The 72089-nt window shown below is 41.7% G+C and overlaps 1 protein-coding gene and 1 long non-coding RNA gene across 4 annotated transcripts; one reads left to right on the top strand and one right to left on the bottom strand.

Annotated features, from left to right (window-relative positions):
- The first annotated feature begins 18163 nt into the window (after nucleotides 1-18163).
- ST8SIA3 (ST8 alpha-N-acetyl-neuraminide alpha-2,8-sialyltransferase 3) lies at nucleotides 18164-55153 on the top strand. 2 transcript variants are annotated; one of them, XM_020800281.3, is made up of 4 exons: nucleotides 18164-21397; nucleotides 26591-26713; nucleotides 44806-45363; nucleotides 47521-55153. In XM_020800281.3, the coding sequence occupies exons 1-4, from the start codon at nucleotides 21219-21221 to the stop codon at nucleotides 47801-47803; spliced, it is 1143 nt and encodes a 380-aa protein (XP_020655940.1). In that variant the 5' UTR covers nucleotides 18164-21218; the 3' UTR covers nucleotides 47804-55153. The 2 variants fall into 2 exon arrangements, with proteins under 2 accessions (XP_020655940.1, XP_020655941.1); XM_020800282.3 differs by lacking the exon at nucleotides 26591-26713.
- LOC140705005 (uncharacterized) lies at nucleotides 53669-71857 on the bottom strand. 2 transcript variants are annotated; one of them, XR_012084571.2, is made up of 3 exons: nucleotides 70406-71857; nucleotides 60688-66828; nucleotides 53669-59431 (listed from the first exon to the last, which is right to left on the bottom strand). It is a non-coding gene; the product is annotated as an uncharacterized LOC140705005 (long non-coding RNA). The 2 variants fall into 2 exon arrangements; XR_013541589.1 differs by lacking the exon at nucleotides 70406-71857 and adding an exon at nucleotides 68648-68710.
- Between the last annotated feature and the right edge of the window lie 232 nt (nucleotides 71858-72089).

The following is a 72089-nucleotide window of genomic DNA, read 5'->3' as shown; positions in this document are numbered from 1 at the left end:
ATAAAAAATAATGCTCTTGATTTTTCTGGATGTGCCTCATAATATTCCAGGAAGTGTATACAGTTCCTTACATTTTGTCTTAAACACCTTTTTGGCAAAAATCCTGCTTGATCTTGATGAATTACATTAATTGATACCTTCTTCAATCTAGTTGTATATATTCTGAAGTTTTTTGAATACTTCAAAAGTAACATAGCAAGTAATTGCAAGATTACCTTTTTTGATACAATGAGTACAATTTCAGTTGCTCTGAGAAGTTACTTTTAAAAGGCATTTTAAGATACCTTTATGCCATCAACATATCAACTCCCTTAAGTGAAAAGGGACCTATCATTTTTCTTTCATCTTTTGTATTTTTGTACATTCAAGATCTGATGCCAGGATTGGCCAAAGATGGCACCAATGAGTGTTTGCCTGGATTTTTCCAGCATGCTGGTAACAACATCCCAGCATTAATAACACACAAGCAACAAATCAGTTTCTGTGAGTGTAACAATAATAACATAATGATCATGTGATCAGCTCAAAATAACGTATAATGCAATAAATAGCAAGTAAGGCAACAAGTTCCTTCAACATTCCAAATATTACTGCTTGTTTTGATTTGTAATCATCATTGTATTATTTAGTTTATCTACTTTGGTTGAGCGCCACCCAGAAAGTGTTTATCATGTTGTTTGTCACTACATACGTTAAATAAATAAATAAATAAATAAATAAATAAATAAATAAATAAATAAATAAATAAATAAATAAATTTTATTTATTTATTTATTTATTTGTTTGTTTGTTTGTTTGTTTATTTATTTATTTATTTATTTAAATAATGTTTACCCATCTTTCTCCTTAAAAAGAGCCAAGGTGGCTTGCAACAATAAAAAGGCAACATTTAAAAGATTAAAAAGAAATTAAGCAAGTATCATGTTCAAAAGTCAGTAAAATCAATACTGAATGCACATTGAAACACAACAGATTAATAAATCAACCATATTTCTGCTCCCCAGATGTGTCTCTGTGTGTGTTATGTAGTGTCAAGTCAGAACCAACTTATAACAGCTACAGATGGGCACAAGATGAACCACAGCCAAACAAAAAACCTCACAAACCAGACTGGTTTGTGGTTCATTTGATGAGTGGTTCAGGTGTTACTGATGCTTTGTTTCACTTCATCTTCATCCCCCCCACACACAGAGAGAGAAAGTCCCTTTTCATGGCCTCCGGCACCTACCTTGCTCACTCCAGGTTGCCTCACCTCTGCCGCTGCTGCACTGCCAAGCTGAGCAGAACAGTAGGCTGTCTGGGGCTTATTTCCTGCCCTAACTCTTCCTGGGAAGCTCACAGTATTCTGGGAAGTGTAGTTTTGCTGCCCATTGGACTATATCTAGGGAACCCTCAAAGAACTACCATTCCCATAATACCTTAAGTCTCCCAGGAAGCACTAGGACAGGAAATAGGCCCCAGATAACCTACTTTCCTACTCATCTGGGCAGCCCAAGGCCCAGAGCAAATAAAATCAGTGCTGGAGCCCCTGAAGGGAGTTCAAGTGGGAACCCCATGAAGGAGGGCATTTTATGTAGCTTAGCTACACAGGAACTCCCCCTTCATTTAAAGATGCACCCAAACAGAATGAACCATGAATCTATTTTTTTAAAATTAGCATGGTTTCTGGACACCAACAAATCACAAACCACTATTGTGCCAGTTCGTGCCCATCTCTAATAGTGACCCTTCAGACATATTATGTCACATCAGCTATTACACCACTCCACATTGACAGAAGTTCAAAACAGAAGGAGCCTTGACAGCTGAAAGATAGCTTGTTTTTCTTCTATTCCCAGCAATCACACAGGCTGGAAAGGGACCAAGCTGGAGTGATCCTTCCCACACCAAAAAAGTAGAAGCCTCAGAAAAGTGTAGGAATGGACACTCTGGAGACCAATTGCTCTGATTATGTCATGTGATTCCTGGGGGAAAAAACATGAACCAACCTATCCGCACAGCCAACCAAACAACAGGACAAATGCCCATCTGATCGCCCTCAAACCTACTAGGAAATAAAGTCCATCAGAAACCATGAATGCTGATCTGAAACATTGCTTTTTTGCTACTAGCGGAGGTAGCCATGTTTATCTCTTTAAGTTAAAAACAAAACACTGGCACATACCTTAAATGACGACCACTTAAAGGTTTACCAGCTTCATTTGGCATAGACTTTTCATGGACTGTTTCCAAAATGAGTTACAGTCCATGAAATCTGACACCAACTACCCATTCATTTGTTTATCAGGTGTCACAAGATTTGGGGCGGGTTTGGACTGTAGCTTTTAGAACCCTGCAGCCAGGTGGGCTTGTTGGAGATTCCTGGAGTGTTCCTCAAAAGAAGGATTTCTTCCTGAGCTCTGCTTTTGAGTAAGTGTGCCTAGAATTCTGCTCTCAGCTCTGTGTTTACTGTACAAGCCTCTGGAGTTTGTACGACCAAAGGACATGAAGATTTGTGAGAGAAGACAATTACTTGAGTACAAGCTAGTTCTTTATTGCACATTTCCCTGGGGAAGGTGTGTTTGCTGAGTTGTACAAAACTACCACCACTAATAATCACAAGAATAGAAGTCAGAGGATTAAAAAGACAGCTTTGATAATGAGTGCATATGGTTTCGCACTCCAGCAAAAACAGACAAGAATCTGTATTTACAGAGGGTTTTTTTTTTTAAAAAAAAAGGCAAAGAAAAAAAAAAGAAAAAAATACACAACCCCATTTTAAGCATTGCTCCTTTGAGGCTATATCACCACCATCAAAGGAAAATCTAGTCCTAAAAGGATTCACTTTGGAAGGTGCAAATCTTCAAAGCACAACTTTCCTCTGGAGTTAAAAGGATTGTCCTTTTCTTTTTCTTTTTCATACGAATAAGTCAAAAAACACGAACTTTTCTTAAGTGCACACGTGGCTCAATGGATTTTACTTTATTTTTATATTCTGGTCAGCTTCAAAGTGAATGTATGGTTGGCTTCTTTTATGTAGTAACCTGTGTTTTCTTCTCTGTGGAAAGAAAGATTTTTTTTTGCTTACACCTCTCTGGTGATCTAAAACCTTGACCCATATTGGTGCGTACCAGAAATGCTTTGTTCTGACCTTATGTTCAGTCTTGCTATACACAGACTGAGACCTCCCTCTCATTTTTTGCTTCAAGCTAGGGGATACTCATGTTCTCCTGATACAAGGCGATTGAAATCATTTCATATTGCCAAGGATTATTATGTTTAGGATGACCACATGTCCTATCTTGCAGTAAGGACTCCCAGATCAGCCCTCTATTTGAAAAGGATTGTTTATTTCAGAGAAATTACCACAAGGGAAGGTAGCCTGAAAAGCTAATAATTAAAAAAAATTAAATCATAGAATAATGGAGTTGGAAGTGGCCTATAAGGTCATCAAGCCCAACCTCCTGCTCAGTGCAGGAATCCAAATCAAAGCAGATCTGAAAGACGATTGTCCATTTTTTTTTTCTTGAATGACTCTAGCATTGGAGTGCTCACCATCTCCCAAGATAATTGGTTCCCTTGTCACATTGCTCTTACAGTTAAGAATTTTTTCTTGATGTTTAGCCTAAATCTGGCTTCCTGTAGCTTGAACCTGTTATTACATTTCCTGCCCTCTGGGATGATTGAGAACAGATCCTGCCCCTCCTCTATGTGACTACCTTTCAAGTATTTTAAAAGTGCTGTCATATTTCCCCCTCAGTCTTCTTTTCTCAAGGCTAAACATGCCCAGTTCTTTCAGTCTTTCCTCATAAGGCTTGTTTTCCTGATCATCTTTGTTGCCCTCCTCTGAGTTACTTAAAGGATTAATGGGATTTAATTCCAAGGTAGACCAAATGCTGTCCTCCAAATGTTGTTGGACTACAACTCCCATCAGTCCCAGCCAACAAAGCCAAAAGTGAGGAATTTGGGGAGTTGTGGTCTGCAACATCTAGAGATCTGCACTTTGCCCAAACCTGCTCTGCTTGAAGGAGTATTGTGATCAAGTCCAGGGCAAACACAGAGAATAGTTAGGGGAAAAAAGTAGTAGCTAAATTGTCAGTAATTAGCAACAGTATAGCATATAGGATGTCGTGGCGTTGTGAGGATGTGGTGGCGCTGTGGGCTAAACCGCAGAAGCCTGTGCTACAGGGTCAGAAGATCAAGCAGTCGTAAGATCGAATCCACATGACGGAGTGAGCTCCTGTCGCTTGTCCCAGCTCCCGCCAACCTAGCGGTTCGAAAGCATGCAAATGCGAGTAGATTAATAGGGAGCACCTCGGTGGGAAGGTAACAGCGTTCCGTGTCTAAGTCGCACTGGCCATGTGACCACGGAAGATTGTCTTCAGACAAAATGCTGGCTCTATGGCTTGGAAACGGGGATGAGCACCGCCCCCTAGAGTCGAACACGACTGGACAAAAATTGTCAAGGGGAACCTTTACCTTTACCTGTAGCATATAGAGCAGACAAGCAGATAGATTTCCTGACACCAATATTCCCCACAATAGGGACAAGTACTGTACTTCTGCTTAAATTTCTTCTTAAATAGCAGCGGACAGAGGGTGTTTCAGGTGTTTCTGACACTACCAAAGATCTACAGAACCCTTAAAAACTACTCCAAAAAGCCGAGAGAGAAGGCAAGGGAAAATAAATGTATTCCAAAATCAGGCCACAGTACACAAGAAAGAAAAATCATCACCATGCCAATATAGGCATTAGTTTATGTAGAAAACCTTGGGCAGTGCCCACACACACAGCTCACAACACCACACAAAGCACACACAAAGCTGTTCCCCCAAATACCTTGTTCAACCAGTTCAAAAAGCAGTAAAGCTTTACAAAAAAGAAAACAGCAGCATGAGTTCAATGGCCGTGGCATACACCTAGCACAACAAGCAGCCAGGCTGCCTGGCATACACCAAAGCAACCACCAACAACTCAAAACAGTCCCAGAAGAACCCATCAATATATACATCATTAATAGAATGCATACAAAGTAATTTGACTGAATAATAATGTTTAAATCAAACAGGGAAAACATCCCCCTGTGGGGGGAGGGGGGAATAGCAAAAATAAAAAATATCACCTTTCCCAAAAAGAAAAGCAAATTTAAAACACAAACAAACAAAACTACTGGAATAGGGGGAGATTTGCATATCCCACCATGAGCCTGGCAGGGTTTTCCCTCTTTCAGAGGTTCAGATGCCAGAGTTCTCCAACTTGAACAGTAGAATCACTCTGGAAATGAAGATTTATATGAAGCTGTTAAAATTACATTGTGAATATAGCTGTTAAAATTACATTGTGAACATACACACGCACTTTAGGAACTGGGAAATTGCAAAATGACTGTTGGAATGCTCAGTCAAGAAGTTTGGAAGTGGTGGAACACCAAGGTTTGACACAGATTGCATTCACCGCCTTCCTGCACCTTGTTTCGGTGATGGATCTCTTTCTATAACCCCACCGGGGAGGGGGGGAAGACATGCAGTTATCCATGGAGGTGGCCATTGCTGCCAGCCTCTGTTCCCCTCTGGTGTACATTCTAAAGCCTGAGCTGACTAACCCTGGCACAGATCACATTCCCAAGCAGCTTCCTGGAGCACTGCTTTTTCATTAAAACAAATTGCACCGGTACTCAGTGACAGCGCAGGTCATATCAGATCTTTTGCACAGAGGAAGGCCCCAGGTGGCCCAAATATTGTCTGCTTCACCAAGTTAATGAAGAACAAAGCAAAGTCATGTCTGATTTTTTTTTTCATTTGGGCCAGGATGATTTTTTTTCATCCCCCACCCCCACCCCCAGCCCATGGCTTCAAATTGTTTTGAGCAGCTTTCCAACTTCAAGTTTGTTTGAAACTACTGTATAGATCCAAATTCCTGAATAGCCAATAGTAAAGCCTGAATTGGGTTTGATGGTCAAGGCAGCCTTCCATGGAACAAAATCCAATACTTCTAAGAACCATATTCTGTGTCTTCATCATGGTTTGCGAACAAAGATGATGCCTTGATGACACAAAAGGCAACGAATTCCCTGATCAGTCTAAAAATTACAGCACTCTGAAAGTGCTTCGCAGTAAATGCAAAAGTTCGAGCTCTGAAGGCAGCCAATTTGTGTTTGCCACACAGTACATAATCACTGAACAGCACATCGGAAACAATCTGACAAGTGCACCAGAGTAATACACATATTACCAAAAATACATTTGCCTTGTCCAGGTGTTATTCATTCCAGCACTAAAAACATGCTTAGAGGCAGGAATCACTGGTGACTCCAGTTTCAGAGGTGCAGCGAATCCACTCCAGGTTTTAGTCTGCCCTCTGCAGGAGTTATCCAAGGGGCTGAACCTCTTGAAGACAGAGTTCACCATTGTCAACAGTTCTTATAAATTGCAGACTAAAAGCTAGAGTTGATTCACTGTACTGTACCTCCAAAACTGGAGTTACTGGCAGCCATCATTATTTAGAGAGGAGCACGTAACCCTGCCCTGCCCACCATTATGTTCTTCACAGTTAGAGCACCAGTTCTAAAGAGGAGAGTAGTTCAGTTCATGGGTTCTACATGTAAGCAGGAGCCTACATTTTCCAGGACTCTTGCTTGCATATGAAGCCTTCCCATAAGCAGGAAGTCCTCCGCTTCATACCTGAGCCATAACAGGAAGAGCACAACAGTGGGGGGATGGGGTGAGGTGCTCCAGTGTAAGCATATTTGCAGCACCAGGTTGAACAAAGCCTAAATTACAGGTGCAAAAAGGATCCTTGAAAAGAGCCAGCTATGTCCCCAAAATGGTTAGCGAGAGGGCTGTTCCAGAAAGCTTGGATCCAGTGTCAATTAATCTTTTCTGTGGCTACTAACCAGGCTCAGAGAGAGGCTACATTCATCCAACCTTTGTAGTCCTTTCACCAGTAGGCCACAACCTTCTCACACAAGCAGGCCTTTGGATATTAAGAGCTTCAAACTCTATGATGAGTGGGATCTCTCTCTCTCTCTCTCTCTCTCTCTCTCTGCTTCTTTCGTTCTCTCTCTTTTAGATAAACTAGTATTAATATATTATTCAAAACTTTTAAATGTTTTACTTTGATCGTATTTTAGTAACATAGTAAAATTAGTTCTGTTTTATAATTGGTAACTTTATTGCATTATATTCTTGAAGGCTTTCACGGCCGGGATCTGATGGTTGTTGTGGGTTTTTCGGACTCTTTGGCCATGTTCTGAAGGTTGTTCTTCCTGATGTTTCGCCAGTCTCTCTGGCTGGCATCTTCAGGAAGCAAGACCCAAACCAGTTGATTCAAATTATAATAAAGGAGAGGTCAACAACATTAAAAGGTGTGGCGATTTTGAAGAAATTCCTGACAGTAAGAACTGTTTGACAAGGAAACAGACTACACTGGAAATTGGAGGACACTCCTTTGGTAAAGCCATTTGAACAGCAATTGGATGGCCATTTGTCATGGGTGCATTTGCTTCAGATGTCTTGCACCAGCACAGGATTGGACTAAGTGACCTTCAGGCACTTCTAAGTCTACAATTCTATTTTTTTCTATTATTGAATCTATTCTGTTGAGATCAATTGGTTCTGTTATTCCCCTTCTCTTCACCTCAGAAATTACTATTAGCCATATGTGCTGCTAATTCTGTCTCACTAAACAATTAAAACTGCCCAATTCTCTAGAACTCTGAAAGCACACGAGACCACTAGAAAACTGAGACAGAATACAATTTCCTAGAGGAATAAAAATGTGTGGGTAAAGAGGATGTGTTTGGATGTAAAAACTAAAATGTGAAAAAGAAATACCACAAAAGGTGATAAATGTGTGACAGAAATGTGTTCACCTCCATACGAAAATTATGTAACTGCGAATAACATGTTAAATTTGTTGACATATTATTTTGTTGCATGAAAATATGACAAAGTAATAACATTAGACATTGGGCTTAGCCATAGTTAGATATGGATGCATACGACCTTTTAGTAATGTCTCTTCCCACTGCTTAGCTCCCTAACATCCTCCTTTACTGGCTGCCTTAGATATCAGAACATCACGAGGCTCTTTGGCATTTCAATAGCTTCCCACAGTAGCAGAAAAGGTGACAGAATTAACAACAAATACTATTTCATGTGAATAGCTCCAGAAAAGAACATGACTTTTCTTCCTTTGCTCAGCAGGGTGTTAAGGTACGTATCACGAAGCCATAAATCCCAGTGGGAGACATTAGAACAGTGACAGCTTCCGTCTGGCCTACATCACAGGGTGGCTGTGAAGACCAAATAAGAAATGAGCTGCCTTAACCTCATTGGAGGAGAGGTGGCCCATAAATGTGACTAATAAATAAGCAATAAAGAGTTCCATAAAGTCACTGGTATCTACTCCATACCAGTAGCCATCACTATTTATTATATTTCTGTGTACACATTGATCATGAAAGCATGTCCGTAAGTTCTCCATTGGCTGAGAGGTGTTTAGCCCTGCTATGTCATAAGGGCTGCTTAATTTTCTTGAATGAACCATGGAAATGGCAAGCTTATCAACCCAGGCCCTTGCCCGGAACATGATTGCTCTTTAAAAAAAAAAAAAAAGACAACTAATTGAGGCGCAATTTTGCACCAGTTGTAGCAAAAAGCAGCTTCCTCTACATGGGGGCCTCGCCACATCTTTAGTTCAGAAGCCCTAAGGCGAACCTGGCTTCTGTGTCAATTATAGAAAAATCAATGAAGATACTATTCGGGACTCCTTTTCGCCATTCAGTACGGATGAGATCCTTCAGTTTCTAGGAATGATTCATTTACTTCCACCCTCTCTCGGGGGCTCACAACATCCCGCTTTCTCTAAAGAATGTGAAGCCAAAAGCACCCTGCCTTTTGTTTCCTCCTGGAATATCCTCCAACGCTTAGGACCTTCGCATGGATTTAAATGGTTCTTTGGGTGGCCCCTTTGGCACATTATAGGCTCTTAAGAGCAAACTTTAGATTAAATCTTTAAATAGAAAGCATGTACAACTTCAAAAGTATAGCATGATTCTTTGACCTTCTCAGAGACTAGAAACAATATTTATTGTTCCCTGGAAGGTCTAGTCTTAAAAAAACAACCTATTGTGCCCAAACTCTGAGCCTAATTCACTCAACATTATATGCAGCGGGAAAACGGATTGTTGTTGGACCTACTCAGTTGTATGATTACACTGATAACATGGGGTGTCTCAGAAGAATACATATAGCACTTGAAAGTGCTGTTTAACCATTATCTCTTTTTAAAAAAAAACTGTCTGCACAACAACCCTGGAAGGCTGGCTCTTCTCCATATTGTAGGCAGGGTACTAAAGCTGAAATATAATGGCTTATCAAATATATTCTACTGAATTCACAGCGAAGAGAAAATTTAAACCATGGAATTCTTAGTTCTCTTGCTTCCCTTTTAATTGGGGTTTTCGTACACCCCTCTTCTGGACGTAGCATTCGGAAGCGCAACTTAGACAGTTTGCAGTAGTCATTGGCCAGGATTGGACATGGATTGTGTCATTCCTTGACTCTCTCTAAACTGAGAAGGAATAAAATTAATGGGGCCAAAGAAATCTATATCCTTTATTTGAATTATCTATTTAGCCCACATAATTCAAATCTTTTTGGTACAGAATGTTACATAGCTATTTTATTGTCAGATAGAGACAACTCTGCCTATAGATGCCAACAAAGGAATCCTAATGCCATTCCTTGAAATGTCAATGAAGCTTATTGACAGTTGGCCTGTTGCATGTGTGAGCATGAATGGCTTTGAATCCAAAGATGCTGTGGCACAAAAGGAAATAATTTCCTTTTGTACAAGGCAGGATTTTGAAATCTGACATATGCCTCCACCCATCCACTGCAGCCCACTGTATCTGATGGGACAAATATGTTCCATTGCATCCAGAGGCAGTGTAGTGAACCCATCCCATAGCATTCTCAAAGACCTTTCTTCCACTTGGTTGGTTGTTTGGTTGTTTGGTTGGTTGTTTGGTTGTTTGGTTGGTTGGTTGGTTGGTTGGTTGGTTGGTTGGTTGGTTGGTTGGTTGGTTGGTTGGTTGGTTGGTTGGTTGGTTGGTTGGTTGGTTGGTTGGTTGGTTGGTTGGTTGGTTGGTTGGTTGGGTTGGGTTGGGTTGAGTTGGGTTGGATTGGATTGGATTGGATTGGATTGGATTGGTTTACATTTTTTTCCACTAGAGCACAGCACTATTCTGAGCACTGAACAGAAAAACAAAAAAACAAAATGCAATAATCAAACATCAAATGAAAATGTTTTTGACAAAGATGTTAAACCCAGATGGCGTGTTGAAACTGGGTAGCAGTAGAGGACAGGCAAGATCAGGAACTCTGTCCTACAGGAGGGCCAGCTCTGCTAAACTGCAAGAGAAGCATTCTACATTTATACCATGAATGGATAGAACACAGCTCTTGTATGGGGCTCTGAAGGGGTTTCAAACCCCAAAGCCATCTTTACAATTTATCTTAATCAAACAGATTCTGCTTTTAACTTTTGCATTGGGGACCGAAGGACCACCACTGCCCCCTCTCAATAGGAAGGAAGGAAGGAAGGAAGGAAGGAAGGAAGGAAGGAAGGAAGGAAGGAAGGAAGGAAGGAAGAAAGAAAGAAAGAAAGAAAGAAAGAAAGAAAGAAAGAAAGAAAGAAAGAAAGAAAGAAAGAAAGAAAGAAAGAAAGAAAGAACCCTGAAGGTTGATCTTCCTGGCTTTCACCCTTCAGGCAAAACCTTCCTTTTTTTAAGCAGGATTTTTAACTGACCTGGACAAGTAGGGGTCTTTATGGGATATTGTACATATTTAACTGAGGTGGGCGTGTTTTAAGTGTTTCTAAACGGTGCTCTTTAATATTGTTTCCTTATTTCTGAACATTATCTTTAACTACATTTTTAACTGTGATAAATATGTTGTTTTAGCTGATTGTGAGCCACCTTGTGTTCCCTTGGGGGGGAAAGATGGCACATAAATAAAATATTCATTTTATTTTATTTTATTTTAGAACATAAGAAGAGCCCTGCTGGATCAGGCCAAGGGCCCATCTAGTCCAGCTTCCTGTATCTCATAGTGGCCCCACCAGACACCTCTGGCAGCACACGAGACAACTAGATACCTGTCTCCTGATACACCTCCCCTGCTTCTGGCATTTAGAGGTACCTTCCTTTGAAGCCTGGAGATTGTACATCCCCATCGTGGCTTGTAACCTGCGCTGGACTTCTCCTCCAGGAATCTGTCCAATTCACTTTTAAAGGCCTCTAGGCCAGATGCAATCACCACATCCTGTGGCAAGGAGTTCCACAGACTAAAGAAATATTTTATTTTGTCTGTTCTCACTCTCCCAACACTCAATTTGAGTGGATGTCCCCTGGTTCTGGCATTGCATTAGAGGGAAAAAGAGCTTCCCTCTATCCACTTTATCCATCCCCTGCATAATTTTATAGGACTCACTCATGTCCCCCCTCAGGCGCCTTTTCTTTAGACTAAAGAGCTCCAAATGCTGTAGCCTTTCCTCATAAGGGAGGAAAATAAAATAAAATAAAAATACTCACCCAGATTTTTGGCTTTTTTGTTTTCTTAAATGGTGATTTCTGGTCCTGGTCTAGGGGCAAAAAAAAAAAAATTGGACTCCAGGTGCTCTGATATCCACCCCTGATTGTCACAATGGCACCTTTCTGAATACAAGCCCACATTTTCATGGGTGTGTGCATTGCTGGGCTCCCAGTTGAGTAAAAACAGAATCTCTTATGGAAGTTACAGTTCTCCCTCTTTGCTGCATCAGGTGAGCACCCCAAAAACCTGCTCCAAAGGTCTGAAGGAATAAGCTTGAGAGTTCGCTTTCAGACCGCTGTGTGATCCGCAGGTGGAGTAAGGAGGGTGAATTCTGATGCCACCACAAGTGCCATGTTGGAATTAGACTTCAAGAACAATAGACTTTTAGGCAAATATTTGCACCTGCTGTTTTGTACAGGCTGGCCAGATAGCTCAGTGGTACAGGTAGAGGTTGGGAGTTTGATTCCTCACTGTGCCTCCTGTGAGTAGAGCCAACCTGTGTAGCCTTGGGCAAACTGCACAATCCCAGGATGCCCCCAGAAGAAGGGAACTTCTGAGCATTCTCTACCTGGAAAACACCTGGAAAGGGTCGCCATAAGTCACAATTGACTTTGACCGCACGTGAGTATTATTATTTTGTACAGTCACTCTTCCAAGTAAAGAAAAGTCCTAGATGGATCCTCCTGACAGAAAGGCCAGTGTAATTTGTTTCATTTCTTTATTACATTGGCAGCCTGCCATCTATCATGTATAATGAAAAGAAAAGCAATTTTTTTAAAAAAGAAATTTTTTTTCACTGAGTTTTGTGGGGTGCAATCCACCACTTCAGGCAGATTGGAGTGCAAAACTGAGACAACAAATTGTACATAATTGTGTGGGTGGGGTCCAACAGAAGTGGGAGGCAGAGATGACAACTGTATTGTGAACATTGCTAATGAACTTTTTAAAGGGGTGGTCACATGAACCTTGTGGCAACAGCGAGCTAATCCAAGCCTTCTATAGGCCACACACACTGTTTAGAATTTTGGAGAGTTTGAGCAATGGATTATGTTCTCGAGTAAAGAGTCTTTCAAACATACACACACTTTAATAGTGCAAACTAGGTTATTTTGTTGTGCTCTCGATATGCAGTACATGTTGAAACAGACTAATCTTTAAAATTTCAGCCTGCCGTCTTGCAATGCATACAAATGTAAGCAATTGATCATTTGTTTTGAAACTACATTATTATCACTAGTTCAGCAGGCCTGAATGGGAGCCTAAACCTACTTTTTCTTTAAACCAGAGAAGGCAGACATTTCTATTGATTTCACTTGTGCCCTCTGCTTATAATGATTGGGGCCCAGAAGTGCATTTTGTCATGAAAATTGACCCTCTCAATAAGGGGGCCTTTAGGCTCCCTAAATTAGTCACTTGTCTATCTGTCCGTCCATCCATCTGTCTGTTATAATATCGATGATAGAGTCTCAAATTTGGAGCACATGATCTATATCTAATTCTTATATCTTGACTAAAGTAGAACCATTGAATCTATGAGACTTACATTAGTACTGACCTAACAGTATGACACAGAGCATGGGCAGAGTTCCTACTTCAGTCCTTTGAAGATGCCAGCCAGAGAGACTGGTGAAACGTCAGGAAGAACAACCTTCAGAACACAGCCAAAGAGCCCGAAAAACCCACAACAGTCATCAGATCCCGGCCGTGAAAGCCTTCGAGAATACAACTTAGAAACTACTTTAACCTTTCACCCCTCTGCCATACGAATTTTTCAAAATTCAAAGTGGGCAATGAAACTACAAGGCAGAGAAGAAAACCTTTCTTTCTCAGTAAAATAATAAATGAATGCTTATTTAACAATATTGCACTTAGCAACATTTGACAGAATTCCAAAGTACCAGAGATAATTACAGCCTGGGCATGATCCAGCTTAAACTCGCCCATCACTCTTCCCTGTTCTCCAGTACTAGAGCAAAGCCTGCAATGATGTCCGGACACACTTCTTCTAGAGTAATCCCCCTTGAAATCATGGGATCTGTTTCTGGTAAGCCTGCATAGGATCACCCTGGAAATATGCCCCTGCACTTGTACTCCTTAATTCTCTTTGCTGGGGAATTGGTTTTCCCGTTGTCATGTTGCTTCCTATTTATGGCATCCCTAACCAGGTTTTCAAGGTATATGAGATGTTCAAAGAATGGTTTACCATTGCTGCCACTCAATGATTGTCATGGCAGACCATGGATTTGAACCCAGGTCTCCTAAGTCCTAGTTGGACATTTTGTACACTATACAACACTGGTTCTTTTTCCATACTTTGATGATGTTGTTTAGTCATTATGTCATATCCGACTCTTCGTGACCGCATGGACCAGAGCACGCCAGGCCCTCCTGTCTTCCACTGCCTCCCAAAGTTGGGTCAAAGTCATGTTGGTAGCTTCCATGACACTGCCCAACCATCTCATCCCTGTTGTCCCCTTCTCCTCTTGCCTTCATGCTTTCTCAACATTAGGGTCCTTTCCAGGGAGTCTTCTCTTCTCATGAGATGTTTCCATACTTACCTGGAAGTAAAATTAACTTGTCCCATTGATTTCAACATGCCTGATGAAAGCATGGCTAAGCATGGAGTCAACCCATTATTTTTCTACTTTTATCTTTCCATGATAGCAAAATGGGAGGAGGGGAGGAGAAGATGGAGAAAATGATAGAAAGGAATGAGTAATTTGATATCACTCTAACACTATTATTGCAGTGGCTAAATAAGAAATAATGCAGCACTACCCTGAAGCCGAGCAGGGCAGAAAAACCAATGAAAGAGGAACATCCTGTAAATAGGAAGCATTGTAGACAAAGCACCTTTAAAAGGGATTGCTTCCCTTAAATATCTTTCTTTGTGTTATCTGCACATTACTGATGTTGAAACTGTATTTTTTTTTTAAATGACTCACAGGTCAACACAATTCAGGTCTAAAAGAATGTGGAAGACAACAAGGAAAACATTGGAATGAAACAATATAACATCTACCATGCCCTGTGGATTCCTCGTAAAATCTGAATGAAGCAAAAGACAACCATTTCAGAACAAAGGGCTAGCATGGAATGAACCAAACTTGAGTCTGCTGTTGTATGTCCTTGAGAAGGTTGTCCTGCGATGTTCAACCCATCACAGCATATTTGAGCATTGTGACAATGTCTTGCTCTCAGTTGGATCTACAACAAGACAATTCATATAACATCAGAAGCCACTTACGAGGAATTTTGTCTGGGAAACTGGTTTACAGATTGTCGAGAAAGGCCATAGGAGAGCAATATGATTGAAGAATGCAATGAAAAGGACAATTTTGCTACTACCTCAGCTGGAGACCCACCTTCTTCTTCCTTGCCATCTAATCTGAACATGGGAAGAAACATGCACCATCCATGTTTTAACCCCCATTCTTTCATTGGGTCTTCAGTTCGAAGGGACAGCTCAGGCAGGTGTGGGCCATGGTGTACAAAGAAGCGCTGTAGGCCAGGCAGGAGACAAGGGCCAGATCAATTAAAGCCACTTTGGCAGAACCACAAGGACTATGTCAAGTCTTTTCCTGTTTTCTACTTGACTTGTGATAAGCCACATCGGATTCATTCATAACTTTCACTTGAACTCCAACAACTGTACAGATGGAAAGGGTGCCGGAAGGGGGGAAAAAAGTCCTCTTTGCAAAAGTACTGAAAGACTTTTTTTTGGTGAATCTTGTTGTAAAACAGACTGTATTGTTCCTATTCATGGGGAAAGAATGGGAGTTCTTTATATAAAAATCAAAGTAGCTACTATCAATCAATAAATTGAAAAAGTTTATTGTTTTAACCAGAGGGCATAACAATCAGTCATATACCCCAATGTCTGTAAACAATACACCAGGATAATAAAATAGTGCTGTTACATGTAATAGTCATCATAACTTTGTCTTTAACAAAGTTTTCCAGCAGCGTCCACAAACAAAACAACCTCAGGTCTCTTATCTGTTCAACAAATCAACCAACAAAGAAGTAGAGGTAAGTAAGCCAACACAAAATTCTGGGTAAGAGATAAAATGTCTTTTCTTGCACACCTGTATCATCATCACCATCATGTGCCAATCAATTCTGACTTATGGCGACTATTTTCAGGGTTTGCCACGTAGAGAATACCCAGAAGTGGCTTCCCAGTCCCTTCTTCCGAGAAGTTTCCTGGGACTGTGCAGCTTGTTCAAGGCTAAACAGGCTGGCTCTACTCACAGGAGGCACAACCACTGGCTCCACAGCCAGATACTTAAACCACTAAGCTAGTCAGCCGGTTTGCATGAATAAACAGGATACCATAAAGCAGCAGTCCCCAACTGTTTTGGGACTGCAGACCGGCTGAGCCTCTGAGGAAGGCAGGGCACCCTCCCCTGTGCTCGCATGGGTGAGCACGCGCTCTCAGGTGCATGCACGAAGCACTGGGAGAGCACGCAGAAGTCATTAACCCCCGGTCCACAGCACAGGTCGTCAACCTCCGGTCCGCGGCCCGGTACTAGTCCATGGTCTGAGCCAGACTGGGCCGCAGAGACAGACCTCCCACCCCGCCCCTGCACACACTTTCCTCCCCACAGCTGCTTTGCACACACGCATGCATGCCAGCACCAGTGTGAGTGCTCCCCCATCCCTTCGCACATGCGCAGGAGCAGCTGCATACACATGCACATGCCCACACACCCCTTCACGCAGGCACACAGGCGCCTGCGTGAAGAGGTGGGGGGCGCTCATGCCGGCACTGGAACGCGTGTATTCCCATGTTTTCCTGTGGTTTCTTAGCACGAAAAAAAATCTATGGAAAAGAAAGGTATTTAATACATATTCAGTATGCTTTTGGCTTGCTACTGGTAGGAGCCCCCCATCCAGAACCACCCAGATACATGGCTCATGGTGTAAGAGTTTGTTGACCGGAGCCTCTTTCATCTCACAGAGCTTGTGCTGCAATCATGCTATTAGACTTAATGGTGTCACAAAGCATGTTGTTCTTATTGCTGTTGGTTTACTGGAAAAGTCCAATGTAACCCATTTACAGCTGGAAGTTACCAGTTGATGGGATACACTATTCTTTTCTTTCTTTTATTGGGGACTACAGGTCCCAGAATACTTTAGCCATGACCATTAGCTGGGGCATTCTGGGATTTGCAGTCCAAAATAAAAAGGTCAGTTCTGTGGGAAGATGGTCAGCACATGGGATCAGAAACTCGTCATCATCTTAGAACTGCGGAGTTGGAAGGGACCCTATGGATCATCAGGTCCAGCCCCATCATGAGCCCCCATGAATCCATGAGGATCTTCCATCAGGAAGCCTTTCTTCATTTGTTGTGACCAGTGAAAATGTGTGATGATGAGGTTATATATGCCAGCATGATCCCTTGCCTCCCATGTTTCAAATGTTCAAAAGTCTGAGTCTTGCACAGAGCTACTGTTAAATGCAAGTCCTTTGTACATGTACACACTTTGCATTTATGGACTGATCCTAAGCTTTTGTTTTCCCTGATTATTTCATCCTCTTGGTTTGTAACAATTCAGTTATGGCTTCGGTTAAGGCAATAACATTGGTTTATTAGAGGTGCTTTGATTTTTCTATAAAAACTTCTTCCATGTGAATAGAAGTCACATAGTCTGCTTTACAACAACTATCAAAGAAATTAACATGCACACAAACAAAAGAGACCAAAAACCTATTGTTTCCTCAAGGAATAAACCTCCACTATTTAAGAACAATGATTCCAAAGAGTTTTATACAGTATATTTATTTTGCATTATGTTTATGCTATCCTCCTTGTGGCTAAAAAAAAGTATATACAGTACAGGGCCCTCAGCTGGTTCCCATCCCAGCACCCTGGCTACTGGACATGTTGAGCTTCAACTCAGTTCTTGTACCATTCATTCATTCATTCATTCATTCATTCATTCATTCATTCATTCATTCATTCATTCATTCATTCATTCATTCATTCATTCATTCATAAATATACCGCCCATCTGACCAATGATACCTTGGAACCACTTGTGAATAACATGGATAAAGTTTGGTTTTAAAAAGCGTTATGATTTAAAAAACACGCAGAATAAAAATTGGTTTTCTCCCTTGTGTGTGCATGTTTGCAAGCAGTTCATAGTAAATAAAATGATCACTTGGTCTGCATTAAAAACATTAAAGAACTTTTACTGTTTAAAACATGTGTAGAGTAGAATAAACTCACAGCGCTTCAAACATTTTGCCGTATTATACATAAATTCTCACTTGACTTAGTTATCTTAATACATCATCCTTAAACTTTGCAGACTCTAATTGTCAACAAGCTCATTTAACAGCTAAGCCTAACAGTCTCATCCTAACACTATTACGTATTTGACCATATCAACTATGATCTGTTTTTTCACACATCTAACACCTATCTGATCACATATTTAACATCAATTATGTATTCAGCTCTATCTGACAGACTGCTGATTGTCACTTGCTTTATATATCTATCTAGCTGATGCCAGACAGGTTCTGATTGGTCAGAATGCTTCCTTATGCAAATATCACATGCCAGTCTTTCCCATATAAGTGCATATGCACACACATATATGTATGTTCATGTTGTACGATTACATTTTCCAAGACTGTGAAGTGTAGGCACTCATCATGACTGTCCCCTTAGTGAAGCCCCCAAGGGCAACCCAGCAGTGCAAGCAGTAGTGTTCATCCTTATGAGGGAACCAGTTCTAGCACTTTTCTTTCCTAATAGGAGCAGGTCTTTTGTAAAGCAAATGGATCTTAATGGAACAAGACCAAGTCATTCCCCAAATCCTTTGCATAATAGCAAAGATTGCTTACAACAACACAAGGGTGCAAGGAAAACCTTTCTCCTCCACACAACATCTGTGAGGGTTGCCGTTAAACTCTGAAGTTCCAAGGAATCATGGAGTAGAGAAAGCAGATGGAAGAAAAGCTTCTTGAAAACACAAATGGTTTCACTGTGTGAACCCTGGTGCCGCTATAGCACTGACTCTGAGTTATGTACAGTGGTGCCTCACAAGACAAATGCCTCGCAGGACAAAAAACTCGCAAGACAAATGGTTTTGGCAATGGGGGTTGATGACTGACAAGACAAATGTTCCTATGGCCATGCTTCGCAAGATGAATGTTTTCCGCTTTTTGTTCCTGCCTCATGTTTGCTGATTTTTAAATGTTTTTCTATGATGTTTAAAAAGTTAAAGTTTTTGATTTGAATTTTTTAAATAATCTGCACAATATGTATGGCTTTAAAGAGCACTTAATAAACCCTTTATAAACCCAATGTGACTTTGTTTTGACTTTTTTTGCCCATATGGGAAAATGCGTTTCGCAAGTCGAATTTTTCGCAAGACAACATTAACAGCGGAATGATTTAAATTTGTCTTGCGAGGCACCACTGTAAAGACTAAAATGAGAGCTTAGTCTTCAGAACAAATTCTGACTGTTATTTTCTTGGAAATTATGAAACCTGGCCTGGGATTCCAACACAGAGAATTCCCTTCAATGAATCTTCTTAGCTCTAGCTTATTCTGGTCCTTTTGCTGGGCTCTGCCAGCCACAACCTGCCAATAATATGGAATGCTTTGTAGTACACAACATTTCTCTTTCTGTCTCTAATCCATCTTGCAACATAGGCATAACTCTCCATTGCTTGCTCCTCTCAGTGTTTTCAGCCAATGCATAAAGTCATAGCAATGACTGACAGACCAGATGTCTGTGCAGGAGACATTCTAGTTTATTGGGGTGGGGTTTAATCAGGTGAAGTTAATTCAGGAGAGGGAGATTGGAATCCTCAGAAATGCAGAATTGTAGCATCCTCCTTCTTATACAATATCCAGTCCAGGATATGGATGAATTCACACATGATATGAAAAAACAACCACCACGACCTATATGTAGAATCTTTGAAGTTTCGCAGGAGCATATTTAGGAGGGTTGGTCCCAGCACCACATAGTTGCACAAAGTATATTCTCCTTTAGGGAGCTAATCCCTCTCATATGTGTTTTTCCTCTTTTCCTGCTGCCTTCCACTTTCTTCAGCATTCTCTTTTCCAGAGAATCCTGCCTTCTCATGATGTGCCCAAAGTAGGACAACATCAAATGTAAAAGCTGGAAGTATTTAGGGATACAACAAGACACACTAATCACCCATCTCCTGAAAAGGACAAAAACTGATCTCACAGCCATAAATATTCAACTCCCAAGCAAACTACACCAGAGCACAGAGTGCTGTCCTCTGAAGATGCTGGCCACAGAGACTGGCGAAACGTCAGGAAGAACAACCTACAGAACACGGCCAAAGAGCCCAAAAAACCCACAACAACTATTTGGGGATAATTAAATCATGCAGAGAAGGCCCTGTGACCCATTTAAAAAGTGAGTGGCAATGTTCCAAAGTAGAAAGGAACGTCCACCCACTTCTGGATCTATTTTTTTGCTTGGGTGGGTGTCTATGGCCCCCAGATGGTTTTGAGGTCAAGCATTGGCCCCCAGACCCATCCAAAATTACCCACCCAAGCTTCGCCCATGCGTAGCTTGGGATCAGAGCAGGAGGGGGCCTTACCCCAACATTTCGAAAGGACATCTTCCCTCCCTGAGTCACAAACCGCATAATTTTCCAGGTGGCTCTTTCTGGGCTTTTCTCTTCCTCTCTCTTCTCTGTTCCTCTTTCTTTTTCTAAATGAACCACAGTCTCTATTTTCTGGGGTAGCAATTGGGAAGCAGGCATGAAATAGACAGCCAGGCATTCTCCAGCACAATTCTCTGGTCGAGATTATTCTCTGCCACAAATATCCCACTCCTGGCATTATTTAGGCACTATCAGTTTTAGAACTGAAGGGGGATTCCATGGGATGCTTTTCCTAATGAATCAAGTTGCATTTGAGGTGATAACATGAGCATCATCCTCCCAAGGTCAGATTCAGGCCTGGCCACCCAGGGGCATTTCCTGGGTATTCCAGACTGTTTGGGTGTCTGTGATCTTCTTCAGTGCTTTGTGAAAGGAGACCCACTTAGGGCAGTACTAGGATCTGGAGCTTCCTGCACACAGGAAGCAGAAAGTCTTGTATAGTTTCTGACAGATTCCACCTTCTTTCTTTCTTTCTTTCTTTCTTTCTTTCTTTCTTTCTTTCTTTCTTTCTTTCTTTCGTTCTTTCTTTCTTTCTTTCTTTCTTTCTTTCTTTCTCCCCTCTACCCGCCTGCTGCCATTTCACCACTGCAGCTCCATCATCCATTTTTAAAGATACATATACAGGATGACCATTCTTTTAATTCCTCATTGTCCCAGCTCTTAGCTCTCTTGCATGTGTGTGTGTGGGCTTTGAATTAATCCTTTGGGGAAAGGGGTGTGTGTGTGTTTCCCTCCCCCCTCCTCAGCTACACTGCCACACAGACACACACACACACACAAGCAGGCACAGAAAGGGCTCCCTCCTTGCTTTATGGGTGTTAACTCCAATGTAGCTCGCACAGCCCACTATAGTTTTTTCCTATCCTTTTTCTCTCTCCCCCTGTGTGTGTGTGTGTGTTTCTCTCTATCTGTGTCTCTCTGTCTCGCTCTCACCCGCCGGTTTCCCCCCCCCCCGTCCCGCCCCCAGGCATGAGAAGCTGCAAGATGGTCCGGGTGGTGAGCGTTCTGGGTCTGGTGATGCTGAGCGTCGCTCTGTTGATTTTGTCCTTCATCAGCTACGTGTCCCTTAAAAAAGACAATATCTTCACCACCCCCAAATATGCCAACACGGGGGTGCCAAGAATGTACATGTTCCACGCTGGATTCAGGTGAGTCCTGCCGGCATCATGAGCATCATCCTCATTATGATGATGGTGATCCTGTATTATGATCATTTCCTTTTCCAGGGAGTGGGGAGGATGGTGGGGGGTTGGTCTGGGCAAAGGGTATGCATGCTGAGTAGAGGAGCAGGGGACGGGGACAGGGGAAAGGGAGAGAAATACCATTCTTGAATGCATAACCAGGGGCAAAGTCCTCCGCCCTTGGATTTTCTGGCAATCCTAAAACAACAAATCCCCCCCCCCTTTTTTTATGTTTTGTGTGGAAATCGATCAGATCACGCCGGTTTGGCCTCAGTGGCCGGATCAGGGGGACGAAAAGGGGCGGCGGCGGCGGCCCAGGCGAGGGAGACTCCAGGTCTTAGAGACATAGGCGCAGAGATGATATTATAAATATGATGCGGGTCCCGGTGAGGCGGATCATGGTGGCCGCCTGCCCGATTCCCGTGTCTTCCAGAAGATGAGGGGGTGGCGCAGGCGCCCTGTTCCTTCGCCTGCGAGCAAAGGCTGGGGTGCGGAAGATTAACGTTACTTTTCGATGGGAATCTTCAGCACGTCAATATTGAGCACAACAGACATAGAAAGGAAAACCAAGGGGGATTTCTAGACTGCGCCTCTTCCACCCTTTCCTTCCTCGCCCCCCATCCTTTCCTCTTCCTCCCCCGTTCCCTCCTGCTTCTTTCTGCTCTGAGGGTCTACTCTATACCATGCAGGACTGGGAGAGGCGATGGGGGGGGGGGAAACAAGCTCCTTTTGTGTCCTGTTGTTGTTGTTGTTGTTGTTGTTGTTGTTGTTGTTGCTGATGCTGATGCTGATGGTGTTTCAAAGGGGAGGTTGCTGGACCTCGCCATCTCCCCCCCCCCATCTTGTCTACCTGCAAAATTTCTCGGCCCAAACCAAAACGGGCCAAGGGGAGGCCCGCCGGGCAGAGATCAGTGGGAATCAAATTTTGGGAGGGGGGGGGGTCGGGGGCGGCTCCAGCCGAGAGGGAGGCGGAAGTCACGAACGGGATTCACGCGGCCGCCTTCCTCGCCTTCTGGGCCCACAGGCCGGAAAACACGCGAGGGGGGGGAAGGGAGGAAATGGCAGGGGCTGCCTGGGCGCTCCCCGCACGGAAAAGCCCTCCACCCATCGGCACCCTAAAAGCAAACGCTCCCCGTGGGGGTGGGCGCGCAATGCTGGACCCTCTTCCCCTTTCCCTACTCCCGAGAGTAGGAAGCCTCGCTGGAAGCGCTGGAGACCGAAGAGGGAAGGGGCGGGAGCTGCTGTCCATGGTCCTGATTTGGAGATTCACTCGCTCTGACCTCTTCTTCTTCTTCTTCTTCTTCTTCTTCTTCTTCTTCTTCTTCTTCTTCTTCTTCTTCTTCTTCTTCTTCTTCTTCTTCTTCTTCTTCTTCTTCTTCGCTTTGAATCCCAGTCCTTTCAATCCATCCAGGAGTCCTGTTCCGGGTGGCCCAGATTCTAAAATCAGCCTTGAATCAGCGCTCCCCTGTCCACCCCAGCGCTTCCCTGGCACTTTCCAGATGTACAGGACTAGAAATCTTTTAATTCCCAGTATAGTGGGAAGGATAAGAAGCCACAGAGGCATAAAAAGATGCCCTATATTGAGCAGCGGAGGTCCAACCAGAGCTGAGTTTTAGTCCAAAATTTAAACCCAGCGTGCTGAGACCATTTAGGAGATAGGGCAGTGCACTTCGTATAACTCCTGTAAAGTTGGATCTAAATGATTTGCCACTGCTACAAGAGGAGACATTTGCCTCCATTTGGATTAATGGCCCATCTCTCTTGGCCTGTCTAACCCAATACTCTAGATACTGACCAATGCAGTATTCAGAATTCAGGCAGGAGTGTTTTCAGCCCTACCAGGAAATGTGAAGACTTGAATCTGGTCATATCTGCAGAGAAGCCATATGGTCCGTCCCTAAGCTACAGGCTGGAGATGATGACATTGATAATGCAAGATATCTAAAGGGTGCCAAGTAGGGATAAAGTGGTTTGAGGTATTTACACTGGAAATCAAACAGATCTTAATAATCCACAGGGAGAACTATTTATTTTTGACTTATTAGGCACAGAGGTCCTTTCGAGTCAACATACTAGGCTATAGGAATCAAAATTCTGATAGAGTAAGAATTGGTATGCGTGTGCGTGTGTGGATGTGCATGTGTCCGTGTGCATACGTGCGTGTATACTGTCTCTCTTCCCCCCACCCTCTCTTTCTATAGCACATGTATATATGGTCTACAGATAGCCGCTACTGGGTGCTTTTGTGTTATTATCTTTACATTGCTGTCTAATTATATAGGGTGGCTTGTAACATGGTATTTTCATCATTCGCACTAATTATTAGTTTTTATTTTTAAAAAAATCCTAGGCAAAATTTCCTTATATTCCTTGCAGAGAATCATCATGCTTATATGATAAATTTGCCACGTGTTCGTAGAATGATATTAACTTAGAGCTTCAAGGCAGCCCAAAGGCCCTCTAGCCCAAAGCCTTGTCAATGTCCACTGTTCAGTAGGTGGCATTCCAGCCTCTGCTTAAAAATGCTTATAGAGGAGAATCTGAGCTATTCTAATGTTTAGCAGCTCAGCCTCTCAGGAGATTCTTGCTAGTGCTTTGTTGAATGTTGTCTTCTTGTAATATCGAAGCCACTGGTTCAGGTCTTGCCCTCTAAATTAGCACTATGTTATAGCCATGTCATGGAGAAGACTTTAGGCTTCTGGGTATTTCAGGTGGCCTCTAGTGAGTAAGTCAGTGCATTATTTCCCATTCACTCCTTGAAATCAAACATTTCTGTAGCAACTCTAGCAACCAGGTCTTCTGCAGCTGCATAAGTTTTAATGTGCTTGAACCTACTATTATATGCTTCTGATTAAAGCTCATGCATTTTAACAGTGAGAAGCTCACATGTAGCAGATCAGACCTTATGACTACACCCATATGGACATGAGGCAAAGTGATTTTTGCACATGTTTCAAGCATTTTAGAATGTGCAGATCTTAGCTATGTAAAACTCCCATAGAAATAATTATATGTTGTATATGTAGACAAGGATACAGAGACAAGAACTTATCATCAGACCTGAAGATGTATGCCTACATGAAAGAGTTTCTTGGAAAAATATAATGTTTGAATTAGCTTAACTGATTTATTGTTGCATGTATTTATATGAACACCCTCCTTCACAAGAACTATTTAAAAGATCTGTGTATTTTTCTTGAGAAAAAGAGACATGTTCCTACTGAAATAAGACTGTTACCTGTGCCAAACAGGTAATTATTGTGGTGGTATAGTTATAAAACATTGTCACCAAATAGGCTCACCGGTGCCTAAAATTTGATTCAGTGAGGGGGAAAAAGAGCAAATGTTAAATCAATTTAAATGGTGCTAGATTTTTGTCAAGAAAACTGTATACAAAGAGTCTATATTGATTCTTTTGTTTAATTAGTTAATTTTTTATACTGTCAGGTTTTAGTTTTGCCAGTTTGCACTTAGGAAAAAGAAAGGTAGGATAGAAATGGAAAAATGTAACTTTCTCATTCCTGTTATGCACATAATAAAGTTGGGTTTTGCTTGTGAACATTCCACAGTTCACTTTTAAACTTGGTTAGTTTGTTTAAACTCAGTTCATTTGAAGCCAAAGATTCCTGCAGGCCATCAGAAACTGACTTTACATGTTCGCGTAACTTTTCGTAAATCTGAATGTACCTCTATATTGTTCCAAGTAAAAAGCTCATCCCATTAGCTTTTTACTTGGAACAATACTCAAAGCCCACCCAAAGAGTGAAATCAAAACTCCCATCATCACTGTGTACTATCTGGGAATTCTGGGAGTTGTAGTCAGGACTATACACTAATCAGTAGGAGACTGTGCTAATCTATACTGTGGTTGCAGTGTCCAGGAGGATCTGCTACATGATTCTACAGTGTATCTATTCACAGCTTCCTGTATTTTTGCAGAAATTCTTATATGTCCTTCTTGGGTATAAATGGTGCTGTTTTAGGGCCAACACTCAGATATCTGAAATTGCTGTTAGCATATATATGATCTCCAACTACAGAGAAGAGAAGCACTTAGGGAGCTTGGATCAGAAACATTTGAGTTTTTTGAACTGCGCCTCCCTTAGCTATTATAGCCATAGAAGAAAGCTCTTGGGGGTGAATGGAAGGAAAATGATCAAGAAAGAGGAACTGAGGAGGTAAGGGAAGCAGCTAAAAGTGTGGAGCACAAAAATTAGGATAGAAGGAGGAGGAACACAAACATTGCTTAATAGTAAGTTGGACCCTTATTGGATACTTACTTCTAAAAGTTTAAGGCAGGAATTTTTCAAACCTGGTGTGGAAATACTGGGAACTGAACACTGGAATTTCTCTCCACAAAGAACATGGTCTAACGCTGTGCTACATCCCTTTCCAATATTCTGACATTTCTTCATGGTCTCCCGTCCAATACCAGCCCAACCCTGCTTAGTTTTCAAGGTCAGAGAAGACTGGATAGGTTCAGGTGATACATGATATGCTTCCATTATATCACACAGTTTTTAGGCATCCATCTCAACCAGTAATAGAACACAGTGGTCTCCCATCAGAACAGAAAACAGCCCAGTGCCTGCATGTGTTCTATTACTGGTTGAGATGGATGTAATCTAGTAGTATAAGGTATCTATAGCTTTTGGTCTGTAAGATTTTGAATGCTCACCCCATGGGCGAGGTTGGTGATTTCTTTGTATATAAAAATACAGTATTATGTGTCTTTGACAATGCATTCAGTCCAGCTGTAACTCAGTTATCCACCTGGAGTAGAAATCAGTGAGATGCATCTAAGCTTTGATTTCATCATGTGCCATAGATCATCTTTGTCTGTCTGACAATAAAGATAACCTGGATTTGTTCATTATTCTAGGCCATAATAGATTGTTTGTTATGTGCAATCAAATCCAAACTCTTCTTGTGACCCTAAGAGGGTTTTCAAGGTAAGTGAGGATTTTGAGGAATGTTGTTACCAGTTCCACCCCTCTCAATGAGTTTCCATGGCAGAGCCAGGGAAGCATACCTGGGTCTCCTGAGTCCTAGTCCATTACTCTATCTACTTCACTAGACCAGGTATCCTAAAATAGGTTAGTTGGGCCCTTAAAGGTTGGGGTGCACTTACTGATGGTGTGGGTATGTGATCCTTTTCAGGTCCCAGTTTGCACTGAAGTTCCTAGATCCTTCCTTTGTACCCAATACCAACTCCTTGAACCATGGGCTTCAGAATAAAGCTCCCAAATGGAAATTCAACAGAACAGCGTTCTTGCAGCAAAGGTGAGAGAGATGGAGAAAAACCCAGTAAAACAATCTAAACACTTGAAGTCTTTAAGCATTGAGACTGCAATCGCTTTATTATTTTATTATTAGCCTAATTATTTGGCAACACACAGTGTGTGTGCTCTTGGGAGTTTTACAGAATATCAAGCTGCATTCAGATTCAGCTAGGAATAAATTACCAAAGCTTGAAGAAAGGTTTTGTCCTGCAATTCAGCAGTTCTTATGTTTCCAAATGTTTTAATTGCCTCTTAAGCCATTTCAGAGAAGAAGAGAGAGAGGTTATACCAGGACACGAAGCCAGAATTTGTGCTATTATTCCCGCAGATCTGTAGCAAAATACTTGGTTGTTTTTTTTCAAAAGAGTGTGTTCCATTCCTGATTCTGTTTCAACATTTATTCGACAAATTCCAGTTTCTTCCATGCAGTCCATTTATAGCTTTCTGCAATACCCCTCCTTCCCCTGCTCTCAGTTACACTGATGGCTTTCAGAAACATCTAGATCAGCCCTCTAGAGAGGCTGAAAGAGAACTTCCTGGAACTTTCAGTCTTCCAACTGACTGCAGAGTGCGAGACATCACAGTCCTGCATCTCTAGAAGTCACACTTCGATGGAAGGTTAGTTTATGCAGCACATTATTCCATTGATTCTCTCCTTAGCCATTAATTTTCCTTTGGAGTTTAGAAGGGGAAGATTTTCCAGTTTCCTCCAACTCTTTCCATTGGTGTAGAAAGCATCAGAATCCTGAAAATACAGAGGCATCACGTCATAGGACTGACATCATATTGTGGGTCTATAAATGGCCAGATTCGACTCAATCCATTGCCTCCCTGCCAAGAGCACACACTGTGTCGAATACAAGCAAGTGGAAATGCTGGGTTTTCCCCCTTATGGTTTTATCATGTTGTCTCTAGTACATTTGAAAAGAGTCACTTTTGAACTGTCAGTGCTTCTGCTTGATTGCTGCCAATTCTATCCAAGATACAGTCTCTATCCCACACTATTATGAAAAACCGGCATTTTGATCCAACTGAATGAACTATATGGGCATAATGCTAATGTATCCTTAGCTAATTAGGAGATCTATTCGAGACTATATATTATGTTTTGTTTGGTTTGCAACTTAATGTATTTTTGCTTGTAAAATGTCTTGGAAATGACTGAGGCAGCCTTAAAAAAATGCCTATAATAGATTTAAAGATTTAAAAAATTGCATGCTTCTTCCCAACATCCATAGTTCCTTGGGCAAATTTCTCTGTCCACCCCCCAATAATCACAGCTAAAGGTTATGTTGGCACAGAATATAATCACATGGAAAGTCTAACCAAGTTTCCAGTTTAGCTAAACTTTTCAAGTTTCTGGTTTAAAAGACAGCTAGTTGTTCTTAACCATGGCTAATGTGGTTGTGAACTTTTTTCTTAACCATGGTTGAAGCAAGGAGGGTAGAATTTGCTCCTGAAAGTAGCGGAGCTTTGAGAAATATGCATATTCTCAGAGCTTCTTATTGACCTTGATCTTGATTGAGAGAGAACAAAATCCTATTCAGTTATTTCCTCCAGGGACAGACCTCCCATGTTTCAAAGGAAGCTTACTGCCCCTCTCCTGTCCTCCCCATTGTCAATTTCCACACATAAAAAGATACGTGTCTGCAGAGGAGAGGCTCCTGCTCCTGTGTAAGCTAACCATATGAGTGAAAACCTCTATTTTCCTGGGCTCTTTCTTCTCTGTAGGGCCTGTACTGGAGCAGGAAAGACTCCTTTGCAGCACATAGCTTTGTACATGTAGAAAGTGACAACGGAATGAGGAGAGGATATAGAATTCTCTTAAAGTTTGGTGAATCTGTCCATCTGGGTGACTGGTAAACTAGGGCTCCTACACAAGGTCAGGAAAAAGCACAGAATTACCAGAAATTACTGCGTATGATTTTCAAGGAACAAGACGTTCAGCTGTATCAGACACTTCCAGCCCCAAGACACCTTCTTTGGGGGTGAGCCTCTAGAGTCAGGGAAAATAAACTTAGGTGAAATAAGGCACAAAGCTCTGGGATCAAAGGGGAAATGGGGATATGGGGAAGAAGCAAGCAGTTTTGTATCTGGGGTCAAAGTGGGCATGTTGACGGATTCTTTTACAATATCATTGGGCTAGCACAGCGAAATGGGTAGATGGTGGATTCCATGGCTTTTAAAATTTGAAAGGCAGAAGGAAACACAATAGCATTTGGGTTAGGCATGTCATCAGCTCAGATTCCATTTTGATGTACTTTTGTATGGCAGACAACAGCACAATATGAAATTTCATTCAGCGGCCAAGAGTCTCCTCCATTTCAATTTGGTTGTTGCATCTAGCTGTCAGAAGGTTACAGGGCTGACTTGTTTCCATGGAATCTTCCTGCCGTCTTCTGTGCGCTGCACGGCTAGCTACTCCAAGACAAATTGCTGTCAGAGAAGAAAACTCCCACCAAGAGTATCTGTTAAGAGACGGTGAATGAGTACCTGAGGCTTTGTGCTGCTAACAAAGGCTATTAGAGGGGAAAACCTTGCAAGTGTCTTAATTATCATATGGAATAACTGGGCTTTAAAATGAAGCTGGTTAGCATAATTGTGGCTAAAGTGTTTGCAGACATATTTCTTAACAATGATTAACAGAGTTGGGAGCATTGTGTTTAGAAAGCAATTAGTTATAATTATGGGTCCAGGGCCCCCAAATGTTATTCGCTACTGTTACAGATGCCATTTCAAAAGTCAGATTTTACCTCCTTGTTTTTCAAAAATACTGTAACTGCAGTAGTTAGCTTTTCAGTTGCTTTAAAAAAATCTGGATGTGACAAAACTGGTAGTGCACAACTGTCCCCCTGCCCACCTCCTTGTTGCCTCAGCACCCATACTACCACACAAAGCATCATCATGATGCATGCAATACTCCTGTGGTGTTTCGTGAAATGATTCTCCCTAACTAGAAGAACAACTGAAAAGTTACAGTTATCACACAAAAGGAATGGAGCTGCCCCTCATCAAAATATAATTGCAATCTAACTCAGCTATAATTTCACCATTGTAAAATGAATTACTTGCAACTAAATGTTTGTAACCAATTACTGCCAAGACCTGATGGTTAACATGCATTTAACTATTTGAAAACTATCAAAAGAGTTTTGAATAGTTGTACGTGTCATGCCAATAATGAGTCTGTAGACATCGCCACCATTCTTAGCCTCTTATTAAAGACAAAGGTTAGAGGTAGTATGGAGAAGATCTCTAGAACACATTTATATCTATTATAACAACTAAACAGTCCAAGTTTCTTCCAAAGAATCCTGAGATGTTAATTTAGAAGCAGTGCTAAAAGTATCTGCTCTTAGAAGACACAACACTCCTTCTCATAAAAATACAAATAGATCTCCCAGAATTCTTTGGGAGAGCCACTTGTTAACATAATTTAAGTCCTATAGACCTCCTTTAAATGTCTCATGTAACTGCATGCAGTTATGTAGGAAACCTACATAGGAACAGACCCCTGGGGTGATGTTTGAATAAGAAAACATCCAGCAGGGGAATAATTATGCACTTCTCTCACCCTCCCCTGTCCCCCACTGCAACCTTCTAGGAATGATTAATTTTTCACATTTAGAAAGACAGAGACTTTGCTCCAGACCTTTGAGGATAACAAGCAATTTCTTATTTTACTTGTGTTTCTTTATTTATACCCTGCCTTTCTGCAAGTTCAAAGGACTCAAGGCAGCTTAGAAAACAGTGGTAGTGGGGATGAAAATGCATAAATTAAGGTATTAAAAATTCTGTAAAATCTATGATATTAAAAACTATTATGATTAAAACAACTTCCAAACAAAAATAAAGAACAAACAACAGCCTCACAAACAGTGTGTTGCAGTAATCCAAGCAAGATATACCACATTTTTCCGTGTATAAGACACCCTCATGTATAAGATGTCCCTCACTTTCTAACAGAAGGTTAAGAAATTTAAGTGGGGCTTAGCAAGTGTAAAGGTATCAAAGTGCTGCAGGATCACTTTGATCCCTGCTTTCTCCCTTCGTGCTAAGCCCCATGGGGCTTAGCGAAAGGAGAGGGAAAGGGATCAAAGCAATCCCGCAACTGCAAGATCATTTTGATCCCTTTTCCCATTATACAGCCATGGGATTGCTTTGATTCTTCCCCCCTCCTTTTGTTAAGCCCTATGGGACTTAGCAAGCAAAGGGGAAAGCAGGAATTAAAGCAATCCTGCAGCACTTTGATCCCTGCTTTCCTTTTGCTAAGGATTAGCAAGTGGAGGGGCAAACAGGGATCATAGCCTTGCAGGAACAATTTGATCCCTGCTTTTTCCTCCTCTTGTTTTTGTACTCTCCTCAGCTTACTTCCATGTATAATTTTTAGTCTAAATTTTTTTAGTCAATTTTTAGTCTAAAAATTTTAGACAAAAGTATAGTCTTATACACAGAAAATACAGTAAGTAAGGCATATACATCACGATAGCCTGATCAGACATCTCTGGAAAAAGGTGCAATTTGTACAGTAGCTTTACCTGTGCAAATGTCCACCTGCCTGTCACCGAAACATTAACATCCAGTTTACTGGACAGAGCACTAAACTTGTGCTTCAAGGTGGATTGAGATTCAAATCCTTGTTTAGGCAAGATACACAAGCGATTTTTAAAACCGGCTCCTCTCTTCAGAATAATCTATCACATTGAGGAGCTGCCTTCAGACTTCTCTCAAATTCAGAGACATCCACAAAGAGCATATTCCAGTGACAGCAAGTACCAATGGAAGAACGCTGGAACCAGCATCTTTAGCTGATAACTCTTAAGGCTGATCAAATATTAGGGAAATAATTTCAATTATTTAGAATCAGGAGCGGGAACTGTACAAGCTGGAAACCATGACTGTGTAATGGGCCAAACTGGAAATACAACCATGAAAGTCTTATGGGCCAAACTGGAAATACAACATACCTACATCTGGATCCTGAGGTTTTCTGTCCTTGATGTACCACAAGCCTGCATGCTTGTTAGATAGTAAAATATTCCTAGGCCCTGCCTCTTAAGTTTTGAGCCATCTTCCTAGTATTATGGCCTCCAAAATACACATGACAACTTTTCATGAGATTCTCTATCCCTATATCATGATGCTTTTAACGAAGTAGGCTTGGAGGCATCAACTAAAGTCAGGAAGAATAATAACAGGAGAAACTGTTTACCCGTTCTTACCATTCTTACCTATTATTTATTTACTTATTATAAAATGACCAAGGAAGCATGCAACAGAAAACTTTATGTAAAAAAGATGTGATAATCATTGATTTCATTTACTGTGTAATGTAACATTGCATCATCATGTTGCACAAGTTGCTCTATCCCCACTCCCAGCGCTAGGAAAAGTTGCATTTTGAATGTCAGTACCCAGAAACCAATAGACTATGCTGGCTGAAGAATTCTAAAAGCTGTAGTTAAAAAAAATTACTTTTCCAAACACCATCACTGCAAATTATTGGTGGATGCCATTTATAATGTGATGTCATGATTGTATGTATGGCTGAACTTTAGAAAAGAGATAGAAGAAAATCATCAAGAGAAGATGAAAACTGCTGACTTAAGCATCTGGTTACGGAGCCAGAGACTGGAAATTGCGTTCCTCGTTGTGCCTCCTAGACAAGGGACTGGACTTGATGATCCATTGAGTTCCTTCTGGCTCTGCAGTTCTAAAATGATGATGGTGATGAACGTTTGCTAAATTCTTCAGTTGGTTTAAGATGTCTTTACTTGATGAGACACCTCGATAAATATTTTAAAACCCGCATAGGATTCTTCATCATCTCGGTACTATTTGACATTTTGTTTGATTTGCAGTATACATCTTGGTTGTGCAGTCTCACTTTAGTTTGCAACCAAAAAAAAGTTATAGTACTGAAAAAAAATGAAGAAAAATAGTTGATTAAGAAAACCACACACAAAAAACCTTGCCCACTCACAGTATGCGAACAAGGTTTCCACAGTTTCTCATCTTTACACGAGAGGCCAAAACAAACAAGGAATTTCAATGTTAACTCAACACAAGGCTGATGTTTCTGTCAGCCTTGCCAGTGTCATGCAGACCACCTGTTTCCAACTGCAGCTTTTAAAAATATGAGCAGCATGCAATAAAGCAAATAAGTAATGAAAAACTAAAACCAGGAGTTGTTTCGTTTTTCTCTCAAAGATGAGCAAATAGTAATCATAATGGTGATTTTACTAGCCTTGTTCATGTTAGCTGTTGTTGTTTAGTCATTAAGTCATGTCTGACTCTTCATCACCCCATGGACCAGAGCACGCCAGGCCCTCCTGTCTTCCACTGCCTCCTGCAGTTGGGTCAAATCCATGTTGGTTGCTTCAATGACACTGTCCAACCATCTCATCCTCTGTCGTCCCCTTCTTCTCTTGCCTTCACACTTTCCTAACATCAGCGTCTTTCCCAGGGAGTCTTCTTTTCTCATGAGATGGCCAAAGTACTGGAGTCTCAGCTTCAGGATCTGTCCTTCCAGTGAGCACTCAGGGTGGATTTCCTTCAGAATGGATAGGTTTGATCTCCTTGCAGTCCAGGGGACTCTCAAGAGTCTCCTCAAGCACCACAATTCAAAAGCATCAATTCTTCAGTGGTCAGCCTTCTTTATGGTCCAGCTCTCACTTCCATACATCGCTAACGGCAAAACCATAGCTTTGACTATGCGGACTTTTGTCGGCAAGGTGATGTCTCTGCTTTTTAAGATGCTGTCTAGGTTTGTCATTGCTTTCCTCTTTTAATTTTGTGGCTGCTGTCACCATCTACAGTGATCATGGAGCCCAAGAAAGTCAAATCTAATGGTTGTTCTGGGTTTTTCGGGCTCTTTGGCCATGTTCTGGAGGTTGTTCTTCCTGACATTTCACCAGTCTCTGTGGCCAGCACCTTCAGAGGACAGCAACCTGTCCTCTGACGATGGGCACTCTGTCCAGAGTACAGGTTGCTGTCCTCTGAAGATGCTGGCCACAGAGACTGGCGAAACATCAGGAAGAAAAACCTTCAGAACATGGCCAAAGAGCCCGAAAAACCCAGAACAACCATTAGATCCCAGCCGTGAAAGCCTTCGCGAATATAAAGTCAAATTTGTCACTGCCTCCATATCTTCCCCTCCTATTTCCCAGGAGGTGATGGGGCCAGTGGCCATGAGCTTAGCTTTTTTTATGTTGAGCTTCAGACCATTTTTTGCACTTTCCTCTTTCACCCTCATTAAGAGGTTATTTAAGTCCTCCTCACTTTCTACCATCAGAGTGTCTGCATATCTGAGGTTGTTGATATTTCTTCCGGTAATCTTAATTCCGGCTTGGGATTCATCCAGTCCTGCCTTTCACACGATGTATTCTGCATATATAGGCAGGGAGACAATATACAGCCTTGTCGTACTCCTTTCCCAATTTTGAACCAATCAGTTGTTCCATATTCAGTTCTAACTGTTGCTTCTTGTCCCACATATAGATTTCTCAGGAGATAGATAAGGTGGTCAGTCACTTCCATTTCTTTAACGACTTGCCATAGTTTGTTGTGGTCAACACAGTCAAAGGATTTTGGGTAGTCTATGAAGCAGAATAGATGTTTTTCTGGAACTCGATGGCTTTTTCCATAATGCAGCACATGTTAGCAATTTGGTCTCTAGTTCCTCTGCCCCTTCAAAATCCAGCGTGTACTTCTGGGAGTTCTCGGTCCACATACTGCTGAAGCCTACCTTGTAGGATTTTGAGTACTGTATAACCTTGCTAGCGTGTGAAATGAGTGCAATTGTACAATATTTGGAGCATTCTTTGGCACTGCCGTTCTTTGGGATTGGGATGTAGACTGATCTTTTCCAATCCTCTGGCCACTGCTAAATTTTCCAAACTTGCTAGCATATTGAGTGTAGCACCTTAACTGCGTCGTCTTTTAAGATTTAAATAGTTCCACTGGAATGCCATCACCCCAATGACCTTGTTATTAACCATGCTTTCTAAGGGCCACTTGGCTTCAGTCTCCAGAATGTCTGGCTCAAGATCAGCAACCACACTGTCTGGTTTGTCTGGGACATCCTGATCTTTCTGGTATAATTCCTCTGTGTATTCTTGCCACCTCTTCTTGATGTCTTCTGCTTCTGTGAGGTCCCTCCCATTTTTGTCCTTTATCATGTCCATCTTTGCACAAAATGTTCCTCTAATATCTCCAATCCAAGATCTCTGGTTGTTCCTTTTCTGTTATTTTCCTCTATTTCTTTGCATTGTTCATTTAAGAAGACCCTCTTGTCTCTCCTTGCTATTCTTTGGAAGTCTGCATTCAATTTTCTGAAAGTTTCCCTATCTCATGGTTGTTCTGGGTTTTTCGGGCTCTTTGGCTGTGTTCTGAAGGTTGTTCTTCCTGACGTTTTGCCAGTCTCTGTGGCCAGCATGTTCAGAGGACATCAGCCTGTACTCTGGTTTCCCTATCTCCCTTGCATTTTGTTTCCCTTCTCGTCTCTCCTATTTGTAAGGCCTTGTTGGACAGCCACTTTGCTTTCTTGCATTTCCTTTTCTTTGGGATGGTTTTTGTTGCTGCCTCCTGTACAATGTTACGAGCCTCTATCCAAAGTTCTTCAGGCACTCTGTCCACCAAATCTAGTTCCTTAAATCTGTTCTTCACTTCCACTGTGTATTCATAAGGGATTTGGTTTAGATTATACCTGAGTAGCCCAGTGTTTTTTTCTACTCTCTTCAGTTTAACCTTGAATTTTGTTATGAGAAGCTGATGATCAGAGCCACAATCATCTCCAGGTCTTGTTTTTGCTGACTGTATTGAGCTTCTTCATCATTGGCTGCAGAGAACATAATCAATCTGATTTCGGTATTTCCCATCTAGTGATGTCCATGTGTAGAGTTGCCTCTTGTGTTGTTGGAAAAGAGTGTTTGTGATGACCAGCTTGTTCTCTTGACAAAACTCTATTAGCCTTTACCCTGTTTCATTTTGAACTCCAAGGCCAAACTTACCTGTTGTTCCTTTTATCTCTTGACTCCCTACTTTACCATTCCAATCCCCTAGAATGAGAAGAACATCTTTCTTTGGTGTCAGTTTTAGAAGGTGTTGTAAGTCTTCATAGAATTGGTCATTTTCGGCCTCTTCAGCATTGGTGGTTGGTGTATAAACTTGGCTTATTCTGATGTTGGATTCATATTGAAATCATTCTATAATTTTTTTAGATTATATCCCAGTACAGCCTTTCCCACTCTTTTGTCAACTATGAGGGCTACTCTATTTCTTTACGGTATTTGTGCCCACAATAGTAGATATGATAATCATCTGAATTGAATTTGCCCATTCCCGTTCATTTTAGTTCACTGGCGCCCAGATCCAGCTTACCAAGATTCATAGATTCCAGGTTCCTATGCAGTATTTTTCTTTGCAGCATCGGACTTTCCTTTCACTTCCAGGTATGTCCGCAACTCAGCATCTTTTCAGCTTTGGCCCAACCACTTCATTAGCTCTGGAGCTACTTGTACTTGTCCTCCGCTCTTCCTCAGTAGCATGTTGGATGCCTTCCGACCTGAGGGGCTCATCTTCCAGTGTCATATCTTTTAGCCTTTTGTTTCTGTCCATGGAGTTTTCTTGGCAAAGATACTGGAATGGCTTGCCAGTTCCTGCTCCAGGTGTATCACATTTAGTCAGAACATTCCACTATGACCTGTCCGTCTTGGGTGTCCCTGCACGGCATAGCCCATAGCTTCCCTGAGTTACTCAAGCCCCTTCACCATGACAGGGCAGCAATCCATGAAGGAGGTTCATGTTAGAGGAAAGTTTTAATTGACTGTATGATTCCCCAAATAGTATATTAAGTAATTAAATGTCTGCAAAGGGGAGACAGATAAACACTGCTTTAAGAGCCAAGTGGTGATATTCATTTCAAAGCACTCACTTCAAAACTTCAAGCATGTTACTGATATAAAGGCTTGCTTGAGAATTATGACCTGTCACAGTTATTGACTATTAAGAGTTCCATCCCATTCCAAGGTTCCCAAAATGGAGCCCTAGGGAGCCTTAGAACCTAAAAAAGGGAGATATTTTATTCATTTAAATTGATTATTTCTGATGCCTGGATCCAGTTTACAATGGTGTAACTAATAGTCAGGTTACAGTCTCAAACTCAAATGTCTTCTTTGCCATCTAAAAGAGACTGGCAACTAAACATCAGTGCCCAGAGTCTTCATTTTGCCAGTTTCTTTACTACTCAGCAAAACAACTCATTTTATATGTGTGAAACTTGAAAATACGTTTCTTCAAGTGAACTGTCTGAAGTACTACTGATAATTCAATCCTCCTCCCCCCCCCAAAAAAAATCTGGTTTAATAACATAGGATATTGCTTCTACATCAGTGATTCAAAATGCCAGGAAATGGTTTGATGTTGCTTTGCAGCCTCAGATTGTTGTTTCCAGCAGGAAAATTGATTCCAAGCTTTACATAGCAAAGAGCAACTTGGATGTTGACAACAACAATGGCAGCAGTCAAGATGGTCTAGAGGATCCCCTTTTGTTACTCACTGTCATTCACAAAGAGACACCTAGTGAGGGGAAATCCCAGAATTGGACTCCTTTTTTTCTCAGTTAACCATTTCTCACCCAAAAATAAAGCAACTGTCATGGCTGCTTTTCAACAAGCTTTCCATGTTTTTATTGCTTTGAGCATAAAATAACATGCACGCCTAGAAGAAATCTGGCTTTTAGATGGAGTATGTGCATCCATGTACCCATCTTTTCAGGTGGAAGGAAATTGAAGGTACTGAATTGTTATTCCCTAAAGAATTAATAAGTGTTTCACATGCTTTAATCCATTGCAACAATGAACATGAGACTCTCAGGCATATTTACAGAAGGTCACATCCAGGTTCCTTTCATGGAGAATTCAAGTTAAATGTCCAATTATACACAAGAGTGAGACATAACACATCTAGATTTAGAGATAGAGCTAAAGGAAAGGTATCGACACTTGTTACAAAATGTTCTGGCTTCAAATATTCTTCAGGTATGTGCAATATGGGTCTTTCTTTGCAAAAATATGTCTAATGGGGGTTTACATAAAGCTTTCAGGGGGGAGTGAAATGGCTTGAATTAGGGAATCTGTTTGCCTGTGACTGTTGCATTGCAGAATTTATGTCCACCTAAGCTTTGCCCCTTTCCAAATTCCCGAGTTGCCATTTGCAGTATCAGCTCTTCTTTCCCCATTTTTGCCCCCTTCCTAATACCAGATTTTATGGATTATCACTTTGTGTTTGGAACATTAACAGCATTTCAGAATTAAACATGAAAGCAGGAGCAGCACAACAGGTCAAGTTCTAGTGCTACCAATGGCCAACTGAGAGAAGAGTTCTTCATGCATATCGGAAGAAGGAAATAAGAAAGCATGAATTCCAAAGACTGAAATCTGAACTCAAAGCCAATCCTCTTCATAGATACCTGTAGTCAGCCCAAGGGCACATTCACATGTGCATATGATTGATCATCTAGGTGAATCATGTTTCCACATCTAGATTCAGCACATTGCCTCTGATCACAAACTTCAGTGCAATCTATCTTTTCCCAGTTTGTCCTCCCTCTCTTTCACAAATATCTGAAACAAGTAAAATAACCATGATTCACCTATATTTAATGTATTTCTAGCCCATCCTGGTGACTCAGTGGCCAAGCCAACTTGTACATAACAGCCTAAATCAAATTGTTGATCTCATGTAAAGTAGAGTCACTGAACCCATGAAAGTTACATAAGTGTTGGGCTCACAAGTTCTCATTGATTCTGTGGGTCTACTCTAGCTGGAACTAACAATTAGATTTAGGCTAATAAATTGGATCCTTATTCATGCTTAAAATCTGAGATCAATATGACATAGTTAAAGTTAGTCATGACCACCTTAAGTCCTATTAATTTCAACAGATCTCTTCTAAACCTCGTAAGGGTAGAACCATACCAATAACCATGAATATACATTTCATCATAAAACATTTCGAACTGCACTAAATCACAAATCAATTTTTGAAACAAACAAAGCACCCAGTTTATTTTTAAGGTAGCAATGCTGAAAGCAATAATGAAATGGAAATACAATTTTAGAAAGGGGAGGAGTCCATTTATATTCTCTTTATCCCCCTTCCTTGATCTCATAACCATGTTCCTTCCTAGTACTATTTGCATAAATACACTCCATTTATTCTATCAGTTTGCCATCTCTAAGAGAGATTAATGTCATTTAGTAGCTACTAAGTCTGTGGCTTTAAAAGTTATGCTCAGAAAACCCACAAATGACATTATGTATTTGTCCAGTCTCCTCTTATTCCGATTATGTTTGTAAACCTAATATAAATAAAATCAGTATCCAATCTAAGGATTTTTACTGTCTAAATTTTGCATTTTAATTGTTTTCAATTGTGAGCCACCCAGAGACCCTTGGGTAGAGTGGGCGGCATATAAGTTGAATAAATAAATAAATATAAATAAAATAAATTTGGATGGAGGGGAAAACATGGTTTATGCAGGAAGCCCTATTCACATATTCTTAAAACTTATAGAGCCAACGCATAACGAGTAAAGTGTGCCCGTCATGTTCTTTCTGCTGTTGCTTTCAGTATGCAAAAGTGGCAGTACTGAGGCTACTCAATTCAGGGAGCCCCCCCCCCAAGGGGTTCAAGCAAAGAGGCAAAGCATTCCCATCTTCAGACTGCCTCTTATATGAGTTGAAAACAACAGCACTTCAGTTTACCTGGTTGACTATGCTCTCTGCAGAGAGTGCCTTGACAAAGAACGAGTGACAAGTGAGGCTCCTGAAACTCCTCTGAGAACTTGGATTTGGGTTTTTTTGTTGTTGTTGTTGTTTTTGCTAAAACCCACCATAATTCAAGCTGGAGTAACTCCGTTGAATTCTGGTCATTGTAGTAAAAAAAAATCCAACAAGCAGGGAACCTATTTTATAAGAATGGGGACCTTGTTCCACATGATGGGAGCCACAACGGATAAGACCCTCCCATAGATTGTGAGCGGATTAACTCCACTAGACAAAGGAACAGAACAAATAGCCCTTCTACTCTGCTCTAGCAGTTTCGTTTTGGACCTTACAAATAAAGTCTAATTTTTAAAAAGTGGTAGAACATGTGCTCACGAATACCAGCCTTATCAGGTCTGAATCAGCTTCAAGTGGTGAAGAGCTGAGACCAACACATTCTTTGGGTTTCCATGGACATTAGAAAAGGGAACTGTGAGTGACAATAAAGGGGGCTAGATAAACAAAGTGACCGCATGACCCAAATTGGCATCCATCGGATACATTCATTGCCATCCACACCAATGTACATGTACAATTGTTTTCCCTTTATAAATAGAATCATTCCGCTTTTCTACAACAGAATGGTTCCTTCTTTCTCTGCTCCTGTTAGAAGCATCACAGTACAATTAATAGATGCATTATGTCATTTTTGCCCCATAACTGGCAACATCAAGAGCATTTGGGGGCAGCTAGCATGATGTCTTCCAGGGTACATATTGAGAGGCATATACTGGCGTAGGTGTGAAGTTGCCTGCTCTTCTCTGCATTCACAAAGGACTGTGTTGGGGTAAAAATCCACTTTCTTAGGTTCATTTGGCTATGCCTACTCCAGTCCATTTCATCAAAGTAACTGGGTTCCTGAGCTTAGTGTCAGGACAGCAGAAGTGAACTACTGTACAACTTACTCCTCTAATCAAGATGGTGCAGTGAATTAAGTGAATCTAAAATGCAAGACGGCATATACTCAAGAGTATTTCTATTCCTCTTTTTTTCACTTTTTTAAAAAAAAAACAGGGTTGGGGGAGAGGTAGTGAAGGAATTGCTCAAACATATTGGAATGCAGAATGTTGGGAAAGGTCTTCCTTTTTTAAGTACAATTCCCAGAAGGGTATTCTACAGTCAGTAATGCTACTGCCACATTAATCACATTTTATTGGGATGAGTGGGATTCCCATATAGAACATGGTATATAAATCATTCAATACCTTGAAGATCCATGAGTCAATCAGTCCAGATTATCCCTTTTCACAACTGTTCCATGCCATTGTTGTGTTTATAGCTGATGTAGCTAATTTTCATCACCTGATGGCCAACCTCCAACCTTCTCTATACTTAAGCTGGCTCTCAGATTCCAGACAATTTTCACCTCCTGAGTCACTTCCCTGCCATTGTGAAGAGGCAGAATAGGACTTTATGTATCAAATCATTGTAATTGTTGCTAACCTTTCAGGTGCGCATATCTCAGTATGTACTAATATTATACACTTCTGGGCTCTCTCTTTTTGCCATGCATTTTCTCTTTGGCAATGTGCAAGGGGACCACCTTAAATCATGGTATTTAGAAATAAAGCCTACAGAACAGGTTCTATCTGGCTCAGAGTATTGGATGCAAGGAAGTTTCTAAGCTCTGGTATGTTCTTACTGAGGCTCTACACAAGCGTGAAGATTCTGTGCCAGAATTATGTGGTCTGAAGTTCCAATAGGCAGGAATCCAACATTAAAAATCAAGGGTGGGATAACTAGCTTCTGTTGCTGCTATGTTTCCTTCATACCTGTGATTCTTTCCAGTTATGCCATGCTTTGATAACATTTTAGGAAATCAGTGTGGGGACCATAACAACTGAGCTTGGAGAGGGAATTAAGGACTCAGTGTGAAGAATATTCTCCCCAACCTTCTCTCAAGACCAGAACTGGCTCCAGAAGATGGCAAGCATGGGCACAACTATCAAAGGGAGCCCTGGTAGAGTTCCTGTTTCCATTTTACACAAAGCATTCAGGAATATCCCATGCAACTGAAGACAATTTTTATTTTCATATCCCATACTTTACAAGTTAGAGGCACAAAGGTGCCATATTTACAGTCCTTCAAAACCCTGGATTTATCACTGTCCTTTACGCAGTAACATGTTACCGTCTTATCTGGTATGCATCTGTGTCAGTTCTCAAATCACTGGAGATCTACCTACAAGTATCACATTTAAATGCAGTGTCACCTTTGAAGGAAACCAAATTTATATGAGCATAAGCAGGAGCATATTCAGTTCTTGAGAGAGAGAGAGAGAGAGAGAGAGAGAGAGAGAGCAACCCTTCATTTTATGAATGTGGAATATTGTGTTCCTGTATCCACAACTCAAAACACCAGAAAAGGGCACAATATGAAAATGGTTGTCGAGCTTTACATAGCAAAGGGCAGCCTGAATGTTGACAACACCAATGGCAGCAGTCAAGATGGTCTACAGGACATCGTCTTGTGCTCACTGCCATTCACAAAGAGATGCCAATCAGGGAAAATTCCAGAAACTGACTCCTTTTTTCATCTGTTAACTACTTCTCACCTAAACACAAACCAGTTGTCCAGGCTGTTTTCCAACTAGTGTGAATGGTGCCCCCATTTTTAGAATTGCCTTATAGAATGTTGATTTGCTCTGCCAGTACAAGATCATAGCTGCACTCTCATGCAGCAGGAACTTAATCTATTCATCAGAGCCACTGATTAGACAAATTAGCCATGTATAGAGCAAGGTGGGACTGAAATAACACCATGTGAGGAGGAACCACTTCCCAACAGATAAGAGGAGTGTGAGGTGTCCCCTCCAGCGCCCACAACAGAGGAATACGAGACAGCATATATGCTGATACCAGCAGTGGCCCAACTGAAAGTAGAGGAGAAAAAGAGCTGGAAAGAAGAGTGAGAAGGAGGCAAGAAAGGGGAGAGTCAAGAGAGTTGGAGGGATATCTAGTCACATGGGCTGAGGAGAAGGAAGAAGAGAAAAGAGAGCTAGAGGTAGAAAAGGAGGAGGAAACAAGGAAAGGAAAGAAGGTGAAGGAAGAAGACATTCCTCTAGGATGGGGTTGGTTAGAAATGGAAGACAGGAGAGTGTGTTAAAATGAAACTGCCCCTAGAGGAAATAGAAAGGAGACAGCAATATCGCAATGTGAGACCTGTGGGGAGTGAGATAGGGAAAGAGGGAGAAGAGCAGAAAAGGCAAAGAAAGGAAGGATTTGAGGTACAGCTGGGGGAAGCAGAACCTGTGGAATGGACAGTATCTGTCTATCCCAAGAAGGAAGATCGGTGGAAGAAGGGGGCCAACCCAGTGGTGATGCTGCATCCAGAAACGCTCACGGAGGGAGAGTGGGCTCGACACCCCTGTTGCAGTACCATATGTCCCAGTCTGAGGAAGCCCACAAGAAAACCCACAGATCGTGAACTATTTGGAGTGAACCCCCCGATGGTGAACTCTCTTGCGATGCCCAAGTGAAGGGACAGTTGTGTTGAATGTAAAGAAACTGAGGGACCTGTTGGTCCAACTGAAGTTGTTATTCATAGTTTTTCCGGTGTTTGAAAATAAAAGAAAACGTTTATGAAGAAGGCCTGTCTCTACGTTTTGGGGAACAAAAAGGGGAATGGGGGTTTCCCAAAGTTGATCCCACTCAAACACAAGAGGAGACGAGCAAAATTAGTCCCTGCACTACGTTATGGGCTCAGCACAACAACAAAAAACTATGTATGCATTGGCATGTTTCTCAGGACCAGACATATTAATAAATAGACTAGTAATTAGGTCATGACAGGAGATATTTTAGTTATAGCTGGATGGTAGATGTGTTTTGGTATTTTAAGTGGCTCACTGTACAGCAGCTAAGTAATGTGCAATCAATAGTTTATATTCTTTAGTATGTTTAATAGGTTTATAAGTTAAATCATACTCACATTTTTAAAGATATTATGTACTGCTTAGCATAATATACTTGTTTGATTAAGTATTTTGTGCATTAGGAATAAAGATATGACTGTGGAATGAGGATTCCACAAGTTTTTCCATGGCTAAAAGCAGTTGTGGGAAATGACTGGAATCAGGAGCAAGGGATGTAAGCTAATTTTAATCCCTCCCCCCAAAAACAATTTCACACACCCCAAATTTGCTATTTAGTCTGGAGGAAACAGGTACCTTCATCTTATGCTTCCAGGCAAACAGGAAGTTTAGAAACAGGAAGATGCCTTGCATTGAGTCAAGTCATTGGTCCATCTTCCTTGCCAGATTCCAGTCAGGATTCCTTTCCTCTCCCACTAGGAAATCCCTAGTCATTTCTGGTGATCGCCCACGGCTGCAATAACCAACTCCCATTCTGCTTAGTTTCCAAGATCAGTCAAGAATTGGTATGTTTTGGGGTAATGATGGCTTTTGATCTATGATGGTGAGGTGGACATTTTCTGAAAAGACTGTGCCCATTTCTCCCAGTGAGTAATCCTAGACTAATACACCCCAATCTGCTCTTCCCTAGGAGAAGGAAAAGCCAAAATCCACTAACAGATCTGATTTGGCCCTAATGCTCACTGGGGGAGGGAAGTTAATGCAGCCTTCGGTCATGTGGCTCCAGCTTGCAGGGAGTAGAGAAACAGAACTTCTACCATCCACTAAACATGATTCAAATGTGGCAGTTATATAAAGGAGACAGGCTCATCTTAAAACATCATCTCAATGCACGATCTGCATAGGAAGCAAGGGCATCCATAGAAATAATTCAGAGTAAGGGCGATACTGTTAATGGTACTTATGGATTGTTGACCTGACTGTAGTTTTTTACTTATGTACATTGAAAGAAATACAAAGCTTAAGATTCCTGAATGGAACAGAGCATCCCCACTTGTCCCTCACCACCAAAACCCATTGGGGGCGGGGGGAAACAGAGTGCAAGGTAATCCAAACTTTTGAAATGCACTACCTTTATATTTTAAATGGTGATTTATTTTAAAAGCACATGCACCTACTGATAGGAAAGCGTATCTTTTTTAGGAAATTAATCTGCTACTCCAGTTTTCCCCCTTTTTTACGAAAAGGCAATGATTCAACTGGAGTTGGAAAAGTTCATTTTTTTTCAATATAATTCTCAGAATCCACTAGCTATGCTGACTGGAGTTCTGGGATTTCTGTTCTCAAATTACAAAAAAAAAAAAAAAAAAAAAAAAACACCTTTTCCAAACTCAGAATTGATGTAGGATGCAGAGCCTGTCATTTTAATGCCAATGTTCTGTTTTATTTGTAGGCGAGAAATTCTTCAGCATGTTGATGTGATCAAAAACTTTTCTTTGACAAAGAGCATGGTTCGGATTGGACAGCTGATGCATTATGATTACTCCAGCCATAAATATGTCTTCTCCATTAGCAATAGCTTCCGGTTGCTTCTTCCAGATGTCTCACCAATTCAGAACAAGCACTATAACATTTGCGCCGTCGTTGGAAATAGTGGGATCCTTGTGGGCAGTCAATGTGGACAGGAAATAGATAAATACGATTTTGTATTCCGTTGTAATTTTGCTCCAACTGAAGCATTCCATAAAGACGTTGGGAGGAAAACCAACATTACCACCTTCAACCCGAGCATCCTGGAGAAATACTACAACAATCTTTTGACCATTCAAGATCGCAATAACTTCTTCCTAAGCTTAAAAAAGCTTGATGGAGCCATTCTCTGGATCCCAGCCTTCTTCTTCCATACATCGGCAACCATCACAAGGACATTGGTGGACTTCTTTATTGAGCATCGAGGGCAGTTAAAAGTCCAATTAGCTTGGCCAGGAAATATAATGCAACATGTCAACAGGTGCATCTTCTTCTTGCATGAAACTTTCTTGATAGTGTGTATTGCTTGTTTTGTTTGCAGTGTAACTGATGAGCAGCTTTAAACAAAAGCTGTTTTAAGAAAGAGCATAGCTAATTTGTTTGTTTTATTTATGGATTATTTGTTTTAAAATATTTGCATCACTTTCTTTAAAAAGCTCATAGTGGCTTCACACACAAAAAAAATCATCATCCAATGTGAATAAACCTGTCTAGAAAAATTCATACTAAGACAGGATTATTAGGTACTAGCAGTTACAAAAATCCTTGCAGGATAACACCTCCAGGCAAGACCAATTAATCATGGGATTCTGAGTAGCTGAGGGGTTCTAGGAGTGGAATGAAGGACAATGGTCAAAATTGTCTTCACAAATTGACTAACTTTACAAGACATATTGACCTGGTTTTAAAATCACCATAGACATTATGAGTTGCATACCAAGCCGTAAAACTCAGTGTGCAATACATACTGTCTCCAGTGATTTCTTAAAGTAAAGCAATTTGCCTCCGAAACTTACACCATTTGTGTTATGCCAGCATATTCAGGCAAGAGTATGTGGGCCAAAAAAAAAAAAAAATGGGGCAAAGGAGACTTTTCTGGACTGCAGTTTCCAGAATGTTGGCTTCAAGATTATGAGCGCTGTAGTCAAAAAGTAACTTGTTCAAGCTGTGAGGTCAAGCTGCTAAGCACAAAAAATAACTGGGCAAAATGATGAGTGAGGTTAGGGGTGAGGTAGATGACACTGAAGGCAAGAACCAAGGACTAAGTACTAGAAAGCTAATGAGAAGGAAACAATATTGTACAAAAGTAGACCATTAGTCCATCTAACTAATGGTTGACCCTTACTCACAGCAACTGTTCCAGGTTTCAGATAGGACTTCAGTCTTACATGGAAATGCCAGGGATTGAACCCAAGGCACTCTACAACTGAGCTATGGCAGTTCTGCAAGGAGGAGTAAGAAACTTTCTCAAGTGGAAGGAAGACTGAGGAACCAAAGGCCAATGCTAGAACACGAGGTTTAAGCAAAAACCTTTCATGTCCTGGGCTATCATTATCATCCAGAGAGCTAAGATATAAGAGTACCTTCCATGTGGTCAACAGATGTTGAATTAACAGACACCTACATTAGGAGCTCCATGAGATATTAAATGTTTTGTAGATTATAAGTGGAAAATCTGCAATCTTGGGGCTGCATGAGTCTCCAGCTAAATTCAGAAACCATCCAGGCCTCTGCCTGAGCAATCTGTCCCTTTCTTGCTAGCCTGAAAGAAATCTTAATTCAGAGCAAGAGGTAAAATTGTTTAAATTCCTCATTAACTAAAAAATAGTATGGGATCATCTCCTGGACAGATGACCCCGGGCTTCTTTAAACCTGACAAAGGAAATGTGGGGTACATATTTATTAAATCACTTTTATCTCACTTTTTATCTTGTCAAGATTCCCAATATTGGCTAGCAACATTAATATCAAATGTCGATACTAAATGGAAAACTAAACCAACAAATTAAAAGTGCTCGAATATCAACATGTTGTATACAAGCTGATAAAATGTCAGCGTCTACCACATGCAGATATCATGCCAAGCTAAAAGTATGTTTTTGATAGTGGTCGAAAAAGATAGACATATAAGAACAAGGATGGGATAAGAGATCTTTTGGACTACATTTCCCCGAATCCCTCAGTTGGCATTTACACTAGTTATTCAGGCTGAGAAGTTTGGGAAATGGTTATCCAAAACAAGAACTTCCCAAACCCTGAGTAAGAAGGAGGTCATCTCTGAGGAAATCATAGAATCATGGAGTTGGAAGGGGCCCATAAGGTCATTAAGCCCAACCTCCTGCTCAAAGCAGGAATCCAAATCAAAGCAGTGCCAGCAAATAGTTGTCCAATTTTCTCTTGAATGCCTCCAGCGTTGGAGCGCTCACCACCTCTTGAGGCAATTGGTTCCATTGTTGTACTTCTCTAACAGCTAAGAAGTTTTTTCCTTATCAGGTACCACCACAAAAACATCTAGATCTGCATGGCCAAGATTGAATGGGCATATGAATGTTGCTGGAGGTGAGGGTGATAAATGCATTGCAAGAATGTTCTCATTAATATATATTTTCCACATTGTGCTTTCTGAATTTTTCTACAGATACTGGAAAAACAAACATTTGGCTCCCAAACGACTCAGCACAGGTATCCTCATGTATACCTTGGCTTCAGCAATTTGTGACGAAATCCATCTGTATGGATTCTGGCCCTTTGGCTTCAATCCGAACAACCGCGAAGACCTTCCCTACCATTACTTTGACAAAAAAGGAACAAAGTTCACCACCAAGTGGCAAGAGTCCCATCAGCTCCCTGCCGAATTCCAGCAACTGTTTCGAATGCACGGTGAAGGTCTAGCAAAGCTGACTCTGTCCCACTGTGCCTAAGGATTTTAACACTTGAAGTGCCAAACGATTGTTGATGTTGTTGGTGTTTTTTTCCCCAAAAAAGAAGTGCCCAAAATGAATCCACTGTTCGACAAAAGAGTTCTAAGAGAAGAGGGATTGGATGGGGGATTTCTTTCATTCAGTGATGCTTTGATATGATATAACCCTTTTATCACTATCTTTCTAAGGCATAGGAAGATTGTTTCTGCATATCTGACAACGCAGAGGGATTTCTTCTATTCGTGCAGTAGGAAAAGTCAAAACTGTTTACCGCAGAGGTTTTTTGCATTTCTAGTTATACTGCCAAGAATGTTGTCTTGAAAGTATTTTCATACTCATAGAGGTTTCACATTCCACAAAATGGCTCATGATAGCTTTTAGCATTCCAGTGTCTGCTTATCGAGATAAGCTACTTTTCTTAGAAAACTGGACTACTGTTATTAGCGGGGAGAAACATTTTTGTTCTTCCATAATGAATTTGAGAATTGTTCCTGATGTTTGACTGAATAATGACGTGACAGCAGTATTAAGTCCATGAAGGCCAATAGGAATCCAGTATAAATAGATGTTGAATTATTCCAGACAAACTCAATGGAGATTGAAGAATTCTTGTCATATCTACATGTCTCTCTTCCTGGCCTGGTCAATGAAACAGTGTACCATGTATTTAGTTCTTCTAATTTTGAGGGTGTGAGAGAATCTTTCTTTCCCTCCACTTATCTAAGATAGAAAAGGCCTGTATTGAACTACCCTTGTTCTGCGAGTGAACTACAGTTCCCAGAATATCCCCATGCAGGATGGGGAATTCTGAGCATTGTGGTTTTAAAAAAACATCCCCCTCTTTTTCAAAGTCCATCAATGAGTTGGCTGAGAATGCAATTTAGAAGCAGACATGACAGGGAATCTATAATTAGAGCTGAAAACATATTAATGATGATCAATGACTGAGGTAATCTTTCAATGCTTTTGAATTTAGGTTCCAAACGTATTCGGTACTTAAGTGCTAGACACCAGTCAACAAATTTTTTGTGAGGTAAAGGAAGCTGTTTGGAAAATACGGATCATCCACCACTTCTCTCCATTGTCCCCACTTAGAACCATATGTCTGTCTGTTCAAGAGTAAATCTCTTTCAAGTTGACAGGGCTTGCTTTTGAATAGATATTATAAATGGCGGTATTCATATTCTGCACAGGTGGCATTAACGATGATCCAGCCCCATGGGGCCGAATGGACCACTCACCAATCCACCGCGGATGCGGATGGTGCAATTCTACCAATGGCTTCGCAGTGCACGATCCGCTCGCCGCTCCTACTTTCAAGTCCTTCCACTTTTCTAAACTTCATTTCCGGAATTTTTAAAAATCTTCCTGCAGAAGGGAAGCCCAGGTTAACCTTGTTGGTTTCTGCAAGTGATCCCCAGCTGCCCTGAGTTTGATATAAAAATCTCTACAGACTTTAGAGGATCTAGTCTTTAAAGGCTTTTGGTAAAATAACATTCCATTGGTATTCATGGTCTGGTGCCCCTGGAGCACTTTAAGCTATTTAGCCTGTTTTTCAATACTGTATAATCTTGGTTTGTCTTCATTTCAGGCTTTAATATTATGGACATACGGCTTTTAAAAACCTCCTTACTGTTATCTGGGTTGGGTAAGGAGTTGGGCAAGTATCCTGCACAAGGCTTCTTCTCTCCCTGGTGATCAAATTAGCTTAAAAAAGACTCTTGGTTCCATTAACTCCTCATGGCATCTCATGGGAATATCAACTCTTAACATATTTTTAAAGGTAATATCATTGACGGCAGCAGCTATTTGGCTGTTTTTGAGGTTGATCATAAATGAATAGTGTGGCAGTGAACCACAGTTTGACAATATGCTTGATACTAGAGATGTGCAGATTTTATGGGGTTTGGTTTGAACTACTGTGATGTTGGCTGGGGCATGTCACGGTCCAAAAACACACCTCAGCACCCCTCTGCTTTGTACATTTGCATCTTTAGGAGAAGCAAATTGAAATAGTGCAGGAATGGAAATCTGTTCAATTCTGTTTTTGAAGATAGGAATCTAGGAATAGGAAGGTCTGAAACAGCAATGATAGAATATTCCTGGGGGGGGGGGGCAATTCCCAGAATATCTCAGCCATGGTCTAGTGCCTATGGTTGGCTGGATAGTCATGGCTTTACCATTCAGAAATAACTTTTGGTTGTAAACTTGATCTATTTCAACATGTTATCAACAGGCATTTCAAATTTAAGAGGGGAAAAAATCACAATTGCACAGTAAAAGCAATAGAACAGGTTTAAGGATACCAAACTTACGTCCCCAGTTAGGAGTTTAACCTGGCCCTGTTTATTCTTTTTGAAACACAATTATATGTTTCTTTAATAATTTGAATTGAAATCAATGTTGGGGTAGCAATGCTTGAAAGAAAGATGGCTTGAGATTTTCAATAGCATGAATCTATGGTTTTCAGTATAATAATGAATGGATAGGGACACACAAACACACACATGCAAAAACCCAGCTCCCCAAACGACAGTGGATAAAACCTTCATTGGACCATTAAAATATTTTTTAAAGAGGTGAGCTTCGAAGAAGGATAAAACCCTTATTTGAGATGGCCAATACCAAACTTTAGGGGGTTTGAGGGAAAACCAGAAAAATCTAGAAGTCATTCTGACTTTTGCAGCATGTTGTAGCATGAAGATGCATCTGGTCAGATGATCTGGGGGCTTATCTTGTTCTGATTCCACTCTTGTGAGTGTTGAATATGCTTTCTGCTGGATTCCAAAGCTCAGCTCTTTTTAAGTATTTTAGTAATCCAGTAAGGGTATTACTTACAGTCTTTCTGGGATTTTTGCGCAAGGATCATAGTAAAGAAAATCATTTGTGTTACCCAAAATCCAATATGCTTTCTATGTATGTTTCCCTCCCTAAATAACAACAGAAAGAAACGACATTGCTTGTTGCTGTGCTTAACATTGCCCATTTTTGTTATCATTTTTGGCCAGTCACAGGGCTAATCAACAATCCAGACTGGATGGGCTCAGAGGCAATCCCAAACAGAACCCAGAACAATTAATTTGGAAGGTGGCAACTCCCAGAATCTCACCTCCCTCTGGGAGCAGTTGTTGAAAACAGTAGCTGTTCGGAGCTCCGATTCTAATCTCTGAAGAAGAGCTGGTGACAGACTATTGAATGTTGCAGACCTCCCTGTCCAGTATCAGGCCTTCCTTGCCAGTAGTGTAGTAGCAAATTTTGAAGTGAAGGCACTCATCCTGATAATGCATTGGGTCTGGATCCCCAGGAGAGTGCAGAAATGCAGCCAGCAGAGTTTATCACTGAATCAGTTCCAACTTTTTTAAAAAATAAATCAGCAGGTATTTTACAAAGCAAGTGAGTCATAATAGCTCATTTAAGACCAAGCCACTACCCCCACCCAATCCTTTGCATAATTGCTGGGTAGCTCAATGGTTTAGGCATCATTAGTTTGGGCCATGGAGCCAGTGGTTGAAAGTTCGATTCTCCACTGTGCCTCCTTGATAAGGGGCTAGACTCAATGACCCATAGGGTCCCTTCCAGCTCTGTAGTTCTAAGTCAATAGCATGGAGAGGTCAGAACAACATGCCGTTGTTGGAATAATACCTGTCTCTCTCATCCAGCTGTTGTGAGGATTGCAGCTAATGTTGGAGGAGGCATAGAAGCTTGTGATAGGTGGCATTCCTATGCTAGCTCATCAAGACATCCTGGTCCTTGGTCCCATGAGGTTGAGGTTGAGCACATCGCTGCCCTCCTCAGAAGGAGCTCTACTAGTGGAACTTCCAGTGCAGCAGTACAAAGCCCTACTATCACAGCTACAAAAGCTGTGGGAGGGAAAGAGTCAGAAAAGAATTGTTTTTGAACTATTGGTTAGGGAAAGACTCACACAGTGTGGGCAGTGGTCATGCTGGGGCTTGCAGTCCTAAACCAGAAATTTGCCAAGCTCTACAAGCAGATGCAAGGCCTTAGGTCCACCATATCTAAACACCCTTATTGGCCTAAAATTTTTCCCAAACAGCAGAAAAATACAACACTTCTGAAACTGGAAAGGGTTGCCCCTCACATTGGTACCAACCAGGTCAGGAAGAAGGAACAAGCATGCATAATGCTCCATCACTCACTTTGGGCTAGAGTTAGAATAAGCCTGGCAGGGCTTAGCCAGTGGCAATTCTTCTACCAATAACTGCGCCTCCCCCCACTTTCCCAAAGGTTGCCTATTTATTGGGCACAGTGGTCTGCAGTATTCAAACCCTTTGAAAGGCAGATCCTCATTGACTTCAGCAGAAATTTACCTAAGAAGGTAATGTGATTGTTACAGCTCATGGGTCTATAAAAGAAGGGGAGAGAGTGAGGGAGGCCCAAGAAAGCAAAACAAATAATTCAGACATTAGAAATAGGAATTCAGGAAGTTATTGACAGCGGAAGGGTCATATTGTAGCAGCTGATTTCCATGTGGAATTTGCCATTGATGTTTCATAACCTCATTGAATATTTTAAAGCCATCCCTTTCATTCAGGGGATCCGACTTCAAAATCAATAGCCCAATATCACTCAAAGTAAAATGACCTTTTTATAAAAAGAAAAAAGTTATCAATAGTCTTGGTTTCAGTACGGAAGCCATTCCTTAAGCGAATTGTATGATTCATAAATATCTATTTCATTATATGCTTTTAGCTGAAAACGGGGCTTGATCAATTGTGAAAGAAAAAAAACACTGGAGAAAAATGTAAAGCCACTTTGCTTTCCATTTTTCTACTGGCTGAGGTCAGTTTTAACACTGCCATCATGTTTGCCCAAAGTGACTCAATTGAGGAGCCCGGAGAAACATTTCAATGATAACCTAAGTGCTTGATTGTCATAGATCCTACAATGGCACAGAACCCTTAAGAGTTCAAATGTGTAAAGTGCACGGGGCTGACACAGCCGATCAAGTCGCATGGAGTTGCATGACTGCTTGTCAAAAAGACTGAAGAGGCAAATAGATATTCTGAAACTGAAACAGAAGCATCTTTTACTGTAGGGATTTGACCAGCTTCAGGGGTCATCCCATCAATATAACTTTAACCTGCTGACTTGATAACAATTGCCCACAAACAAGCTACCTGCTCTCAGCACGAGTGCTCTTATGAGTTCACAGAGCTTCCACACACTTGAAGTGGTTGCTCCTCCATCAACAGTCTCAAAAAAGCAACTTTTCTAAGTTCTAGTCTTCACTTCACTAGAAGGAACCAATCTCCATCCACCGAGCTTATCTTCCTTGACTGAAATTGACAGATGGTGGGAAGGCATATTCCATATACACAAAAGGTTAGGGTGTCCGTCATAGTTTGCAAGAGATCTTTAGACTGCAGTACTTGACATCTTTGCTAATTTTTGCATCACAGAGCATGAAGACTTGACCTGCATTTAGTGATATTAAATGAAGAATTTGAATTGCCCATAGGGGAAAAAAACTCACACACAAATGTATGTGATCAAAGTGTATGCATATCGCATTTTCCGTATCTGTCACATATCTCATCCTCGTCCAAGTGATCTGCAGAAGCATCAAGAAAGATACGATGCTTGATGGAGAGTGGAAGTTCTACAGAATGGCAAGAACTTATACCACCAAACCTGATCAGTTCTATGCTCACCAATTGATTAGGCATCAGTAAATATGTCATGGCAGGCACAGTAAAAACTGCATGTGAGAAGAGGCGGTGGAACTGCTGGTTGAGATAACAAAGTTTCAGAAGATGGATGTAATCTCATTTATCACTGTTTCCTTAATGAAGATAACTCAGATCCATGTACTCTGGTTTACAGGTCTGGATTATAAACTGAAGAACATGGGCAGACCAACAGCAGATTGGGAATTACTGCTAGATCTGTAGATGATTTGCAAACGAGAAACACCTCAGTTATTGAACAGCATAACCAAAATAATGACTCACTGCAATTTAGGCTATCAAAAGGAAGGAAATTAAGGGTGAAAACTGGAGAGGACTCTTGGGTGAAGTGTCGGAGGTCACAGTTCTAGTACTGAAAACACATCCTGGATTTAAATATGTCTCAGATTAATTAATCTGTTAATTCTAAATTGGATGGGCAGTTTTGGTGGGTCCCATGCCTAATTTTCCACCATCTAGAAGCTGCTATTGGTTTCATGCCTATGAAAAAATTAAAGAAATGTAACTGGGAATGACCAAAGATCCACTGCTGATTGGGGGAAAGTCAATGCAGGATGGCAGTCTGTTTAAAAGGTTGGTCTCTGTTCCCGGTTGTATCTCGGGGGCCACAATTCACCTTTAGAAAATAAAAGGAAAACGTTTACACACATCCCTGGTCCCATTTCTTCCCCCACTGTCCAAAATACAAAAGGAAAGCAAAGGAAAAGAAATGTAAATGGAAGTTACAAACTGAGGACATCATGTAAATAAATGCGATGTTAACGAACTATGGATCTTAACCTTTTGTGCTAGCTGGCATCATCTTCATATAGATATTGTTTTTTGGAACAGGAAAAAAAACGTATCTGCCATGATCAGTATCAACTATTTGTTCTGAAATAGCCATATTAGAAAGTATTTTTCAAGTAGCAAATGTACATTCAAGAGTCAGGATATAATCTCAGGTGAATGGTGTGGAAAGCTGCACAATGCTCCAAAGCCTGTGGCAAGAAAAAACTGGAGTCTGTCTCGGTGAAGTCGGCAGAGATTTCACCCAGAGGGACTAATCCACTAGCAAGCGCCATCAAAATGAAGAAAGAGTTGTCCTGGTGATCAGCTTCCATTTGTTTCAATGGAGCTTGTATGGAGAAATTCCTATAAAATGGTGTCCTTCGATTCTTTAGATCTTGATTCAGCTCCAGGACGAAACAGGGTCACAGCTCTGAGATTCGAATGTGATCTGTACAATGTAATGTACATGTAAATAATTTGTCTGAGTTGTTAATTACAGGGTGCGCAATCCAGCCAAATAAAGTACTTTCAGTGCTCTCGTTCATTTCAATGGGAACATTTAAATTCTGCTCACCTTTTCCCCTACTGAAATCAAGGAGCACGTTTTAGCTGAACTGTGTCATTAAGCTGTGTTTTCTTTTTCTTTATTCCTCTTTCTTTCTTGTAGAGGAATTCTGCATAGTTATTGTGATGTTTGAAATTAATGGGGGGGTGGGGGGTGGGGTCAGGAGGGAACTTTGCAATGACTCTTTTTGAATCTTTCAACAATGTTATTGTTGAGTGTGGACATGCCTGCCACATTGACTCATGTGCCAAAACATGATACTGAATGCATTCTTTTTAAATAAAATATTTTATTGTGCACTGGAAACCTATCCAAGGATCTTTTGTCTATCTTCTTCCTATGTTCATAAGATCTGCTAGGGATCCTAGATATTCTGCATCTGTTTATTTCCATCTATTCAAACAGAGACCAAAATACTCTTGCATAGCTATTAGAGACGTGGTGGCGCTGTGGGCTAAACAGCAGAAGCCTGTGCTGCAGGGTCAGAAGACCAGCAGTCGTAAGATCGAATCCACGCGACAGAGTGAGCTCCCGTCGCTTTGTCCCAGCTCCTCGCCAACCTAGCGGTTCGAAAGCATGTAAATGTGAGTAGATAAATAGGTATCGTCTTGGTGGGAAGGTAAAGCGACGTTCCCTAGTCACGCTGGCCACGTGACAACGGAAACTGTCTTTGGACAAGCGCTGGCTCTACGGCTTGAAAATGGGATGAGCACCGCCCCCTAGAGTCGGACATGACTGGACTAAAAAAATGTCAAGGGGAACCTTTACATTTACCTTTACTAGCTATTTGAGATGAGTACGAATTGCTGGTTCGACAGTTCGGTGTGGTTTGTTTCCCCACTAAACAGTTGATCCACAGATTGGTGTTCCACCCCCTCCAGTGGATGTCTATTCATCAGCAGAACCCATCGGTGACTGGTGGAGGAAGCAGGACACCAAAGTCCAGATCAGCTGTTTGGCCAGGAAATGAACCTGTTCATGCCCATCTCTAGGAGCTACGTAAATGGTGTGATTTGTAGAAGCAAACTGCCGAAAAGTTAAGAAATGATCATAGACACTACCACTTACATGCTCAGCCACATAACTGAATATGCAACTGATAACGTCTGCATGATTTCTTAACTTAAGGCAATTCACCTCCAAATTCTAGGCTATTTGTGTTACAGGTATATTGTTAATGCATTTACACAATTGTATGCATAACAAATATGGCATACGATAATTAGGCAAGAGGATTTAGATCAGGAGGTTCCGAATCAGTCCACAAGTAGATGCTGCAACAGCTGTATTCATGCACCAACCTCTAAAATTAGTGACACATGGACCAATCCAACTGTTTGCATTTTTGGACTTGCCTTGAAGGGAAGGAGTGACTTAGCAGTAAATCTTAAGGTTTTTATCAGTATCGGGAACAAATATTAGGAAAATAATTTCAGTCATTTAATTTCAATCATTTACAGTGCAGTGAAAACATACAAGCCGGACAACCATGATGGTATTATGGAGAAGAGACATCTGGGCAAAATGGAAACATAAAATATCTGCATTTGGACCTTGAGGTTCTCTGTCCTTGATCTACCACAACCCTGCGTGCTTATTAGACAGATGTTGTTGCTGTTGCTGCTGTTATGCAGTCAAGTCCCTTCGGACTTATTTACAACCCTAAGAATGAGTGATCTCCAAAATGTCCTGTCCTCAACAGCCTGACTCAGCTCCTGCAAACTCAAGCCTGTGGTTTCCTTTAGGGAGTCAATCCACCTTGTATTTTGGTCTTCTTCTTTTCCTACTGCCTTCAATGTTCCCCAGCATTATTGTCTTTTCCAGAAAATCCTACCTTCTCATGATGTGCCCAAAGTAGGACAGCCTCAGTTTCAACATTTTTTTTGCCTCCAGAGATAGTTCAGGCTTAATTTGATCTAGGACTTATTTGTTCATATTTCTGGCAGTCCAGGGTATCCATAAAGCTCTCCTCCAGCACCACGTTTCAAACAAATCCAATTTTTTTCCTGTCAATTTTCTTTACTGTCCAGCTTTCACACCCACATATACAGTTACATGTCCTTTTTTTTACAGGCAACATTTCAGTTGCTTAGCTGTTAGCAAGTAATAGATGTAATGAGTTTCTTCTTTTGAATCACAAGTCCCAGTTTCCCCCAGCCAGAATGACCAGCTGATAAGGGGATTCTGGAATCTGGAATCCCGAAAGGTAAAATGTTGAATTTATTTATTTATTTATTTATTTATTTATTTGTTTGTTTGTTTGTTTGTTTGTTTGTTTGTTTGTTTGTTTGTTTGTTTGTTTATTTATTCATTTATTTATTTATTCATTCATTCATTCATTCATTCATTCATTCATTCATTTATTTATTTATTTATTTATTTATTTATTTATTTATTTATGTTATATCCCGCCTATCTAGTCAGTTAAGACCACTCTAGGCGGCTTACAACATAAAAATACACAATGGATATATATATATATAACAGTTTTTACATAATAAAAACATGTCAACATAATGGGGGCAAACAATAGGGGGGGAGAGAAAAGGGGGACATCAGGAATTGACTGGGGAGAAGGCCTGCCAAAACATCCATGTTTTTAGCTGATTTTTAAAGATACCCAGCAAGGGAGCCACATGAATCTCAGGACGAAGATTATTCCAGAAGCTCTGTTCCTAATCTGTCTTCTGTGCTTATCTTTCAAGTGCTAAATCAACTACAGGGGCAACAGAAGAGCATTTCTGCTTATCTCAGAATCTTAAAAGTTTTCATGTTTGGCCCTGGACATGGATACTGAGCAAACATAAAAACTTTTCTGATCCTGAGATTTTAAGATTGGCCCTGGACATGGATACTGACAAGAGGCGTGGTGGTGCCGCGAGTTAAACCGCAGAAGCCTCTGTGCTGCAAGGTCAGAAGACCAGCCATCGTAAGATCGAATCCATGTGACAGAGTGAGCTCCCATCGCTTGTCCCAGCTTCTGCCAACGTAGCAGTTTGAAAGCATGTAAAAATGCGAGTAGATCAAGAGGTACCACCTTGGTGGGAAGGTAACAGCGTTCTGTGTCTAGTCACACTGGCCACATGACCATGGAAACTGTCTACGGACAAAATGCTGGCTCTATGGCTTGGAAACGGGGATGAGCACCACACCCTAGAGTCGGACATGACTGGACTAAATGTCAAGGGGAACCTTTACCTTTACCTATGGATACTGACAGTTACAAACGAGAACAGCTCCTTTCATCTCAAAAGTAGGAGAGGCCAAACCAGATGTATGAAATTCATGCAAATAATTGTGAATATTTAAATGCACATCTTTAATAATATTCAAATACCTGCTCTGAGCAGCATCAAGGGCAGAGGAAGGTGGAAAGGTTGTTTTCACTCTCTTGTCCACACTGTTCTCCTTCCAGAATGCGGAAAGCGACATTTAATCATAATTACCATATTTTCCATGTATAAGACTATGCTTTTGTCTAAAATCTTTAGACTAAAAATTGAGGGTCGTCTTATACATGGAAGTAAGCTGAGGAGAGAACAAAAACAAGTGGAGGGGAAAGCAGGGATCAAAGTTGATCCTGCAGTGCTTTGATCTCTTTCCTCCTACACTTGCTAAGCCCACTTAGATTTCTTAATTTTGGATTAGAAAAGTGGGGGGGTCTTATACATGGGGGGCGTCTTATACACTGAAAAATACAGTAGTTAATCTTACAGCTTTAAGGCTTCCAAAAGTGGTGAATTGCCACAATCATTATGGATAGTTCGTACAGGTTCATTTTTGAGCAGTTCCCAGTCCCACCTGCTCTTGTGGGGGCCCCTCAGAGGCCACGCCCCAGTTTCCCTGCCCCACCTCTTCTGTGTGCTTCCTGAGAGTGGGCACTCACCAGAGAAGGCGGGGCTGGGAACCGCCAATCACTTGTTCAGCCAAAAACAAACAAACTGGCATGAACCAGCCATCTCTAGTTGCAAATTTTAGAAAAGTAATTATTTTCCCCAGTTCTGAATATTAAACAAAAGAGTTATCCCTTAGAATTACTTTTGGGGGCAAAATATGACTGTGATACTCAGGTCGCCTGTGGTACCAAACACTCTCTCCACCCACTACTTAATCCTTGCCTCAACAACTATAACAGAGCACAGGATTCTAGTCCACCACCATTTAGTGAGGCCACACATCCCTTGACAAAAGTTTAAAAGTGATCATTATATTGCAAAAGAGAGTGGCATTGTAACAATATAGGATAAATTCATTGTACCTTTGTTCAACTATAGGGGAAGGGTTTTTTTTCAAGGACAGCCCCTATATTGGCTTGAGTGTTCTTGAAGCGATAATACAAAAAGGAGTTTTTCCATTCCTGCCTTTGTTATTGGAAAGACAGAATTATTTACAAGCAGTCAGCAATTTTGAGGCTGGCTGGATTGCTCAGTGGTTTAGATAGAGGTTGGGGGTTCAATCCCCCCTTGTGCCTCCTGCTAGTAAAGCCAGCCTGTGTGACCTTGGGCAAGCTGCACAGTCCCAAGAAGACGCCCTCAGAAGAAGGGAAGGGTAAACCACTTCTGTGTATTCTCTTCCTGGAAAACTCTGAAAAGGATCAGCATAAGTCAGAATTAATTTGATGCCATGCAATTATTCTTATTTTAAGTTACTTTGAAACTCTGCTCCTAATGTATCTTTCTGCACTGGCTGTGTGCTGTTTACATTGTGAGGCATATCTCTGGAAACTGTGAAAATTCTAGTAAATCTAAAAAAAGAAAATTTACCAGCTTCCCTGAATTAATCTAAATTATTTGGAGGAAAATATGACAAAAAACACAATCATGGGGTACACACTGCTGGGATGCATGCATGACATACTTTTCTGTCTTGGAAGTTCCCAAATTCATTGCTACTCATCCTAAAGAATTGCTTTAAGTTGGCGTTATGTTTAACCAAGGCAGAAGAAAACTTCAGACCCTTTTGTTTGTTTTGTCCAAAGAAGACACATCAAAGAAGATTAAAATCACAAACTGGGACCGTGGTTTTCTTTTCTCCCCTCTTCTTTCTACTACCAATTTCTCCCTTTGTCTTTCTTATCTAGCTTCTCCTCCTCTCTTTCTGTCCCAAAGCATCCTGGGAATGGTAGTTACGAAGATCAATATGCAGAAACTCCTAGGAAGTACTTTTCTACATCTGGGCTTTGGTGAGGGTCCCCTAAAAGCCCAGAAAAAAAAAACACCAGGAGTGAGGAAATGAGTCTGTCCAATATTGTTGGGCTATGATGGCAGTGGTTTCCAACCTTGGGTCCCCAAATATTCTTGGGCTACAACTCCCAGAAATCCTGACCAGCAGAGCTACTGATGAAGACTTCTGGAGTTTTAGTCCAGGAACATCTGGAGAACTACTGCTCTATGGCTATGCTGGTTACATGGTAGGTAGGTAGGTAGGTAGGTAGGTAGGTAGGTAGGTAGGCAGGCAGGCAGGCAGGCAGGCAGGCAGGCAGGCAGGCAGGCAGGCAGGCAGGCAGGCAGGCAGGCAGGCAGATAGATAGATAGATAGATAGATAGATAGATAGATAGATAGATAGATAGATAGATAGATAGATAGATAGATAGATAGATAGATAGATAGATAGATAGATAGATAGATAGATAGATAGATAGATAGATAGATAGATAGATAGATAGATAGATAGATAGATAGATAGATAGATACATTCATTCATTCATTCATTCATTCATTCATTCATTCATTCATTCATTCATTCACTTCTATCCTGCCTTTCTCCCCAAAAGGACCCAAGGCAGCTTTCGTCATTGAAACAATATTTCAAAGCTAAAACATTAATTGTCAAACTATACCTGGAGGACCACAGATTCTCCATCTCTCATGTACCCAAATCCTTTCTCAGCAGTAAAAGGATGGTTCCTCTACATTTCAGTCCTTTCAAAACAGCCCATATAGGGTCACATCTTCATATAAATCCATTGTTATGAAGAGGAATAGGAAAGCTTGTCTTGGGATGATTCGTCATATGATCTTGAAACAGTCACTATGTCCTTGCACCTCAGGTTTTCATCTGTAAAACTGACATATAGCAGTCTACCCAATGGGGCTGTTGTATGGGGGGAGACATGCAAAAGAATGTTATAAATGTTTAAAGTGCTTGATCTATTTAGATTTTTGAAATATGTGCGATGTACAAATTTACTATACAGGGATAAAAAAATAAGGCCTCTGGGTAGACTTCACTGAAATATGAGAATTGTAAAGAGAGAGATTATGAAGAATCACCCAATTCAGGTAGGTTTTTCCGCCTGTATCTTTTATTTAATGCAAAGTACAATACAAATACAATAAAATACAATATTAAATAATAATAAAATGTTCTGTTTGGTATATAAGTCCCTAAGAGAATAACTTACATGGCAATTAATCCACAAAGCTTGATATGCATATGTATTTATTTATTTAAGAATGCATTATAGATGCACAGGTGTACAGTGATTGAGGCAATGATATGCCTTAATTGAGTTGTGGAATATTTTTGAACAGCAATAAGAATTTCAGTGTATTACAGGTTAGCAGTGGAGGTTGAGTCCCAAAATAAAATAAAATACATTAAAATATAGAGTAGTAGGATTCTTCATTCACACTGTGAAAAAATGAAAAATGAAGGTTATTACAGCTGATTCTTCAAAGAAGAAGAACGTATGGGCTGAAGAATAACCATTAAGGCATGCAACCTCCAGAGGGAGAGGGAAAAGAGGAAGAGGAAGTGTTAGGGTTACATCTGGTAGTGTAACCAGAATAGTGCTGTGACACGGATTATTAATTAATATTGTTGGGGTTAGGATTTCATGTACACACTGAACACAGAGATAATTCCAGTATTTCCCTTGAATGGGGTCAACCTACTGATAACCAAAATACATCATTTGTACACCATGACATCAACCCCTACCCAGTAACAACAGCAGCAGCAGCAGCAGCAGTAACATCAACAACACAGAACATTTTGTGTCCCAATATAGTCCACTGTGTGGTTTCATTCTTGTATTTGTTTTGTTTTTAAGTGTACCAATAGCAAAATGCAATCGTTGTCTTAGGTCAGTTTTGTCTGAACTGTTCTTTGACTATTGCGAAACCCCTGCATTTGAGCAAAGGGGGTTGTATTGATCTGCAGTTGAAATTCAGCAATATAGTTTTCCAGCTCGTCAGGTGACAATTGGATGGAGCACCTACCTTGTGGGACTCATGATGTGTAGATTCAGCATCAAAATATATCTCCTGGGCACTCAGATGTCCCATCTGGAGCAAAGACAGTTATAAAGCAATTGGTGGGGAAAGAGAGCAGATGACAGAACTGAGGTTGCAGGATAAGCCTGTATCCCCCACAATGAATCTGTCTGATTCCTTTCTCTTTATGTTATAGTTGTTTCGCATCAGCCCTGCACAAGAGGTCCTGTGCGTGATTTCTTGGTTTTCCTAATGAATGATTACATACCGCTGGAGCTTTCAAAGAGTGCAAGAAAATGGGACAAAAAGAGAGGGCAGGTAGAGGAGAGAGATAAAGAAAGAGTACAAAGACTATTACTCAATAAAAAAATCTTAAAACTTGAACCCAATAAATAAATAAATAAACAAACAAACAAACAAAGTCATAACTATTTTTCAAATGTGTTGGCTATTTGATTAGAGGAGCATGTTTTTTAAATGATGAAAAGACTGCTAATTGATTCACCCAGCCTATTAATCAACTACGCCCTGCAGGCCTTCACATATATGTGCAAGTGTTTGGGTATGGGAGTGGGAGTATGTATGTATACACAGGCATGACTCTGTGTATGTATATCTGTGTCTCTGTGCCTGAGTGAATGAGTGCATGCATCTGTGTGTGCGCGCGTGCGTGCGCATGGCTGAATCTCTTCTTTAACTCACCCTGGATGAGAGCATGTCATCTGTTTCCTCTGGGCCCAGGGCTGCTCAAATAAGAGACTTATGCTAATAGAAAAGCTTTGCTTGGCCAAGCCTGGGGGTTCTGACCTTTGCTTCTCCCTGCCCTAGGAGACAAAGGGCGGGGTGGATTCAGGCTGCCTATGGACAAAGACAGCTCATGAGATCATCACCTCGGGCGATGCTCCATTGGACGTGCAGCAGGATGCATCCGAGGACTTCCTAATGCCTATCCCCCTCCAGGCGGGCCCCATTTGTATCCAATGACAGTAGGGCAACCTCGCAGAAAAGGTCAGTCCTCAAGGAGGGCTACCCAGTGACCAGGAAACCATGATGAGAGGAAATGATGCTCTCCTAAGAACCTTTATCTACAGAAATTGGCAGGTGAATCTTTCTCATGGCATGGAGAGGTTAGCAAGATCCCTTGTTAAGGTTTGCAGATATGAGGCCCCGTGACACTAGTCAGAGGGAAAGCTGGGCAGATATGATGGGCTACAACTCCCATCAACCTGATAGGAGCCGTAGCCTGACATATCCAGAGGGTACCAAGTCAAGGAAGGCTGCTATAGGTTGAACATATAGGAATTAGGTAGAGAGAAAAAGAAGAACAAGCCACACATGGACTCCACCCCTATTCATCATAATTTCAGGAAACTTTGGGTCCATCCTTTATATCTTTTTGACTAGCCTATTTTTTAAAAAAATGATAAGCTGTAGGAATACACCACATGGACACAATACAACAACATGCCTGTGTGGAAGCATGACATACAAGGAGCTGTCTCTCTGTGTGTTTTGTGCTGACTCCTCTACCAAAGCATGATGCAAGCAGATGGTCGAAACATAGCACAACATGTGAGAAACAGCCTTTCTTCACTCCCTATACCAGCTCCTGAAGTTTCTGTAGAATAGATCAGAAAAAGATACTTTGCACAACTCATTTCCGAATACTGAATGAGTGTCAGGGGAGGGAGAGTGGCTTTGTCTGTTTGGTTGGTTCATTAAACTATTAGAAAAGAAAATAGATTGATGAATTTCCACGAGAGTGGTTTGCTTTGTTGCAGCAAAACCAAACAAGAGTTCTGTGACCCCCTTAAAGAATTGCAGGTTTTATTTGGCAAAAACTTTCTTGAACTGCCGTCTGTTTCATGCATCTAATAAAGGAGGCTGCAATCCAGAATTTTTATGGTGCCCAAGATTCTGTGTTATGCTTGATATATAACAGGAGGTGCAGGACAGAGACCAACAATATGTAGCATTCATAGCACACATTTGTTCCCAGTTTTTCACTTATGCTGTCCCAGTAAATCTTACAACAACTTTATAAATAAGTCAGCATTGTTGTCCAGATAACTGTAAGGTGAGGACTGAGGTAGACAAGGAATGTGTTGGCTCAGCTCCCATCTAAGGAGTTCCTGAAAAAAGCATGATTTGCTCCCAGAACTTGCTCTTGATCATTAGCTATCATTGACAGGTAGATGGCAGAAAGGTAGGTAGCCAGACAGCAAGACTCACCTGGGGACATCTCTGAGCAAACATGAGGCTGAAACCCAATTATTAATCTCAACTATAACATACCCACTGAAGGAACAGATCTTCTTAAGGCAACACTTGTGCAAATTCCATTAGTTAAAGAAGTCTACTCTAGCAGTTGGCTTCATTCTATATTTTTCAGGGAACAATTATGCCATATTTTATGGTGGCAACTTTATTTGGTCAGTCACTGCATCCTAGCTTAGTCCAAATGGAGTTTTTAATTTAGGAGTTTGTATGTCTTATTCTCCATCAAGACCATGCATAGCAATATGAAATATTAACACCAAAGGGGAAAACCCTACATTTCTGGAACAGGGTTTGGTCCTAAACCACCACTGAATGCCGTCTTCCTCCTGCAAAACCTTCTGAAATGGCATTTACACTCCAAGCCAGTATGTACTAGGCTATTTTAATGCTCCCCCCTGTATCTGGGTCGCAGTGCATCTATATATTCAGACAATTAAGCTTGGTAATAAAATTGAAGACAAAAACAAAACAAAAAAACCACTCTCAACAGAACAGGAAAATACAGCGAGGAAAATTGCTCTCCTGTTAGCCCATCCCATGCCTCTTTACTCGGAAGTAAGCTCTCTCGTCCTACTTAACCCATTCTTGAGCCTGTGCGAAATTCAACAGGGGATGTCTAACCCTAGTTATGCCGGCTGAAAAGCAAACTCTACCGATTTCCACTGAGTTTACTCCAGAGAAAGCATACACAGGATCAGAGCCTTCCTTATGAAGAAGGGATAGAAGGGGAAGGGGTGTTTCCCTTGCTGCCAATTTCAGTTTGCGGCTAATCCGAGTCCTTTAAAGAGGCCCCGATTCCCTTTCCACAGACACTTCATTCTGAAACCGAAAGCAGCGGCCAAAAGAAACCGCGGCCCTTCTCAGCCCACCTCTGGTGCCGGGAGAATTTCTCCCTCTCCCGCTGCCTTCACACAACACTAGTGGTTGGTTCTCTTGCTTGTCCGGGCTTCAGTTGCCCCGGTTCCTCCGAGATAGCTCGGCAGGGAATCTCAGGGCCACGACGGGGCTCCGAGGAAGAGGGGGGCTCCCCGTTTTAACACCGTGATTTTAGGGTGGCCCCTGGGGAGGGGTAAATTGGAAAACTTCGGCTCCCGGTGCGGAGTCCCTTGGTGGGGTCCGCCTTCTCATTGCTTCTTGTTAAAAACGGGCACAAAGAAAGCCGGGAGAAGCTAACTTTGAGCAGAAGCTGGTTGGAAATTGTTCCAGCCGCGTTGGGCTGGAGGATGGAGTCGATGCCATGACCGGGTGACCTGAGGTTTCTCCCGGGACGATTCCGGTCACCACGATCTGAATTTTTGCACCAGCGCTTAGGCTGCAGAATTGCACTTCTGACATGTTGCTGGAGTAAAATCAGCCAGAGTTACACCCTCCCACCTGTATGCCTCTTTCTTGATTCCTTCCACTACACACGCATGCACACCACTCTCTTTCTACCTTCTCTTTTTCAGACTTTTCGGATAATCTGAGGTTTTACGAGACACGTGGCGTCCCCAAGTACTCCTATTTTCCAGAAACTTTGAATTAGTCCTATTTTTTATTAGCTTATTTAAAATAATAATTAATCCGCCTAGAGTGGTCTGGTAGTCCAGATAGGCGGGGTATCAAATAAATAAATAAATAAATAAATAAATAAATAAATAAATAAATAAATAAATAAATAAATAAATAAATAAATAAATAATAGGTGGCACTGTTAAGAATTATTTATACAGTATATGCATTTGTGCTGCTGTAGGAAACCTACCAATGGGCTTGTGTACGCAGAATCTATATTTCTTATTATTCTAATTATACCGTCCTAAATATAGTGCCTAGAGTTAAATAAAGACATGATTACGATGAACTCCACTCCTGTTCTCTTCACATCCTCGATGTCCACCTCCGCATAGATTTCCATTACAGAAATGTACAAAATGAGTTAAGGAATAAAAAAAACACTGATATATGTTAAATCCGGTACAAATTCCGCTCCCCAAAATTAGCATGTTGTTCGATCTGCGATCCTAAAATGTTGAACAGATCCTAGTTCAGATGGATCCGAGCGGTGGGCTGCAGATCCACTCCGGGAGTTTTTGCGATGCCTCTGAAAGAGAGTAAAATCCCCACCTCCGTTTCCAAACGCTGCGGTTTGCCCTCTGAAACAAGACTTTCCAGCTGTCCGCAAAGCAGATGTTACTCCCGAGCAAGTGAACGCACTTTCAGAAGGAAACGAAATAAAGGAATCTTGGAAAACTTCTATTTTAAAAAAGTGGCGTGAAGTGCGTATGTGTGTTGCAACGATCACAAAACCTAGATTGTGGTGTGTTTTTTTAAAAGTATTTGATAGTATATATGCTGCTCCGAAGTTCTGAAATAAACTATCAAATACAAAGTTTTGAAAAGTCTCCCATTCCTGGCGTGTTTAAGTTTTTCCGATGAGGAGAGAATACGTTTTCTCCTTCCCTTCCTTTGGTTTTATTTTTCCAGGACCTGCAAAACTTTTCCTAAAGAATTCGAGAAAGAGGGGGGAGAGAGAGGGGAGAGAAAAAAGGGGGGGAGAAATTTATTTCCGGCCCAAACTTTTCGGTCTTTTTTTTAAAAAAGATACATCTTTATCAAGTCATTGAAGTCAAAGAGCTTTGTTTCAATTGCGGAGCTTTTAAAGGCGTGCAAACGCGGATCTGTCCTCCGACACCTCCAATTCCCCCGTCAAAGCGGCGATAAATTAAAAACGCGGGCCGAGTTTCCCCTCTCTGGCCAACTTTGGAAAACACTTCCGCTTTCGGGGAGTTAAATTTGTCCCTTTGACAATCAACAGCAACTTTTGCCTCCCTTTTCAAGAAGCCAACAAAAAGATTTCACGCTTAACTTGACGGGAACAAAGCGATCGCGCGCCGGTTTGCTTCATTCTCTCCCATCACCGCCACCGCCGCCTCGTCCCATATCGAAGCGGAGCGGTTGGTTTGGTTGGAAAGCCACGAGTTCGGAGAACTCAATTTCATTCACACTTTTCTTAAAGCGGGCATTGGAGGCGGCGGCGTTGGGGGGGGGGAGGGCACCTCCATTGAAATCAGAGGACTCCAAATTGGTGGAAAGAAGCTCTGGGCAACTTTCTTCGTAAAGGCACAAATACCTTAGGATAGGGCAGGTTTGAAATAAGACACGTGGATAACTTCAGGGTGTTTTTTTCTTTTTGAGAAAGGGGAATTAAAGATTACCTCCCCTGAACTATCTGAAAAGAAAACCAAGGTGAAGGATCGTATTATAAATATGCATACCAATTCATCACGAAGATGTGTAGCTTGGTAAAATTAAGCATATGCATGACAAGCACTGCCTAAGAAGATAATGCAGATTATATGCCTTGGGTTAGGGTGGTCCATAAATTAAAATAATCCAGACCACATTATTATATTATATTATATTATATTATATTATATTATATTATATTATATTATATTATATTATATTATATTATATTATGTCATGTTTTTCATTAACCTGCCTCCAATACAGGATTCTTAATGCCAAACATGTTTACCTGTCTTTAAATATATGGACTGATGTCAGCATAATCACGGACCCACCTGGTTTAGATAACATGAAACCTGGTCTGGTGGGATCCGGGTCCTATTTAATGCAGATTCCTTGGCTCATTGTTAAAAGAAATATGAGTTTGCATCTCTGGAAGTGAGCTGCGTGTCACGGGAGCCCCACCCAAGCAACTGGCTACTTGTCAGCCTTTAAAGGTGCCACAAGACCCTTTGTTGATGGGTGTGTGTGTGGAATACGAAGTATACCCAAATCAAATCAACAGGACCCCCATGCGGATTAGATGCCCATTTGCCCGAAAATCAAGATATCTTTGGATGAGAAGGGGCAAAGACGGGCAAGGAGCCTTCTGATCTAGCCTCCGGCCTTCCTTCCCCTTTCGCTCGCTGGCTCTGCTTTAAATTTCAACGTTCATAAAGGGAAGCTACTTCCCACCCCCTCTCCAAATAGTTTTCACTCTGGCACCCATCACACTAGCTTGGGACCAGCCAAGATTGATCCTCGCGTTGTCCCCTTTCTCCTTCGATATATCGCTCCTCTCTTACACACTCCGCTTTTTAAAAAAATATATCTTTCGCTTTAAAACTAAGTTGTTTGGCACAAATACCCCCATTCGTATAATTGAGTTATCTTGATGCAGGGACCTGGGGGGGGGGCGCTTGGACCTTCTCCCTTTACTTCTTTCTGCCGCCCCCTCCCTACCCCATTGAAAACTCTCCCTGATGTCCTCTTCGTTGGATGAGAATAGAAACGGGATTAACTTTCTCTGACCTTAAGAGAAGGTGACATTTTCATCTAGCGATTCCCAGCAACCGCAGCAGCCACAAACAGATTCTTGGAAAGGCGGGGGGGGTACGAGTTGAAAAGATGCGGGGGGGGTGGGCAGCTCTAAGAAAACAAAAGAAGGCCATCAGGTTGCAAAGATAAGATTGCCCTACAAACAAGGAAGCGGGGGGGGAGGGGTTTAAGGAGAGACTACCTTCTCTAAAGTTACTGATTAAAAAACGAGGTGGGCAAAATAGGGGTGCTGAATGAAAAAGGGAGAAATTGCTCCCGCAAAGTCGTGTTTTAAATTAAATAATTGAGCTGAAAACCGCTGGTTTCCTACCGCACGGATATTTATAGCCGCTCACAACATGAGCCACAATGAACGAAGACATACAATGGTTCACGGAGATTTATTATGAGGATCCGAAGAGGTTGGGCTCCGAAAACTCACACCACGGGGAAAAAAAGGTCTGGTCGTCTTCCAGACGCCACAAGACTCTTCGCTCAGTTTGTCCCTGCGGGATCTCCCCAAGTGGGAGCCCCTGGACGGAAAACTGAACCGCCAAGAGATCCGGCCTTGAATCCCCACGTTTATGGCTACACCTAGTTCTACTTTGGGGTTAATAAAAAAAGTTAACTAAGCCACTACTTTTAAGGTTCCCTCTTTCCTTTCCAGTCACACCCAGTAGCCGCGGCTGGGGGGGGGGGAAGAGGCTGAAGACCCATTAGGAAGGGGAAAGAGGGACAGAGAAAGGAAAAACGGGGAGGGGTGAGAGGAGAGAGAGAAAAGTGAAAGTCTCCCCTTCTGCCCTAAATTTGGTAGGTGGCTACCTTTAGACCTCTTCTGAAACTGGTTTGGGGAGCCGCTTCCCCTTGGCCCAGAAACTCTCCCTTCCCACCCGCTCCAAAGCCAGGCTCCTCAATTCCATTCAGTGCCCCTCCAATGGGGGCAGGATGTCACCCCTGTCCGGTCCTGGGCTCAGACTTCATCCCTTCCCCCCCCCTTCTTCTGGCATTTATAGCCACCCCTGCTACAGAAATTTCCGGCATAAACCTTGCAGTCCCTTCCAGTTCCCCCTCCCCGTCTCTCCCCTGCCCCTCCCCCCCCCGCATCCCTTCCTCAAACTCGAGCCACGCAACGGTGCCACTCTTGGAGGGGGGGTGTCGCTCCACGGGGAAACCCAAGGCCTCCGCTGCCGGTTTCGAGACCTGCCCCCGCGCGCCTCTTTCACGCGACCTTCAGGACTGCCCTCATGTTCTCCTGACCAGCCGATCTTCACGTTCTGTTTTGTGTTTCTAACTCTGCCCCTTCTTCATTCAGTGACGGGCCGGCCTTCAAAGGCTCCGGCCTTCTTCCTTTCCTGGATCCCGAGGAGAGCGGCGAGATCGCGTGCTTTGGACGCGCAGGGAGAGAATCATTTGCCTTCTCTCCGGATCCAGACCCTAATTCAACTCAAGCGCCTCCGGATCCCCTTGGAACTGGCCTCGGGGGGCTGCAGGAGGCCGCTCGCCTAGGCCTGCTCTGCACACTCGCGTCTAGCCTCTGCGGGGGGGGGGGGGCGTTGTGTTGTCGTTGTTGTCCTGCTACTGGGCGTGAGCCGAGATCACGCCCCTTAACCACAGACACAGGCATGATTCCCCCCCTCCAAAAAAAGCCCTTCCTTCTCGGCGTCTCCCCAAACAAATCCCTCACCCCACCAAATATATATATACAATATATATATAATATAACTTAACAGAAAGAAGAAGAGACGAACTCACCTCTGAGTGGAGGTTTGGAGGTCGGGGCAAAAGGGGGGGACTTTAAGGGCGGATCGGAGGTCTGTTTTGGAGCGGCACCGGCGGGGCAAGCCGGCAGATGCACTTCCTCGACCAAGCCCGATGGCCGGCAACGCTATAGATTAGCATGGGGTCACTAGCGCACACGGATTTGATCAATACCCCCGCACTCACGTGCCAGATGGTTTTGGAAGGGAGGAAAGGGGGAAGAAGGAAGTCCTTTACCAAACTCAAAAGAGAGAGAGAGTGTGTGTGTGTTCAGATCTCCTGGAGCCCCCCACCCCACTCCCACCGGGATCTTCCAGAGACCTGGGGAAGGATGACAAGGGAAGCTTCACCTGCAAGACCGTATTTGTCTGTCTGTCTGTCTGTCTCTTTCCTGGAGTGAATTGTGAAAAGTATTTCTGAAATGCACACATATGCTCATGAAACAGATGCAGGCTGGATTTCTCAACACGTCCGGGTGGGCCCTTATTTTATACTCAAGGTGACCAAGACTGGTTTAAAAAAAAAACAGACAAACCACAGAACAGAAAGCACCACTAGACTTAAGCGCAGTTAACAGGACTGAGAAGAGTCCAGGCGGACTTGCAAGGAGGGCACACCGAAATCCACTCACCTGGAATGCACTCCGAATTTATAGAGAGATTGACACCTGTGAGGTGCGTGTGTGTCCTCATCCATGCCACTCAACAGGCATGGGGGGGGGGGGCAATTAGGTCCCTAAATATCTATCACATTAAAAAAAAATCTCCAATATACTTGCACATCTTTGCCGGACCTCACTAAGAGCAGGGGGTGGAGGCAGAATCCTTGCTTTAAAAAAACATTTCTGGGTAACACGTGTCTGCCCGTTGTTTCCCTGTATCTTTCCATGAACAGAATATGGGAGAGATACAAAAGTCTAGATAAAAACACCCTTGGGAGTGAGGGAGGCGAGAGGGGCACCGATGCTCTTTTAGAACTTGGAAGCTGGTCTACTCGGAAGCAAAACCCACTGAATTCCTCAGAGCTACTGTGACTATCACTACTGCCCCGGTATGTATTGTGCTTGTTTTTTAGGAGCAATAATTCTCTAGTGATGATAGTCAGCCAAGCTATAGTTAAACATCCATTGCTGAAATTCAGTTCCGCGGACGGAAGAAAGGCGTTTAACCTCTTCCGTTGAAACCGATTACACTCCACACATGCTTACGTTTGACTGGATCGTGCCCTCCTCGGTTACTATACGCTGGCTCTGTAGTTTAAATCTCCTCCTCTTCAGTCTTAAATAAAAGGGAGGCACGTTGACTATGATAGCAAAGAGTTATTATGAGAATATGTTGATACCGACATATCTGAATATACTGTGCGCGTGTGAAAGAGTAACGCATAAACACCGGTGCCGGTAAAGCCCCTGCTCTTTAAATAAAGTTGGCGTGGTTTGACAAATAAGCGAAACAGGGGACAGAGATGGAGCTTAGTCATACTTTTGGGGGTGTGTGTGGATAAAATAAATTACAGTATCATGCGAAAGAAGCCAAGCACGAATATATTCCTGGTCATAACCAAATGTGAATATGACAAGGTTTCCGACAGAGGTTCACGCTCCTCATGAGTCGCCCTGAGCGAGGCGTTTAAGGAGAAGGGGGGGGCGGATTAGGTTTCCGGCAAGGAGCAAAAAAAC

The sequence above is a fragment of the Pogona vitticeps genome, chromosome 2 (genome assembly GCF_051106095.1).
Source record: "Pogona vitticeps strain Pit_001003342236 chromosome 2, PviZW2.1, whole genome shotgun sequence".
Lineage (NCBI taxonomy): Eukaryota > Metazoa > Chordata > Lepidosauria > Squamata > Agamidae > Pogona > Pogona vitticeps.
The sequence above is the reverse complement of the archived record's forward strand: the minus strand, read 5'-3'. Positions and strand labels throughout refer to the sequence as shown.

Bases quoted from the DNA above. Each gene is read 5' to 3' on its own strand.
- ST8SIA3 (XM_020800281.3), top strand. From the start codon at position 21,219: ATGAGAAGCTGCAAGATGGTCCGGGTGGTGAGCGTTCTGGGTCTGGTG. The intron at 21,398-26,590 runs GTGAGTCCTGCC...GATCCTTTTCAG, and splicing joins ATGTTCCACGCTGGATTCAG to GTCCCAGTTTGCACTGAAGT. The intron at 26,714-44,805 runs GTGAGAGAGATG...TTTTATTTGTAG, and splicing joins ACAGCGTTCTTGCAGCAAAG to GCGAGAAATTCTTCAGCATG.